The 60948-nt window shown below is 39.2% G+C and overlaps 4 protein-coding genes across 6 annotated transcripts in view; 1 reads left to right on the top strand and 3 right to left on the bottom strand.

The window, feature by feature from the left end:
- Positions 1-376: 376 nt before the first annotated feature.
- stat3 (signal transducer and activator of transcription 3 (acute-phase response factor)) lies at positions 377-12950 on the bottom strand. 2 transcript variants are annotated; one of them, XM_004552288.3, is made up of 24 exons: positions 12717-12950; positions 10099-10248; positions 9358-9601; positions 9173-9265; positions 8998-9079; positions 8794-8894; positions 7872-8023; positions 7529-7687; positions 7230-7322; positions 7010-7069; positions 6869-6898; positions 6679-6772; positions 6546-6593; positions 6285-6368; positions 5674-5772; positions 5396-5531; positions 5254-5306; positions 5064-5158; positions 4560-4699; positions 4243-4464; positions 4036-4078; positions 2588-2647; positions 1651-1748; positions 377-1406 (listed from the first exon to the last, which is right to left on the bottom strand). In XM_004552288.3, exons 2-24 carry the CDS (start codon positions 10224-10226, stop codon positions 1366-1368), a joined length of 2355 nt encoding a protein of 784 aa, XP_004552345.1. In that variant the 5' UTR covers positions 10227-10248; positions 12717-12950; the 3' UTR covers positions 377-1365. The 2 variants fall into 2 exon arrangements, with proteins under 2 accessions (XP_004552345.1, XP_004552346.1); XM_004552289.3 differs by lacking the exon at positions 2588-2647.
- A 457-nt stretch (positions 12951-13407) lies between these two features.
- Positions 13408-29623, bottom strand: cavin1a (caveolae associated protein 1a). The gene is made up of 2 exons (XM_004552287.2): positions 28763-29623; positions 13408-16116 (listed from the first exon to the last, which is right to left on the bottom strand). Exons 1-2 carry the CDS (start codon positions 29261-29263, stop codon positions 15352-15354), a joined length of 1266 nt encoding a protein of 421 aa, XP_004552344.2. The 5' UTR covers positions 29264-29623; the 3' UTR covers positions 13408-15351.
- A 2682-nt stretch (positions 29624-32305) lies between these two features.
- On the top strand, positions 32306-44995 carry atp6v0a1a (ATPase H+ transporting V0 subunit a1a). 2 transcript variants are annotated; one of them, XM_004552285.5, is made up of 22 exons: positions 32306-32455; positions 33524-33687; positions 34144-34222; positions 34401-34498; positions 34585-34713; positions 35552-35634; positions 35868-35994; positions 36079-36161; positions 36248-36341; positions 38896-39108; positions 39430-39580; positions 39848-39987; positions 40124-40290; positions 40395-40485; positions 40654-40772; positions 40870-41086; positions 41194-41301; positions 41393-41500; positions 42025-42069; positions 42571-42688; positions 42820-42991; positions 43996-44995. In XM_004552285.5, the coding sequence occupies exons 2-22, from the start codon at positions 33571-33573 to the stop codon at positions 44087-44089; spliced, it is 2553 nt and encodes an 850-aa protein (XP_004552342.2). In that variant the 5' UTR covers positions 32306-32455; positions 33524-33570; the 3' UTR covers positions 44090-44995. The 2 variants fall into 2 exon arrangements, with proteins under 2 accessions (XP_004552342.2, XP_004552343.2); XM_004552286.5 differs by lacking the exon at positions 42025-42069.
- Positions 44996-54474: 9479 nt separating this feature from the next.
- The window catches only part of stk17al (serine/threonine kinase 17a like), an 11468-nt gene continuing 4994 nt past the window's right edge, over positions 54475-60948 (bottom strand). Inside the window, exons 3-7 of the mRNA XM_004552284.4 lie at positions 58492-58636; positions 57582-57708; positions 57422-57470; positions 56946-57125; positions 54475-56264 (exon numbers count right to left, since the gene is read on the bottom strand). Of these exons, the coding sequence (XP_004552341.1) occupies positions 55979-56264; positions 56946-57125; positions 57422-57470; positions 57582-57708; positions 58492-58636 (787 nt within the window). The 3' untranslated portion in view covers positions 54475-55978. The remainder of the gene's footprint in view (positions 56265-56945; positions 57126-57421; positions 57471-57581; positions 57709-58491; positions 58637-60948) is intronic.

Raw genomic sequence — 60948 nt, 5'->3', positions numbered from 1 at the left:
GACTTCTCAAGTGTAAGTGTTATTTTAGTTCAGGCAGGTGTGTGATGTGTAAAAAGGAGTTGGTGAAGGTTAAGCATAAAAATATCAGCTACAGAGATACCTGCAGCACTTCTCCAGGATATTAAACACCTGTCTGAAGCATTGTTCACACGCAATATAAAACATAAATAAAAGTAAAAATAGGGTAATGACACCATCCATTGTTACTGGCTTCCTCAATTAGTCTTATGCAATTAAGATGGTGCTTTAATGAAATGAAGGAGCTTTCCATGAACTATAAAGCAACTGTGGACAACTTACACTCATTTATAGATCAGCGTAGGCTGTTTTACTGGCATTCCTCCTTCAAACACAAACAACACTACTGGCTGAGGAGTAATTCATTAAAATGGTTTATTTACATTTTGAGCACAACGCCGTTTTCTAGTTCTGTAACTCTTGCTGATAAAACTGCCAAACTGACAGCAGATTTACACTGTGGCAATAACAGGTGCAGTTTTGAGTTGTCTATTCCACTAAAAATACCACGCCAAATACTGAATGACCCCACCACGCATTGCACCCTGTGGTCTGACACCAAAATATCACAGTTACACAAAGCAAAATCATGTTGTGAAGGTCTACAGAGGGATTGCTGCTTGTGCTAGTCTTTCTGGCACCATTAATAGGAGCCTTCACTACAAGACAAAGAAACATGTGGCTTAAATTGTACAATATTAAAACGAAACATTTCAAACCGTGAGCTGACAAAAACTGCATTTCATAACTTCTCACAATGCTAAAGGAGAAAAAAAAAAACTTTACATGAAAATAATTTCACAATTGTCAGAAATTTCTTGTCTCTTTACACACCTCGATTGGCTGAAACAAATACAAGAAATATTCCAATTTGTGTAAAAAGCATAATGAAAGAGAAACCGTTTTATACAATCAAGATAGGGTGAAACAACGACACCATGCTGTGTTTGGCAGGGACACTGAAAAAGCCTAGCTTATACAACAATTACTCTCATTACATTTTGTCATTCAAATAAAAGAAGACATTATTCATAATTTTTCTAAAAGTAAACAACCTATAACTCGTGCTTAAATGTTTAATGTACTTGAAAAAAAAAAGAAAAAAGATCTATTAATTATAAGGAGAACCATTAAAAAAAAGAGTAAGTGCCAATTCTGTTTCAAAAGAAAACCTTCCAAGACCAACTGCCTTCCCTATTGTGTGAAAGTGAGAAATTTTTTTACATAGAAAAAGAAACAAACTGTACAGGCACACTATGTGTGGAGAGAAAAATGAATCAAGAAATTCTCTAACATAATATGAAACCCAACAAAGAAGGAAGTGGCTGAAGTACTCGATGACTCTTTTCACATAGGCGATGCTACATCCATTTCCAAAGTGAGTGAATCTGCAGATTAAATAAATAAACAAGAATAAAGCAATTAATATTTCAGCCGAATGAAGTACATTTATGCTTAACGATTAGGTCTTATAGTAAGAACATCTTTTGAACATAAAGACATTTTGGCAAGTCCTTTCAAAGGGTCTGACACATGGTTGTAAAGATAAATAAGTGTTTGGGGGAGGAGGTAAAGCCCTGGAAATGTACAAATACAAATGTGTGTGTTTGTAGTACATGTAAGTAGACTCACCCATATGCCCTGGAGTAGCTTCTGCTTCGTTGTGCATCAGGGAGTCAAGGGTCCGGGGTGACATGGGGAACAGGTCACTGGTGTTTCCAGAGTTTGTGCTGTGAAAAACAAACAGAGTAAAGAGCATAATATTAAGTACTATGCCTGGCGATGGCTACACAAATCAAATATGAAATACTATCTGTGGTAAGAAAAGTGATGAGGAAATGTGATGCAGCTATCAGAAGTTAAAAAAAGGAGCTGTGATTCTGCTTTGATAAACAAAAGATTGGTTATTGAGTAAATAAGTCACTCCTGTCTCATCTCACTCTGGCAGATGATTTAGCATTGCCTGTGCACACAATCACTGCAAAAGAGCAGGGCAAGGGATTTTGTTTTTAAATGTATATAAACAGCATAGGTCATTAAATGCATTTTTTTTTTGCTTTAAATCAGGCAGTACTGTGCTCAACTGAACAGAAGGCAAACTGAACGGATGTTAATGACAACTAAGGATCAAGTGGATCGAACAGGCCAGAGTCTTTTGTTAAGGCTTCACAAAAAACAAAGTCCCCTTTTTGTCTTTTTTCTCCCACCAAACTCACTTCAGCCGTGTCCATTTTATCATGGAACTGATTTTGAATGTTTTACCTTTTTATATTATTTGAATCACTTGTCACTCAAACTATTATGACATCTAATTCGGACCGTTTAAGCCCCACAAAATAATGTGGATGAGGAATGATAAAGAAATGCCTGCAGGAAACAAGAGTATGGGGTGAAATAAGTGAAAGACTAATGAAAGGCAGGGAGCTACTTTTGTATTAGAACTAGGAACAATGTCTGTATGTTGGACTCAAAAATAGGAATTATGTAGGTGAAATTACTACCCATCAAACACACAAAGTGACAAAATGCACACACAGCCCTACATGCCAACTCCCCCCGAGTGGCCTACCCTGGGAATCCGTTCCCAAGCAGTTCACTGTCCGGCAAGTCCATGAAGACGGAGGGACACCTACGGAGACAGGTCAGGATCTCACTGAGCAAACCTCACCATCAAACCTACTAATACAAGGCGGATGACCCGTTTCTACATTCCCCTCGTGTCAGTCAACCTCACTCTATAAAACTCACCTGCAGCTAACGTCCAACCCCTCTGCCTTTCTCATTTGTGCTCATCTCAGACATTCAGGAAAGATTTGATGATCGTCAATAAATATTAATCGTGAATACCAAAAATTCTAAAATGGGAATTCCGTTCATGTTGTTTCCCTGCTAACTGGTAGAATTACAAATTTAGAAGTTTAAAATGCTTCTTTGTGCTTCCTTTCGTTCATCCTTAAGACTTTAATGTATATTTTGAGGTCTAAATATGGTCTAATAAACAGCAACATCAGTTGTGATTAGGGATGGGTATTGTTTAGATTTTGCCCCACTGTTATCAGTACAGTGAACACCTCTTTGAAGCGAATGCTCTAAACCCTAACCATTTGAGATTAATATTAATAAACAAATCTACGATTACACAGTTAGCTGGGTTGTGGTTCCTTTTTACAACTTCTCCATTATTCTATACTGAGTTATAATGAACTCTATATGTGAGCTCTTTGCTGCTGATGTATTGGCATATCTGCTTTCTTGTACTTACGGTAATGAGCACTTTCCATATCATTTCTAGTGAAAACGAATGCTTACATTTCCCACCCCCATCACTAATACTCTATCTGTGGGTGTGTGTGCACAGTTCTGGGGCTTCCCCTGCCCTTCATTTATAGATTCCAAGGAAGAGAGCTCTCTTCTCGCTTGGGACTACAACACATGATAATCTCTCCAGAGAGAAGAACTGACAACATTACAGGTTGTTGATACTTTACGCTCAGCACTGGTGCCCATTTAATACCATATTTTGGTACCCATCCCTATATATGATAAGAGAAAAATCCATACTAAATATTTGGAAATGGCCAGTGAGTCAGATGATGGCGTACAGAAAGTGTGAGACATGGCTATTCGCATGTCGAAAATGAAAATAAATTACTTTCACATGTGCTCAGTGAATACACAGCCAGATGGCCCATGTACAAAGTCAGTCTAAGCCAGTTCCCTACAGAATCTAATACCTGGGTTCACAACCCTTTTCCTGAACATTATGATTCCTCCTTCCTCCTTCTCACACTGAGAGTTAAAACCTCTATGTTTTTTTTTTCCTGAACATTTGATTAACATTTGCCACATGAAACAGTCTGAATCTGTGTCTTAATCAGGAACACTCAGTCTTCACAAAAGAAAACATCAACAGGAAGTACAAAGAACTAATATAAGCGTTGGCCACTGTTTGGCATGCGACCATCCTGTAAATATTATCATTCTGAGATACGGAAGAAGGGAGTGGAAGATACTTACGGGGTAACGCAGATGAACTTTGTCTTCAAATAAGGCTGAATAGCTGTTAGGGAAAAAAATTGGAGAAAATAATGAGTACTATTAAAAACAAAACAAATAAAAAAAAACCTAAAAAACACTTGCAATGCTGTTATAAACATACTGAGCAATATGTTTGAGTTTCTTTTTAACTAAATAAAGACTATGAAGAACAAGGCAGTAACTTACTGCTCGTTGAGTCTCCTCCCATCTCGGCTTCAGGAGCTGCTTCTGGCCTGCAGTATTTCCCAAAGGCTTCCTCTTTGGGAATCTCAGGATATAGGTAGACAAGAGGTGAAACCAGGATATTGGTGGCATCCATAATCTTGTAGCCCATGATGATGTCAGCAAACGACATGCTGTTGAGCTGCTGCTTGGTGTAAGGCTCCACTGACTGGATCTGGGTCTTTCCTATATAAACACAAAAAAGTTCAACATCACAACAAAAAGAGCACATGAAAAAAAAAAAAGATCATCAAAATAGCATGAAGTTCTGAAATACTCACCACTGATGTCTTTCTCTACCCATGTAAAGGTGATGCCCCCCTCCTTGCTGCTCTCGCTGAAGCGCAGCAGAAAGGTACCGGGAGGTTTTGGACTCAGAATAGCTCTCTCTCTCTCCTTACTGATAAAACCCATGATATACCTGTAGACATATGAAGAAATGAAAATACTCTTAACCCTGTAACACCAAGTTTGTAATATTTAAAACATGAGTTTTTCAGATTTCTTTTTGTCAGAAAAACCTAAATAAATTGCACAAAAACACCAGCTATATTAAAAAAAAGATACCAATTAAAACATGTATGCACTAATTTATAATTAATATTTTTGTTTAAATGTGTCATAAGGTTAAATGATACACTCCAGTATCAAACATTTTGAATTTTCTGGCAATTATTTCATGGTTCAGGCTTTACGGCTAAAAGAAAGTCTCTTCCATGTCAAGAAATTTTCTAATATGAAAGGAAGGTAAAAGGCTTGACTGTAAACAAAGCATGACCTCTCACCCTTCATTCCACAGTGCAAGAATGTACTTTTTCACCAGGTCAATAATGTTGTCAAGCCACACCCAGAAGGAGAAGCCTTTGCCTGCCATGTTTTCCTGTGAAGTGGAAGAAAGAAAAAAAAAACTCATACAAAACAATAAAATATCACTAACAATAACGCTGAACAATTTAGTGCCATTTGTTGTAGTACCTTGCAGAACTTGGCCCAGGTGATTTGGCATCCAGAGTAGTTGACACATGGTCCTATATAGATAATTAAAGAATTAAATCAGATTCATAAAGAATCGTGAAAAACTAAAAAGACTTTGATATTTTAGGGCTTGTCATCAAACCTAGTAATTTCTCAGCCAATGTGGTGAGCTGTTCAATGGTCAGGCCTCTCTTGGTGGTGGAAGAGAACTGCCAGCTCAACACCTCAGCCACCTGGTCCCATGTCCCCACTGGAGGTTTGGTGAAGAAGTTCACGTTCTGTGCAAAGAACCACCAAGGCAAAATGTTATGAAAACATACACATTTCCTACTTTCTACTCAAACAGATCTTCAACTCCATTGAGTTAAGATCCACCTCATGCAGAGTTTAGTCCCTTTCCACCAGAGGGTGCTGTCTTACCTTTGGGTGGTTAGTGAGCATGTTGTACCACAGGATTGAAGCCCAGGCATTTGGCATCTGGCAGATGTTTGATATAACTACCACAGGCAGGGAATGGGTCTGCAAAAACATGGTGTGTGTAACAAAAAAAACAACATCCATCATCCAAATGTTATTTATACATGATATTGTTTGTCATATATTTTATTAGCTATTAAAAAAAAATAGACTTAAAAGTTAATTTAATTTTAAATTAGGATTAACGCATTACTAAAGGAGCTGCAAATTCAAATATTATGATTCTCTAACAAATCACCATTTGCATCAGCGTAAATCTTCAGTGCCAGTGACCCTGCCATTAACTGTGGGCAGGTCAAAAAAAGGGCAAACAGAAGAAATTTTGTGTTTTCAGAATCAGTCCCTGTAGAAGCAGTGTTGATGAAGGTGACTGGAGGCGGACGACTTCATAAATGACTAACTTGTCTGGTGACTAACTTTGTATTGGGTGTCATATAACGAAACTGCATTGTGCTTCGGGAGTGTTTCGAATTTTGCGGATTATTAGTGTTGCTTGGGTTAATAACGAAAGCAGAAATATGCTCCATTTCATGACACACAGTGGCAGTACTCACCTCCAGATCTATCTTCAGGCCCTGGTGATAGACCTCTGTTTCAAACGTGATAAGATGCAGTTCCTCAGTGACAATCAGAGAGGCCTAGAAAACAAAAAACAACCTACTTAAATCTCTTTATAAAACTATATGTATACGAGATAAAGAGGCCTGTTAATTACAGGTTAAAGCAGAATTTTTCACATGCTAAATACAGTTAAGATTCTGTAACGAGCGGTTTGTTCACTACATTACACAAGTCCAACAAGAAATAGGACTTACGTCGCTATTGGTCCGTCCACCATTACCACACCGTTGTTCTCGCAGGGTCTGCAACAAACAGGAAGTCAGTGCTCCGCAGAAGGCCTTTATCAGATTACTTCATAGCTTTCAACCGGTAAAACGTTTGACTCACCAAGTGTTTAAACTCTGCTGACAGGCTACCATTGTTGGACTCCTCCATGTTCATAACTTTTGTGTTAGTACCGAGGATGTTAAACTTTCGTGATCTAGTAAAATCATAGTAGAGCACAAAGTAAGAACCTTTTCTAAAATACTACACATTAAAAGCTCTGAGGTTTGAAAGTTTGTTTTTAAAGTCTTACCCTCGAATTGCAGCCACATCACCAGATTCCCTGAAAAATAGAGATGCAATGAGTAAAGCAGTACATTTGCTTTGTCTTTCTATCCAAGTGATCAAAACTTAACAGAAATGTTGGATGGTAAAAATATATAAATAAACTCACTTATCAATGCAAACTTTAATTTTCAGCTGGTAATTGAGCTCAGGAAACTTTACCAGTAACCTTTAAAATTTTGAGAAAAGAGACAAGACAGAACAAATTCATCCACTCATTAAAATGACTGTTCCACTTCCCGTTATACAGGACACAAAAAATGTTGCAATAAAATGTATAATCCCAAGTATAAAAATGTACAATCCGGTGTTGTAATCCTGATTCTCACCTGACTTTATTTGTGAACTGCACGCCTGTTTTGATAACCAGAGGTCTGTCCGGATGCATGGGCATGCAAGGCTGTCTTTCAACCACAAAAGCACTATGACACAAAAGCATCACATCAATACATGATGAGCAGTGTTAAAGGTATAAGTTCCCTAAGTAGTAATTTTAAATGTTTCTGAAATTTCACATTTACAATATAAAAACTGTGAGAGACTATGGGAAGCCTTAAACAAGTCAATAACTTAAATCCATGCAGATCAAGTTAAGACAAAAATCTAAGTAGATAAACATCAAATGTACCTCTTCATTAGGTTTCTGAACAAGTCCACAATTTTCTCCTCAAGTGCGGGCCGGTGCTGAATGATGGGGTCTCCTTTGTAGGACACCTTCTGTTGGAGCTCTTCCAGCTTCTTGATTTGCTGACGAATTTGGAGCTGGGACTCAGCCAAGGATGTAATCCTGATTAAAGTAATAATACAAATTGCAAATCAGACACTTGTCTATATGAAGGGAGTAAGAAGAGCAGAGACCAAAGTCCACAGTCACTTGGCCAGAATCATTAATTTATGATGTGAAACCTACTGTGAACATATCTAATAATAGACAGTCAATGATTAATCTCTGCACCAGTTTCCAAGTTTACCAAGTTTCAAGGCGATCGAGACAGATGTTTGGAGGGCCTCCAATACAAGCAATCTGCTGTCTCCTCTTCCAGTCAGCCAGTTCTTCATCTGTCAGGTTCTTCTGTACATAGTCCATGGCAGTCAACAAGCCTCCCATCTCCGTAACAATTTGCTATAACAAAGCAAACACAGCACACATTAAACATTGACATAAAGAGTTATAATCCATCTGTGGTCCAAACTTTGTACCACTGTTAAAGATTCAAACAATGGCTGTGTTAATATTCAGGTTTAAGACCAAGATTATTCTTTACCATCATTCAGCTAAACATTTAGATGTTTCCAACTATTTATTTATAAGTGACTTATGTATGTATGTATGTATATATATGTATATATTGTACTATTCTTAGTTAGCGTATTGTCTGTCTTGTCTTAATGTTGGTTTAAAATGGAGCACTGTAACAAAAAATAATTTCCCCCAGGGATCAATAAAGTATTCTGATTCTGATTCTGATTTATCAATCTTGCATTTATAATTTTTAGCCAAATTTCTATTTTCACCATTGATGAATGTAACTAGCAGTAGTTGCTTGTTCAGTACACTGCTGTCTGGCAAAATTTAATGGTCAACATATGTGCAGCATGCACAACTAAGGGACATTTGGTTTCACAGATGCAATGCCACATCTATTGCTTTTTGTGCTAGCCAGCAAACTTAAACTGGGTGTGCCAGCTTAAGTCCAGAGGTGTTGTTTCATTTCGATCTAATTACTTCCTAAAATGCCTCTTTATACATTTTTGCACGCCCTGAAATGTACAAATACAAAGGTTTCCCTTTATAAGGCATTATAATGTGTTTCGAATATCCTCGTTTTATAGATGTTACCTAAAGCACTTGACATAACACATGCTTAAAATCAATAAAGTTTAAAAACCCACCCTCCTGAGCTGATCCAGGGCGCTCAGCATCTGCTCGAGCTGGGCCATCTTCTGCCTCGTTGCAGCTGCCTGGCTATTTCCATTTAGATCCTGGGACAACTCTGGGAAGAAGGTGAACAGGTCACCGTTAAATTAACTTTTAGCTGTTAATACAGGCAACACAGCTAAGAAAATTACATCAAAAACATAATAAGGTAATTATACCTCCTTGGCTTTTTAGGGTCTTGTAATTGAAATCAAAGTCATCTTGCAAGTTTTCAAGCATTTTCATCTTCTGTTCCATATCCTGTGGAGAAATGGGTGATAATGTACATACATTTATGCCAAGAAAGACCAATTACGTAAATATGCAGTAAGTGACTCTTTAATGAGAACTAACCTGGACCCGCTTCCTGATGTCTTGAAGATTGTGCTCCAGTATCTGCTGCTTCTCTGTCACTACTGTTCCAGTGGGATGGGCTGCCTGGCCATCCTGCAAGAGAATAAAAGATATACTACGTAGAGCCATTGTACTAACTATATACACCATAAAGTCTGAAGCTAGGTCAATATTGCTGTATGAACCTGTGTAGCAGAGGTGGCAGTCTGCAGCAGCCTCTGTTCTTCCCACAAACAGCGGGCAACAATGCGAGCAATATCCATCGGTTTCTCCAAGTACTTGCTCTGCAGATGCTGTTTAATCCTGCGGAGGTTATGCTGGTAGAGCACGTTGTTCTCCTGCAGGAAACGGCTGTACTGCTGATCTATTTCTCCCAAGAGGTTGTGGAACACCAGTGTAGCATGTGACTCCTTATTGGCAGCGTAAGCCCTTGTAAACGACAGGTAAAGTGATCAGTATGTGCTCATTTCTAATTTTTCCTCATACATTAAGGTCAAACTCATCCCCATTTGCCACAAGAATGAGTACTCGGGTTAACAAGCATACTGACACATTATATCAGAGTGCCCCGATTCCTGTGGTGGTGTTATAAGGAAAGAAGAGGGTGATAATGAATAAATAAAAACATTTTTAAAGCCAAAAAACATTTTGGAAATCATAATGAGTGGCCATCTCCCAATCCAAAGGGAGAGAAAATTACATGAATTAAAATGTAATTTCACAACAGAGCCTAGAAATGTAATTTTTATTTATTTATTAACCTTTATTTAACCAGGAAGATCCCATTGAGATTAAAAACCTCTTTTTCAAGGGAGACCTGGCCAAGATAGGCAGCAGCAGATGTCTCACAGTTACAGAAATTACTCAAACACAGGCAGCAACAACACACATGCAACAATAAGTGAAAGAATACAATTATTTCTTACCAGTCCTGACTCTCAATCCAAGGCGCAAGAAACTGTCGTAACTCCATGGGGAAGCTGTCACTGTACAAGTGGTAGAGTTGCTCCAGGTACCTGGTCTCCAGCTGCTGTAACTGGTTCCACTGGGCCATCTTGACACTCACCTCCTTTGGCCTACATAAAAAATATGAGTGAGACAACATAAATTCTCCAAAAATTCTATGAAAATACAAACTGATAATACATACTGCCACAGTTCCTGATAGAATCAGGAAAAATTAACTGTAGGGAAATAGCTAAATATCAAGTTTTCTCTGAAAACGATGTCAGGCCCATACAAGCTTCCTATTCAGTACAGTCACTTCCTGTTCACCGAAACACTACGCCTCCACCAAGAAATTTAGGCCAACATGAACAGCTGTCAACTCCCCGAGCAGACAGGAGTTAATGATCTTTGGTGGTAATTTTGTCTCGAAGGTATGTCACTGCGCTTTCTGTACTTTGCAATTTGAGTAATAGTGTTTCATTTATTTTCAATCAATCACCTGATATCAGATAACTCTTATCTAGGTTATGTAACTATAACTTTTCCATCAGATCCACTTGAGCGGTTCTCCTAGCCTTCTCACATTTTCAGCTAAAGGTTACACCATTCCCTGAAGAATTTTCTACTGTACACTAACAATAACCAGACATTCAATAAATCAAAAAGGAAGCCATTTCCTTTGTTTAATCCTTACATAACATGTTGGATAGTGTTGCAGTAACATCATTCCACTGAATGTGTGTACTGTGTTCTCTAATACACCTAAAGTTCGACTTTAAATATAGGCAGAGACGTTTAACAAAGCTTTCATGCTTGGTAGCTGCTGACACAGAAATGTACTTGACAAAAAACAAAACTTCACTTTCTGTTTCCAAATGTAAAGATTTTCTCCTGCTGACAAAGCATAGCACCGAAATAATGCTGTTCATGTCTGAACAGGTTAAAACACGGACCTGAATTTCCATCTGTCAAGGTATTAGCATTATTCAAATCAACACTACATAGGTTCCATATTCATACACATGGAGGTGAGTGCCTTCTCAAAAGCGTCATTTTAAAACACCAACAGAAAGTGGATTTCCCAACATTCACTGAAATTAGTGTTCAAGGAAAGCCACTAGTTTCGGTAAAACCCCCCAAAAAACAAAATCACTAATATGCTCACTAACGCTCACTAATATTGTGTTGCTATTTTAAGCAGTGAAGGCACATAATTAACTGTCCCACAAATGTTGCATTTTTCATATGACCAATGTTCCTCTTCCCACATCATATGAAAAAGATGCATTCATCCATGGTGTAGATTTCTGGGCATGTAAAAACCCTGAGAGAATCAAACCAAAGAATAGGCAAGTCTTTATCAGCTCAATAAACAACAACAACAACAATAAAACAGTATTTCAAGTTAACCATGACCCTTAGGCACAGTTGTAAGTTTATTGTGTAACCTACTTATCCTGTTTCTCCTGAAATGGCTGGACTATTTTGACATTTACTAAGCCCTTCTGTGAGATCTCTGCAGAATTATACGTGTGCAGTTACAGAAATAGTTGTGTTTTATTTTTAATCAAGAGTAACTTTAGACAAGCAGCTTGTTTATGTCAGATGAAAGGAATCCATAAAGTCTAAACAACTCATCTGTTGGTTGCATAACTTAGACATTTTGCTTAGGTCTCACACATTTTGTGTTCCTTTTCTTTTCACACCTCTATCAATGTCTGAGCTTTAAAACTAAATCTAAAGCTCTCAAATTAAAATCCACAACTCAGAATTAGTTATCATAAATAAACCTGTCTACCCAGCTTGTCCACTGCCCTATGCTCGGAAGTAAGTGGCACAAACAGTGCCAAGCAAAGTGCCATTCATTAAAACTCATACCTATGATATTCCAGGAAGCACTTCCTTGAGACAACAACGAGAAACAGTAAGCATGTCAACCTTCACTGGCAGTGGATGAAAACAATAGTACAACTACATGTGTTATTAGGCAAAAATAAATAAAAAAAAAATACTGATTGATTATGATGTGCGTCCATATTCAAAACTCGTCAAAAGTTAATAATCTGCTAACTCACTGTCCCCAATTAAAGCCTAATTTATTGAATGCAAGCCTTGAATCATAAGGCTAGGTAGTGGGTGTGCTGTCCAACTGATGGCATGGTGATGGGCGTGACAGCTTAAAGAAAACAGAAAGAACTGAACTGAATTTTCCTCGGTCCAAAGGGGCATCCCGTTAAAGCCCACCTTCCCTTTTTAAAGCATATCAGATGTACTCCCATTATTAAACGAGGCGTTAGAGAGTAGACGAGAAAAACAGAGCACACAAACACAAAAACTCTTAAATATTACGTCTGTAATATACATTTTACAAGAAACGAGCAGAACTGTAACACACTTAAAAACGTTATTACCACTTTAATAAATTATATATCACTGTGAGCAGAGGGGGTTTCTCCAACGTGAATAACTAAGAACCTATAAAGTACTGCAAGTCTACCCCAGCAGCGTTATCGATATTAGAAGTAGACGTGCATTAACATTACGTTAAAAATATAAAATTTACACCAAAAGCAGAAGTCGATTTATATTTGCTTACCTGGCTCGATGCCACTTATTTAGAAAGTTTCTCCGCCAAAACAGTAACCCTTCTCATAAAACACACTGACGATAACGGTCAGTGGCAACTTTCGTAAAGATTTTACCCACAAAAACGAGGGAAAGAGCTCGAAAAAAACCCCGTAAGTCTTTATATTCTCTTCCCAACACGAGAAACGCTTCTTCGTCGCGAGTACGGATCTTTCAGTCAACCCATCCCCTACATTGCAGACTTTCCAGCCAGCCAAACTCCTTAAACTATTTTACTGACATTTCCAGCCGCCAATAGTGGTCTTCAACTCTGCTGTCACCAATCACAATGCAGCTTATAAGCAAAGGAGGCGGGACACTAGCTTGAGGTTGGTTGAGGAGGTCCGCTGTATCGCTGTCGCAACTGAGCTGTTCTTCTGTGAACACCCTCCCCCGGGTAAGCCATAGAGTAGACGTTTACGCTGGGTAGCACCGGAGGGAGCACAAACATTTTCACGGAACAGCCAGCCTAGAAGTCATCTGAATTACCGGCAGTGCCGACGTCATCGAGAGTTTAATAACACAAGAGCGCTTCATTATTTACCTTTAGTTATAATTCAACCCTCTGGTCACGGTAGGTGAAGGAACACAAATAAACTTATAAACTGACAAACAAGACAACATTATCAGCCAGGTTCGTAAGAATGATGCCAGGCACTAAATATTATTTAGTAAGGCGTTTATTTATATTGAATTTGTTAGGCATAAAAAGCCTTAAACACAACATAATCAGTCAAGCGTCATTATTTGAATATAAATCAGTAACACCAAGCGTAATATTATGTCACATAAGGTTGCAGTAATGTTGAAGCTCATTTTCTGAATAACCAGCAGCTTAAAACAAGACAAAATAAACAGGGTGACAAAAACACACATTTCTTCTAAAGGAACCAGCGAGTATTATGGATAAAGCACAGGTTGTCTTTGCCAATAAAATAAAATAAAATACAAAAAAATAAAAAGTAAAATAAACAAAAGGCTAATGCTATGAAAATAACATGCCCATGTGAATTCACAGGCCAACGGCTGATTTCTTTATTGTTTTTTGTGATTTCAGCTTCATGCTTGAGTACGTGACATGCACATACGTGTCACCATTTAGTAGTCTCTCCCTTCCTTACATAGACCCCCCCCCCCCCCCTTTGTCTTTCCCAATGTTCTCTGGTTTGTGCAGTGCTCTGACCAAGCACTCTCCTTAATTGTATTTCCCCGCCCATTGATTACTTTAATGGTGGTCGATGCTACACAGTAGGCCTCTGCGTGTGTGTCTGCACCACATCAAGGTCATTCAAGTCTCCAGGGAGGCAAAATGGAAGACATACATTCACCTTGTTGTTGTCTGGAGAGCGATATGCTCGGCCTTACAAAATCAGAAGACTGACTGTGCATTGCCATACCAGTTTACATTCATTACTGCTTGGTTGTTTTCTCCATCTTATGCCAACCAAATTGTATAATTTACCACCAGATTTTCGTAGTTTTTTGCTTTGGATGTTCCTGTAATAGTTCAGCTTCTCCATATTACATACAGCGGTCATTAAACTGTCATCTCGCGTCTCTCTAGACCATCTTTTTTTCTGTCTGTAATTACTTTGAGAAATTTTAATAGTGTGATGAGCTGTGACCATGGTGATACAGTCTTTTTCATCTCCCCTTTGCGCAGCAGTGCAATATGTGCAGCTTAGTGAGAACATGTTCAGATACACCAAACGCCGTATCCTCATTAAACACTGTTTTTACTATTGCAAAAGTGACATTCCGAATCTTATTAATATTTTCATTCAGTTATTCATTTTTCAATATTAATGAAAGCTGAAAATTCAGCTGAAAAATTTACCACCCCACATATACAACAGTATATTTTGCTTTTTAGTGTGGTGTTATGCATTTAAACATTGTAATAGTTGAATTTGTCACAGGTTCATGGTTCCTAGTATATATTAATAGAAACTGCACATCTATTTCCAGCCATTCACACTTAAGTGCTTAACAATGAGAAACACTGTATTGTAACATTTGGGAAAATGTTTGTAATCTTACGAAATATGGAGTACAGTTTAGTTAAACGCCTTAGTTTAAGTCCAGTGCAACAGATCTTTTCTTCACCTGTTAATTCTTCTGTAGAAGAATCCGTCTACAACTTTTACATTTATTTTTCTTTACACATTCACATCACTTCACCCGTCCATTACAACACAAACATTGCCAAGAACTTAATTTTTCCATATTTGTTAAGGCAAATGCCACACTAAATATTGTCTCTTAATCACAACAATTTTTTTGTTTTTCTTTTAGCCACACAACTAATCAAACCAACAACAAACAACAAATACTCTAATTTCTAAGTGTAGCATATCCAGTCAGCCTGTAACATAACTCCTGTTTTTGTCTTTCTTTCTATTATTTGAGTGCTAAATATGAACAAATATGAAAGTTATCCCTGTTGGGAACAATACAAAGAGAACAGAAAACAAATAAGATGTCATAGATTGTAATCATCTATAAAGTCCCTACTGTGTCTTTGTGATTATATTCATTTATCAGTATTCTGTTTCCTTCTTCATCTTAATATAATTTCTTTCACAGCCCCGTGGAGCTACGAGACTCTATTCACTTTGGGCTTTCTTTAGGTGGTCTGTATCCACCCTGACCAGGTCAGAGTCTTCAGTCACCTCCAACAGAGTATCTATTTCGGGGCTGTCTACACTGACAAGCTCCCCTTCCTCCACCTCCACGTGCACACCCATCCCGTTCTCCTCTCCCCCTGGCTGAACCTCGGCTTCGCTCACTTCTACCATCTCCGTGTTCTGCACCACCTCCTCCTCCCCTTCCCGGATCTTCTTAACATGGAAGGTAAAAGGGGGAACGTGGTACACGGAGGTCTTGGAACGAGCATACATCTTGTGGTCAGGGGTGAGTGACTTCTTCATCTTCTCTTTGGAACTCTTTATCTTTGCCCTGCGCTCCTGGTTGGGAGTCATGCGGGTCCCGAGCTTGCCCATCTTCTTCTCAAGACTGTGCTTAGTTTTCTCCAGGTTGTCACGGGTTCTCTGTCTTGTCTTCTCCAAGTTTTCACGGGTTCTCTGCTTGGTCTTCTCCAAGTTTTCCTTGGTTTTTAGTTTGGTCTTCTCAATTTTCTCTTTGGAGAAGGCTTTCTTTATGTTATCGACTTGCTCTTTTGTGGTGCGTTGGAGGCGCTTTGTACGAGTCTCTATGAGCTCCTCTTCAATCACCACCTCTTCATCTGAATTAAGATTGTCTGGGAGTCCCTCCTGTCCCTCTTCAGGGATTTGCTCAAGGCCCTCCGCTGTTTTACTTTCTACCGCCTCTGCTGTCTTGGATTTGGATGCCTTTGGTGGCTTCACTTGGTCCTAAGGGACAAAATAGAAAAGAAAGAAAGAGAGAAGAGCATTAAGCCACTGTAGCAGAGTGAGCGAGACTGAGTTAAACACGCTTTACAACAATTTTTACAAACATTTCAATGGACATGATGTTTCATTAATTGTATTATATGAATAATGTAAAAATAGCATATGTTTCAATATGTTTTCAAATGTACCACCTATACAAAATTAAGATAATGGGCAACGGAATTGCAAATATCACCCTGAAACTCTGCAGAGTCATGCCTCATCAAGTAGTCAGTGTAAACATGTCACTGTGTGCAGCTGGTGCGGAGTGCCATCTAGTGGTGTCACTTATATGCTGAAAATTGTGCAAACAAAATGGTTTTAAATTTTTAGTTATGAAAGATAAAAGAATGTAGCCTGGCATATTTATAGGTATTATATGGCATGTCTTTAAAACACTAGTAAAACCTGAAAGGAATCCTATATTATCTGCAACTTTAGTCATAATGAAACTGAAGCTCACAATTTGTTCATCTAACCACAGGTTTATTTCCTGCCACTTACATATCATTTCTGTATAAAAGTCTGAAGACCTAATCTTCAGTTAAATCTCTCAGTAGACAATTTCAGCTTGTGTTTGGTCGGCAAAAGTGTTGATAATAAAATGCAGAATAAAGACTGGTGGTTAAATTTCACTGGAAATACTTAGTGGTTAGAATAGTTTCGGTTTAGCACATAATGCAAAGTGCAGCAGTTTCAGAGATGACCAGAAATTGCTGCATACATAAGCCCAGAAGCAGGACCATAGTATTTGTTCTATGCAAAGCTACACGGGAAGGTATCACCCTGTAAAACCACTTGGATGTGCATCTATTTGAATACCCCCCTACAAGTTACAATAAAACTAAAACAAAACCTTAAATCAAAGCACTTAAATTTTTTCATTTTACATCTGTCAACAAAGTAGACCACATTTCCATGTTGTTTGGCAGGACAGTGTCATTCCAGATATCCACAAAGGGAGGAGCAGTACTATGATAGAAATGTGATTCCCCCAACTGTCAGTTACTGATAGAGGGATCAGTCGACCCACCCTGCTGAACCACACCTCAGTACACCATCACTATAGTCACTGACTTTGTAGATACACATGAAAAAAATCAGTAATTCATGAGACCAACCTAGATATTTAGGAATATTTAGGATGTTCACAGTCTGACATCTAGGTTCAAATACCAATGAGTGTTTACATCTGAAGTTAATTTAAGAGGCATAAAAGGCCTCATATCTATTTTGTCTAATATCAGTCCGCTAAAGAGCCACAATCAGACAAATAATTATCCTGCAGAACACGGACTCAGATGAAACAGACACAGCGCTGCTCGCATGTAGCAAAGGTTTGTTTATCATCTCCACTATGAGGGACGACACATCTTTATTTGAAAATTGTAAAAAGAAACATTTCAATAAGGTGGGAATAATTTGTCAGCCACTGTTATTATAAGCTGCTATAATTACAATGCATACACCTAAATGCGAATACTGCCTAGGCAGTAGTCACCCTTTCACACTTTAAATGACAATTTAGGTAACTTGATGGTGGAGTAAATAGCATTTCAGTCATTTCACAGCAAGAATACTCATTGTTCTTTCTTGCTTTTTGCATGTTCTCCCTGTACCTGTGTGGGTTTCCTAAGTTAACTTGTGATTCTAAACTGACTGCTGATGTGATGTAGATAAAGTGCTTCAAGTACATAGGACAAATGCTGCATAAATGTGACATCTAAAGCAGCGGTTCCCAACCTTTTTTGCACCATGGACCGGTTTATGCCCGACAATATTTTCACGGACCGGCCTTTAAGGTGCCTTTAAGGCGCCTTTAAGACGGATAAATACAACAAAATAAAACTAGTACCGGTACTGAAAAAAAGAAGATTTATTCATAACACACGTGAAAAGACCCAGGAAAACCGAGTTAACGATAAAAACGATAACAAAATAACGCTGAAAACCGATAAAAACCCTGAAAACCATACATTTCACACCTGAACCTCAACTCTCGCGGCCCGGTACCAAACGACTCAAGTACATTGAGGGGTCAGTAAGACTTTAAAAGCTGAATTACACTGCATCAGCATTAGCTACCAGCATAAACCGCCATTCTGAAACAACACATTACAAACACAGGGGCTTTTTTTTCTTGTGTGGCCCTAAATTGTGTTTTGGTTCCTTTACTTGTCACATGGTCATCAAAATTTTAAGAATCCCTGCTCTAAGTTGGCTTAAGGTTTGAAAGTTATAGTTTTTTGATAATTAATAGTTTCCTACTGTAATATAACAACTGTAATATCACTAGTATAACACTAAATATTACGTGACCTGTATTATCAGCTCTTATTCCTAACTTGTAAAAGACAAACAGCTGTCAGATCACATCAGTAGCACATATCTCTGCACCATTCAAATACTGCCACGCGATCCTATCATAAAATGGACATTGCAACCATATTCAGCACTGTATATAGTATAAACCTGCTCGACCCACTCTGTGTGGGTTTATTTTAGGCTGGCCTTTCCCGCTCTCTGGATTCCATGTACTGTTCTCTGGCTGCTGACTACTGCACCACTAAGAAGCTCCCTCCCTTCCCCTCCCACACAGCAACGGATAAACACAACGCTCTATCACCATAGCAACCACCCCCTCATGCTGTCTCTGGTGGGTAGTGAGGTGAAGTTTAGCTGGACAAACAACTGACATGTCTACAACAATATATTGGCACATGTTCGGCAGTTGCTGAGCATATTCCTCTTAAACTAAAATATATACTGCAAATGTTTTGCAGGTTAGCTCAGTGAGCACAGTAGGGCTGAGTAATGAGATGATAATTAAATATATTTTTGAACGCATAAACACATAATACTGCAACAGATTCCCATTTGCTGTTGTAAAATGTGACCTCATATATAAGACAACTTCTATATACACACTTCAAGATAGCCACACACAGAATTAAATGTGTTCATTTAATTAAATTCATTTAATTTATTTAGGTGACCATAGAAAGTATACACCAGCTCCTCCTCCCCTTCTCAGATTTTCCTGCAGAACTTTTATGTGCAAATATATACATTATATTATTAGTGTCTTGTGCTTTTGACATACCACAAAGAAAAGGCATGAAAATGGCGTAACTGAGAGCAAGTATGAGCAATGTAAGCCGACAGAAACAGAGACACTGTTTTTCACAGTTTTTCCCATGAAGCTATACTGAGCGCTTGAAAAGAAAGTGTGGAGCCAATGGAAAACAGCAGTGCCTGGCAGGAAACAGGTGAAATCATACATAACATTGTTATACTGCACCTCACTAGAGCTATGTAATGCAAATCAAATCATTGGCCGAAATACTTTTGTGAGAAAAATGACAAACGTTTTACTTAAAACTGATGAAGAAAAAAAGCATTGCTCCTTCAGCATTTTCTATTCTCTTTTATTCATTTTTGTCTCGTTCTGTCCTAAATATTTACCGTAAAAGCTGCTTTTTTTAAAACTAGAAAGTGTATCTCGACCAGTTCCATTTTGGCCAACACTGCAATCCATGATTGTCTGTTTTAAGATAGTTCCTAAACATAAATATATGACAAACAAAGAAAAAAACCCTTTATATGGATGCCTCTTTTTTGCGATATAGCCTATAAGTCTAGTTGCAACATGTTAGAGTGTAGAGATCAACATTTCAGTATTTAAGGCTATTCCTCAAACCTAGTCTACGACTTAAACACATACTATATACAAATCTATTTGTCACAAGCTTACGTGAGCTCTAAGAATAACTCTGTTAGAAATTATAATGATGAATCTGAGTACTGCATCGCACTTCACATTTATAAAATTTTCAATTAGCCTTTCTAGGCTCATGGGAAAGTTTCACTGTTTACATTCTGAAAACCTGATACAGCCCACTCTATGGAAACTGTGATAAACCCTGTCTGGGTTTAAGAGCGAGATTACAAGTTGAGAGATTAACACTGATTTACATAAAAAGCGAATCACTCAACACGAAACACTCCACTGCAGCAAAGTTTTTGTACAGGACTTTGAGTGATTTCCTTAACAGTTGCAGCATTGCCGTTTGTCTCTTCCTGTGTGCACGCCCCTTAAGAGCTTGAGGACAAATATAGTAATTCCATTTGCGTCCCTGTGTTACCTTCCTTACTCCTTCCACTTTAATCGCTGTGGAAAAGTGAGCACTGTATTTCTGTGTGCGTTTGCTAACAAGCTCCAGGGGAAAAGTGACGGAGTAAGTGCGCTCTACTCAACGAATGGCGTGAATCCTAGAAAAAGAAAAAGGTGGAAAACAGCTAAATCAATTATGGAAAAACAGTTGAACCAGAAAAGTGAAGCAGGAAAAGATTAAAACACTGAGAATCATTACACCTGTGGGAGATCAAACCCTCTGGCTTTGAGGAAATTGGTTTTTAATGAAAAATTCAACAACAATGTTTCTAATCAAGGTTAAAAACCTGCCTGAAATATAATTTAATTAAAACTCTTTACAGCAGCACCTTTTAATTGTCAGAGGCTTAATGTTACTAGTCTGACTCATACAGTCTGTTACCAAGGACAACAGAGGAAACAGTGTCCTCAATTAGCACTATACTGAGACAACAGACGTTCTGACTAAAGCTGCTGGCATGTCGCTGTCTCTCTATCTGCTAAAAGACCCTTACTAACCCACTGTGTTGAACATTCTTGCATACTTATTGTGTCGCTGACAAGATTTTAGCATCATTTTGTCAAGCCAAGATGATTAAAAGTCAGAAGTGTTGCACATGCACAACACAGTGACTGTGTTCTCTGCTCAGCACGTGTCTAGAAGGTGGTTGCGCAGCTTTCAGTTTGTGGTATGTGTAATCATAATGTAAAGGTGTTTGTGGCTTTGTTCTGCTTTGATTAACTGCAAACATTTGGTTTTTTTTAATTCCCTACTTGCACCTATGATAAATGTCAGATTTAAAAAACCAACGCAGTTCATTAATTACTGATGTTGCCTTTGGTACGTAGCAAGCCGGACTATTGTTAGATAATCAACCCGTGCCAATAAAACAGACAACCCTGGTCCACCTACTCAAGTGAAAAACAGACACACACCAATCCTTTTGAGGCAGTGTGATGAAAGGCCTCTCCAGTGAGTCACAGGAGCAGCTGTCTGATCCTTAGCAGTCCTTGCAGCTGTGCACTTAGCTTTCACAATGAGTGATCTCATTGACCCGTATGCCCCCCCCGAGAACTGAAAAAGGCTAAATGAAAGATTGACAAGAAGCAGAGTAGAAGGTTTGTGTGTTAGAGCGTTGCAATGGCCTGAATCACGATGCTTTGATCCCCAACGAGTGTGTGGAGGTTAAAATAAGGACATTAATGTACTCTGGTCATTAATATTGAGGCCTCCCACGCTTTCCCAAATAAGGCTCAAGCAATGCACAGATGACTAGATTAGCTGCGTTCTACTTCAGGCAGTTTGGGGTTTGCGACTAAGAATACAATGTTTCATGAAGCTCCCCTATTCGTTTTACACAAATTGCCCTGACGGCATCTTGTTAAAGTGTCCTGTGGGTTATGGGGCAAAAACAGCCACTTCAGCTGTCTGTAGTCACATTCATTGCAAAAAAGAGGACTTCTTTATACCACGCAGTCAATACGGCAATGCCATGTTATATTTTATACCACAGGAAGGGAGTTTCTTGTTTTTTTTCTCTTGCAGTAATTTGTTATTTTATAAATGGGGAAGCCCTTTTCCCCAGCCCAGCCTTCCCACATCCATTACTGTGAAACCACTGGAATCCCAGCTGGGTTAGTTTCATGCAAAGATGGAAAATTTACTTTTCCATTTACGTCCCTGTCCGAGCTAAAAGCCAGAGTGCTGGAAACGTATTATATAACATGGTATTATATCCAAATGTATTATATCCAAGGTAAGAATAGGATGTAGTTTTAGAAATGATCAAATCTCACATTTTAAAATGTTCAGTGTGTGTATGCATGCATTTGCATAATCTACTATGAACATGTCTTCTTTAAGGGACAGTGTTATTATTGTAACCTTATTCTTTTCTGCAAAAAAAAAAAAGCCAATTACTGCTTTATAATATTATGTAATGTTATAATCAAGTAAGTGCATTTTACTCATGTTAACGCAACACTCAACCAAATCAGTAACTGACTCTAGTATTAATTCACAGCAAATTAATGATGATGATGACATATTAAAAATGGGATTGCCGTCAATTCAGTAACTCATCAATGTTATTGTACACTTAGTCTTAATTATGTACTTATATGTGAGCTTACAAGCACATTTCACCTTCAAAGTTCGCCTCTTACACTGTTAACATAATTTAAGTACTGTTTCCATTATTTATAGATTAATCATCCAAAACATCCATGTGCATGCAAAATCTAATGCCAAGGGTACACAAAACCCACGGTGTCCTGGCACACGCTGAGTGACAGCCTATAATTCACATGCCAGTGACAAGAAGAGCAAGCCGTCACAGCAGCAGCGAAACATACCACTGGGAAACCTGACTGTAGCACTTTAGACTGTCGGCTTGCACAGTCCAGATCTTACTTTCACATGCACTCATGTTAAATTACAAGAATAACATTTGGTCATATTAATAGTAAACATATCTATATGTCTTTAAGAGACACCTATATATGCAGGGAGTCGTGAAGTGTCCACTTACAGTAAAGATGTGTGAATGATATTCAACAGGAAAGCTTTCGATTGAACAAATCTTATATACAATTGACAGCATATACACAATTACAAGAAATACAAAGAGAAACATCCACATTTGCCATTTGTAATTCAATTTATCAATCAAATGGTACTCCACATTGTTAAACTCACACCCACTCAATGAAATAGGACACTATGGCATTTCGTTGCATTGCTACTGGTGTATTTATAGCAACAGGCAACATAACAGTTTCCTTAAATATACCAAGTCATATCATTTGGCCAACTTTATTTTTTTTTGGCTGTGCTCTTGTAGATGAAGGGTGTGCCTAGTGCCTACAAATCTTGGAATAAACAGCCCAGAGAGTATCAGAAGCTTCCACCAAGTTGTGATGTGGTATGAGGACACATGTCTGTTAGCTGGCCAAGAAGCTGGATGACAACTACAAATGACAAAATTGAGGGGTGGCCCGATTAGTGCCCCAGCTGGTAAATCATGTCTGCTGCTGTGGGATGGGGATGTTTGGTGAGATGGGAAGGCAGCTGTGGCTTGAATTCAGGACACATGAAATATGGTTATTTTAAAATACGCACCACAGAATGATCTCTTGCAGAGCAAGGCAAACAGCTCACACGAAAACATTAGATATAAAGATAATGCTGATACATACGCACACTGATGTCGCAGGTAATGGTGAGGGTTTTTTGGTTTTCATGCGTAACACAACACTAGCCCCATTTCCTTTAAACAACATCTCTATGCACTATGTCAAAATCTCCCTAGTGCACTACATCCTGTCAATCACATATTCTCTGTAAGTGCTGTGTAAGACTGAGCTGACACAGTGGCTAACTTAAGCAATCACAGGCAAAATTATCAGCCATATTTAATATATTAATTCAAAAATATATATACACATGTACACTGTTTTCACGTGTTGAAGTAGCAAGGGGTCCTCTTTCTGCTGTATAAACTGTATACTTTAGCGTGAGAAGCACAGGAAGGGATAGAGTAACACTCTCAGCAAATCCAACCTCAGCTTCTGGTGAAACCACACCGTGCTGTACACTTGATCTGAAAAAGTAGATCAGAGAGGAAATGTCCTGTATGCTTGTTTGTCAAACATTTATCCAATTATCCTACCCAACCTCTGGTCCTTAGCCAGTCTTAACTGTTCTAAATAACTGTCTTTTTCAACACAATCTTGTATATTTATGTTGTTTCCTGCAAAATAAACCAAAGCAAAGAAAACAGAAAGACAACCCGAACAATAGCAGAGGACGGCAGCTGATACACAGATGACAAAGCAGTATTTTTGCCGCAAAAGGATAATGGCTTAGGACGCTCAAAAATAAAAAGGAGTTCCAAACAGAATGAAAAAGGGCTACTGTTACTCATTGGGTTGAGCTCAGTTGTTCCCTGTTGTCAACGAAATATGTGAGAGAAGGAAAGAGAGAGTGATTAGAGGAGTACATCCAAATTTGGCAAAGAAAAGCTTAAAGCAAGAGCATTTTGACTCCATGAAGTCACAAAAGGGAAACTACCAACATGAGCATTTTGAATACCGTATCCACACAGAGTTCATCTTTGTAGCTAAGTTGTAACACTTAAACGTAGAGTCGGCAGGATCTTTCAGGGTAGAGGAGTACAGAAAGACCAACCGAAGAGAGGCTGAGAGGAGTGAATGACGTTTAAATGTGGATTAGAAGTCTGAGTGGGAGTAAAAAGGGCTAATGCAGAGTTGATGGGGAGTGATAAGGGAGAGAAACTGAGGAGGGAGGAGAACAAGTGAGTATGCTGGCAGGAGGGGCAGAGAGATGCCAGCAGGATGAATCACAACACTAACTTTGTGCTGCCGGTTGAGTGCTTTTTGGTAGAGTTTGTTGCTATTGCCTGCAAGAGTCTGCTAAGTACTTCACAACAACCCTGTATTTAATGAGCCTGAGACCCACTTTCTACCTAGAAACAAAGATTTATTGAGCTGAAAGAGCAAAAGAGCTTTGGTTGAATCGCTATGTTTGGAATAAATTGAACTGGGTTATTAAACAGTCTGGGCACGGTGAAAAGCTATAAGAGAAAAGTAGGCTTATGCTGGTGGTGAGGCTTGTTGGCTGCGATTTGAGCTCTGGAAGGTCTGTGGGGCTAGTGTGGAATAAGCAGCCTGTAACCGAGAAGCTTACATCTCCCTGATAGAGTTGACCACATGGATATCACTGTCCTTGAGCTGCAGCCAAACACACCCTAATTCCAGACACACAGCAGTACTGTCTCACACTCTGACTGACATACCCATATCATATTGCATAAACTAGATTAATCCACATAATTACATAGATAATGAGCATTACAAAACACAGAGAGATCTGATTGGTTGAATTACAGCAATTTAAAATTCATGGTTACTTTTCACATTTAAAGTAAAACTTTGCAAAATGTTGGATACCTACTAGTACATGTCATGTTTTCCTGGGTCAATCTTTGGGAGTGACCATGCACATATGCATGATCGGTCCATTCCATTAACATTAAACTGTATGTACTTGATAGATGCCAGAGCGCTCATTAATAATGATTGGTTTGCTGTGCATGTAGATATGCTAATTATTCTTTTCCCTCAAATGACACTAAATCCACTGAAGTTGACACAGCAGGACCCCGTCTTTGATACTTGTCCTCTAGTATTGCCTAGGCAGACCATATGGGATATAGTGTAGGGCTAAGTCAGTGGTAGGACCTTTTAAGGGTTTTGAAAAGCAACTGTTTAAGCCAGGAGTGGGCAATTTCCCAAGGGCCCCAAACTTAGTAGAACTAAGTTCAGTTTAAGTTCTTATGTGGTCCCTTGGTAAAATAAACTACACACCCTTGACTAAGCTAACTAAAGGCCTATAAAACTGACATAGCTGTGCCTGCTCTGTTTGGTTATGACCAATCTTTTATAATTGTCATAGAGCTGGGAAAAAAGCAGGAAGCTAAGAAAGCTCTTTGTTAGTAATCATGCTTGGGAAAGGCTAATTTCTTTTTGTGTTTCAAAAAGTAAAACTCCATCATTACTGGAATCCACCAAAAAATCCACCAAAAAATTGAGAATATTTACAGCTCTAACATTACAGCTACCATAAAGCTTTAATTAAGAAGCTGCAGTCTAGATTTATCAAATTATCTCTTGGCTCTGGGTTTATTTCCTCTGACAGCTACTGCAATCAGCAAACAAAAAACAGGAAGTGTGCCTTGGTTGGAAGCACTAAAATAGTCAAATGCCTGCTGCATGAGATTAATGGGGATGAGGAAATAAACCTGGGCTCACAGTTGCTCCTCTTGATATGACATGCGATCCACAAATGGCAGCAATACCGAACGCAACAGTCAGAAAGGGTGTTAAAGACAGAGGCTCATTGAAAACACTGGTCATCTGAAGCCTACAGATTAACCAGGCGTGTCTTGTGCTGAGAGAAAAGGAAGACCCTCACAGACATGGATCTAAAACAACCTCAGAATTGTGCATAAGTTGTCCATGGGATATAGTTTAAATTGTAAACTAAAAAAAAGAAAGTGCTGTTTTTTAATTAGAGCAATTCTGGAGTTAATGAGGACTTTTTGTGATTTATTTGCTCAGGTGTGTTGTTACAAGAAACTTCATCAACAGAAATATATTTAGGCCTAAATACTTTATTATTATATTTATTATTAAATATTTGTGATATGCAATATTGTACCTTTATAACTTTGGGCTCGGTATCATGCACAAGGATACTTGGGCATGCAGACTTGAGCAGCCAGAGATCAAACCACCAACCTTTTAATTAGTAGATGACCAGCTCTACTCCTTAACGACAGCCAACCCAAGCAGGAAGCACTGAGCTCTTTAATCAAGTAAAGAGCTGAATGCTTCCCCACCCCTCTGGTTTCACCGTCACGCCCTTCTGTTACCAGGGTATCCTGAAAGCTATCGCCTTTGCAGGTTTAATTTTAAAGCATCCCTGTCAAAGCCTTTTGGGCCAAGAACTCCTAGACTATGTGGCTATTCGCATAACAAACAGCAAAAACAGACACAAGAAAAATAACCTGTAGTTAATGCAAGTAAGTAAAGTACAAAATCCTACATTGAAAAAGTTTCATTTATCTCATTCACGTTCTGCCTTCACTGACAGTGTTGAAATCCAACATTAGCGAGGATATTGGCACAGACGCACACACACCAACACTTACACACACTCACCCGCTGGTACACTACCTGACACTAATTCCACAGATACCTAACTTAACCTCTACATAGTTTACAGTAATCCTTACCTTATCCTTAACCTAGTTCTAATCTTAAACTTTTCCCACTCTAACACATTAACACACATGGAGATGGTGGAAAGTGGTGAAACTTGACTGTGAGCCAGCTTTAAATTTGCACTGCTGCCAATATCTGTCAGTCAATTAAACTGGACACAGTGCAACCATTCACTGGCAATAAATAGACTGCGTGAGCCCAAAACAGCTACTGCAACATGGGATCACCAGCTCCTACAACTGCTTTGAAAATATCACAACGATCAAGTGCAGCCAGCGATAAGTGCGTCACAGGTGAGAAAATAGCAAGAGGTGATTCATGCTCTGTCTGCAATCATAAGTAAACAAAAATAAATTACTTAAATCTGATTTGAAAAGTTTAGTAGCTTCTTAAAAGAAAACTGCACATTTACAAACATATTTAAATAAAGAACCTGCAACATAGACAACCAAATTTACACACTGGCTTGCAGTACAACATGTAGTGTCAAAAACAGCAGGAGGCACCTGCTTTGCAGTGTAATTTAAAGGTCTAGGATCTATGATTGGATTTCTGCAAGATGCCAGTAGTGTAACCTGCTCCCACAGTGGACATCCCGGGAGGCTGATGTGAAAACGTTGTGCCTGCCAATATAGAGCCTGAAGTAAGCTCTACTCACGCGAGGCTTGCAGCCCTCAGATTCACTATTACTAATGTTTTTTAAGCAGATGCTCTGGTGTTGTGTGCATAAAGTGACTGCTGCTGAATCAATTTTCTTATGCTGTCATGAGATTTATTCCAGCACAAGAGCACAAGAAAATGCCTTGCTAAAAAAGAGTTGGTCAGTGTCACATGTCATATTTTCTGACACTTGCCACGTGAAATAAAACTGAGCCTGGCCCAGTGCTCACACTCAACCACTTATGTGGTCAAGTGTGAACTTGTACAGCGTGAATGCATGAATGTTAAGTGTGCTGCTCTTCTGGGAAATCTTCACAATAAAAACGACATCTTCATCTTACATGGGAGCAGCCTGCCAACTATGTGTCTGCTGGGCACTTAGGGGTGGGGCGTTGGTTCTGTCTCAAGTAGCCCTTCATGCCATATTTCATGGGCATTATATTTTTATTTACACCCACTCATCTTTATATGGTTTCACTGGATAATCACATGGAGTGGGAGAGGTCACTACCTGTCTTTATTTTCCATGGCAGCTACTGGCTTTCCCTTCACTTGTGGAAGGACAAATGCACCTCTGACTACTCAACGGCTTCTAAGTAGTGGAAAGCAAAGCTGATGAATAGTTGGTAAACATCACAGCCTGATTTAGGGTTTAGGAAAAAGTGATTCAGACATTTATGTCATGGAAACCACAGAGCGAGCCATCCTGCATCCCCCCAAAAAACTGTTAGTCCGCTTTTCATTTTCCCAACAAGGGTCAACTCATGCTGCAGTGTGAGTCTCTCTCCCTCTGGTGAGATGAGGTCTAAAGGTAGTTCTGAGAGCCTTTCAAGTGAATTTCACACTTCTTCCCAACCTTTGTTTGTGATGTGGGAAATGCAACACATCTCTAACAAGTACATATTTATATTTATAACAGCCAGATCTAATAGATTAATCATTTAATTTTCATTACTTTATGACCTACACACATAGATGCCATTTCACCTGATAGATGAGGACTTTGAAGTTGCGTCTCTTGAGCAGCTCAGACTCGTTGCTCTCCAGCTTCTTGATCTGGCCCGCCTGCTTCTCGAGGTTGCTGCGTACTGTCTTGACGTTGACGCTGACCTTGCGTACCTTCTCCAGCATTTTGTTGACAGTGTTGGCGGTGTCGATGTGATTCTTGGACAACTTAGACAGCTCCCCTTGGATGGTTGACACTGACTTCTCCATGCCTTCTTGCCGGGCCTCCAGCCCATTCTGGGTCTGCTGGATCTGGTCTACCACCCCGATAATCTTGTCGAGCAGAGACAGAATCATGACCCCATTCATCTGCGCTTCACTCTTCCCCCCCGAGCCAGTTGCCAGCACCGGATCGGTCGCCTCAGCTGGATCATCGTCATCTACTGCCGGCTCTGTGGCGGCACCCACCAGAGCGACCTCTTCATCATCGTAAGACACTTCTGCAAGGGCTCCATGCTCCTTCTTGACACCTGTATCAGCCATTGCTCTCAATTCCAAATACAAACTGCTTGCACGCTCACTACAGATAAAAATACCCTGGTGAAAAGTAATCTAGAGGAGCCACGCTGAACTCAACTTAGTCCCTTATTCTCTTTCCTACCGCTTAGACAACTTTCTTTACCACTTGTTTCCCTCTTTGTAGTTTGCTTTACAGTTAAAATTCTCTTCACCCTCAGTCTTTCGCATTCAACTTTCTCTGTCTCTCTCTGCCTCTGCTCCGGGATGCCAGCCAGCCAAGGGGAGTAGGGCCTCTCACAGCTCAAGCATGTGTACCCTGAGTCAAATGCCTCTGCTCCCTGTGAAAGCACCCAGTCACAGATTTCCCTTCTCACACCCAGCCTCCACCCATAGCTCCCCCTGCTGCTGCGGCTCCACCCTATTCTGTCCCCAAGTACAAGGCAGAACTTCCAGACTCCACCTCTTGCAGTGACATAACAGTGCTCTCAGGGAAAAAGGAAAGGTGAGTGCCACTAGGTGTGATATCACAAAAAAAGAAACATTTGGTCAACACGGGGAAATGTGACACAGTTGAAAGAGTTTTAAATCACAGCTACACTGAACAGAGTAAGTAAGTAAAGCTTATATAGAATTTTTTCAAGAACAGAAGTGCTTCAAAAACAAAAATGCAATTTAGGAAAAACTTAAGATACAACTATTTAAATGGTATAAACAGATAAAACTAAATGTAAACAAGCCTGCACACTCTCATTATTAACTTAGACTACTTCACTCCCAGTAAGTTCCATAGATTGCAAGCCACAGTCCCATAAGCGGTCTCTTTTTGTCCTTAGGGCAGACTTAGATATCCCCAACAAGCACTGATCAGCTGTTCTAAGAGATCGATGGCTCTTGTAGTTCACTAATAGAAAGCGGTATAAATTGAAACCTAAACTTTATAGGGAGCCAATGTAAGGAGGACAGAGAAGCCTCGAAATTAGAGGACTTTTTTTTTTGACAGTTTTGGCGACTTAAACTTGGTCCTAAACGTTATATTTAATCAAAAAACACAAATACTATTAACTTAACTATTAAGATAATCATTTACTAACGTGGTTCACTTTCACTTCCCTCCAGTGGTCTCCGGGAGGAACAACAGTTGTACGCTACTGTTGTCATTTCACGTGCAATAGCGCAGTAGTACTTCCGGTTGGTTTGTTCAAAGTAAGAGCTGAGATTTAGAGTCTCTTTGACCACCAGAGGTCAGGATGAAGTTCATGCAAATGAACCTTTCCCCTTTCATTTTCTGCTTGTGTTATATATTGCTGAATATATTTTGTACACATATAAATGTATATATTGCAAAAGGTACTTAAACTCTTCCACCTTCACTACCTTTACCCATTGTAGGTTCATCATTAGACCTGCCTTCCTCTCATTCACACACATGTATTCTATATTACTATTCTATAATGACTTAAATTCTTCTTGTCTCCAGAGTATGGCTCCGATTGATCTCTACTATCACTAAAGATCACAATGTCTAAAATCTATACAATTTGAATCCATCTGCCACTCCTACCACACAGCTCACCACATCAATATAGACTTCCCCATGCAACACCGCAGTTCCTCTCTTGGTACCCCATCAGATACTTTCTCTCTGTTCACAAAGGCGGGTGCAACTTCTTCTGAACCTCTTTAAAATCATCAATTACAACAATTTTGGTCTTGTTTAGGCAGCGAAATTAAATTACATTCTTAGAACTTCATTTACTGTAACTTTTTTTTATGATAAATGGAAAATATATCTTTAAAAAACAATAATATGTATTGATAAAAAATGAAAAAATGTCTCTGCTAAGAAGCTCTTTTAGAACAGATGTAGTTGTGATGGAGGCCTTACTAAACAACAATGTATTAAAACAGACAACAGCAGATTGATACTTCTGCAAGGCATGAATGCCAAAATTACTTCTTTACAGGGGTTCTGATGTCTGTTCATCCATCCATCTCTTACTCGGTTAACTTGGTTAAGGACATTGACTGAAAAACAATTAGGTCTTTGCCACAAGAAAAAACAAAACAAAACAAACAAACAAACAAAACCATTCCAAACAAACTCAATGGGGTTTATTTGAAGAACTTATAGATTTTATCCTGGAAAACAACAACAACAAACAAACAAAGAAAAAACTGTGAGTACCTAGTGTGGGTTTACAGCTTCTTCACACAGTACAAAAACATGCATGTTATGTTAATAGGTGATTCTAAATTGCCCATGAATGAGAGGTAGATAAAGTGCTTATAGCATATAGAATATAGTGCTGCAAGAATGGATAGTTACAGTGTGACTTAAAAACAATGTGAGCAGTCAGTAAGAAGAGAAAAATGATGTGTACATAATGTGTATAAATGTGAGTACATTATGTGGCTATCTACAAGCACAAATGCCCGGAATATAAAAAAATAATGCAACAATAAAACAGAATCCATTTATCCATTTAATTCATTTAGAATTTAGATTAAAAGAGAGCTCAAAAGAAGGGTTGGGACAGGGGTGGGGGTGGGGGCCACTGGCTTTTCAGAGTGTGGAAAACAGAGCTGACACATGCAAGAATTCTTGTCATTGCTTTGAATGTATATACTAGTTTGGAATGAGTGTTGATTGATCCTGAAATAGATAATTATACAAAAATGGGGACAGTGTTTAACAGTTTTAATGGTTATTCATGGTTATATATACATATACATATTCTAAATAGGTCTACAGTTCAAAATTCTGTAGAAATATTATGGAGAAATCCACCATCGTGTGATGAATAAAATCTGAGTGGGTTTAAGGATTATGTCATAATTTCTATGTCATTTGATGTCTCTGTTACACGTTTGTAAAGTAAGTCTGTCTTTTGGTTTTCTTGATGTGCAGGCTATCATTTTTTTGTATTATAATTGTGTACTCTCAATTCATATATTTTGGAATTTGTCAAAAAAAGTCAATACTTCCGGCGAGGGCATTCAAAATAAAAGTTTCAAAAAGATTTTAGAACGAAGTCCTGGTGTTTGTATAGTGATCACGTGGTTATGGTTCGTCGGCGTCGTCGATCGTCATAGGTTTCCGGGACACTTCCGCTTCGAAAGTCGAGGAGTAACCCTGTCAAACGGCCGAGCAGTCCACAACAAACAGCAAAGAGGCAACTGTAAGATAAAAAGGAAGAGACGATCTCCACGTAAACAGTAAGGACAACTATTTGTAAGGTTATAAGCAATTTTGTTAATATTACGCTAACACTAATGTATTAATTTGTGGGCTAAGTAAGTGAAGCTAATTGCTGAACAACAGGTGTGCCAAATTAGCGTTAGCTCGGCTGCTCATTCGGCTAATTGTTATCCAAGTTAAGACAGCCCGATTTCAGTAGATAATAGTAAAATAGCATGTCGTTGCACTAATGTTAAAGTTCGCCTCTAACCAGTAACGCTGGCTACTCTAAGCACTGCTGTCAGCTCGTGTTTGCATTGCTCCACCATCGCTAATTGGCTCTTCTGTTATGGTAGTGTTGCTGGATCAATACCTTGTAAAAATGACAAAGGTTTTGTTTATTCTAAGCAGCTACTTGTAGGCTTTCTGACTTGTTTGGCTGTAATGGGTGAAGCCTCTGTAGTCAGGTGATTGTACCACCTGTCTGACGTGTTTGAGCGCTTCTGCTGTTAATTATTGAGCTAAATGCAAGGCGTTTAAAAGGTGTAGTTGCTTATGCTTCCAAACCTGCTTTAGTTACATGTACACTCAGTGGTGATGGAGGTCTTGTAGTCGGTGAAGCTTACTACAGCTACAGGTCACATGCTCCCCTTTAATCCAAACATAAGCCTTGTGTGGTAGTTTTTTACAGCAGGGGGTTATTATACTGCTTAGCTGCAAAGCATAAAATCTATACCTTTTAGTTTTAGCTAAACGCTCTTTAAGAGGTGCTTTCTCATGGCCTTGGCTCTTAACCTGTGTTTTATATTTACAGCAGAAATGAGGTCCTCTTATTGTGTTGCAGTAGCCCAGATCAAACTCTTTGACCATAAGTGCATTCTTGCACTGATCATGAGATCAGCATGAGGCCTGGCTTTTTTATTTCTTCTTTCTTAAAAAAAAAAAAAAAAAAAACTTGGTACACTGGTGTTAAACTAACACCTCACTGTTAAAGGCTTCCTCATTAGTGACAGAGAAAAGTGCAGAATGTAGAACTGTTAAGGTCCACTACATTTTTTTTTTTTTTTTTTTGCTTTAGCGTTCTCTAATCTTTTATATTTGTTGAGGTGATTTGTGGATTCACGGGTGCTGAGTGCTCACATCTTGAAGCAACATGGGAGAGCTCTTCAGAAGTGAAGAGATGACGCTGGCTCAGCTCTTCCTCCAGTCGGAAGCTGCCTACTGTTGTGTCAGTGAACTGGGAGAGATTGGGATGGTCCAGTTTCGTGACGTAAGTCTGTTTTTTTTTTTAATCAAACTTCTAAAGCATTACTTTTTATTATCTTCTACTATCTGAAAGTCGCATTAATTATTACCGTCATGCATGTGGTGACGTAAACAACATCATTAGTGGCACTATTGAGAGAGTGGATGCCTTCTGCATCATGTGCTCACAGCTGACCCTCATACGTGCATGAGAAAAGCCATTCCTGACAAGTCCTGAGGGAAGCTTTGTTCTTGAGCATAAGATGGACAGTAACACAGAAGCTCTGTGCATCAGCATGTCTTGTATCATCAAATTGTTTCCATTAGTTTAAGAAACTATACCCATTACAGAGTTTAGACTTAACAGAATATATTAAGTCTAAATAGTGTTTACAAAAACCTGCATTATGGCAGCTATTGGTTATATTCTTTTAATTGAATTGTTTATATTCGTTGAACCTTGTGTGTTTTTCCTTTGCAGCTGAATCCTGATGTGAATGTGTTCCAGAGAAAGTTTGTCAATGAAGTACGACGATGTGAGGAGATGGATCGTAAACTCAGTGAGCGCTCTTAAATGTTCATTTTTCTATACCAAACTGCATTAGTTAAGTTTCCACCCCTTAAAGTATTAAAATACAGTTATATGAAGATGGTAGTTCATTATCCAAGCTTTACCATTCACTTGTATGCCTTTTTTTAAACACCTTCTGAAAACCTTCTTTTACATTTCTCTCATAGGGTTTGTGGAAAAAGAAATTAAGAAGGCTAACATCCCAATACTCGATACAGGAGAGAACCCAGAAGTTCCTTTTCCAAGGGACATGATTGACTTGGAGGTGATTTTTGTTTCTTAAAGATAAGTGTAAGTGCTGTCATCTGCTACTTCAGTCAGCTCATAATCCCTCTCATTGTTTCTCCATAGGCCACATTTGAGAAACTGGAGAATGAACTGAAGGAAATAAACACCAACCAAGAAGCGCTAAAGAAGAACTTCCTGGAACTGACCGAGCTCAAGCACATTCTGCGTCGCACACAACAATTTTTTGATGAGGTCAGCTTAACTGCACACAGGCCTATAAAACAGCAGCACTCCAGCCTGTCGGTATAACACTGCCATAGCCAGAAAGGGAATTGTGACTTTTACATTTACAATCTCCAACTGTAAATCAAAAAGAAGCAAATATTTAACTAGTAACATCGGAAGAAGCAAATTGTTAAATGGCTTTTGTTTTGTATCCAAGAACAGGCTATAGTGAAAACAATACTTAACTTTTAGAAATGTATTTATTGTGGCAATTGGGAAGTCATTGATGGCTTACAGTCTGCTGATAGGCTGCCTGGTATGGTCTTTGTTTCATACAGACGGAAGCACTTATTGCTGTTATTGACGCTTTGGTAAAGCAGTGTTTGCACTCATGTCTTTTTATGGCTGTTCACATGCTGACCCATTTACACAGGTTATTCACAGTAGTTCCTGTACATTAAACGCCCTGCTGTTTAGTACTTGACACTGATTTCATTCCAGGCACTTTGTTCATTTGCCAGACTTAATCCTTGCTTTTTCACCTTTGGCCAGCACCTATTTCACTTCACTGCCTTTGAAAGCAAACCTGGCTGTTGACTTACCACGTTAGGTCATCTTTTACAAGTTATTATGAGGTTTGATGAAGGTGAATCATTAAGCCAGATAAAAAGATGTTCAGCCATTAACTGGAGTGAGAAACTTTTTTTTTTTTTTTATTAAGCTCCCATCTGAATGTCAACGTTGCTGTAAATAAAAGCAGTTTGAGACATTTCATGGCAGTTTTCGTGTGTCTGTGTGTGTGTGTACACTGTAGAGAAATGATTATGTTGCTATTGTTACTAATGATTTGTTGTCTGTCCTGTAGATGGAGGATCCCAGTTTACTTGAAGAGTCATCCATTCTCCTGGACCCAAATGAGCCCGTTAGAGTGGCTCCTCTCAGGCTAGGGTGAGTCTGTTTTGAAGTACTGCACAATTTAAATACCTCCCACAGATGAGCTCTGATTGCCCCTCTTAGTCAGGCATCCAAGGTCACCTAAAGCAGAAATCCATGCAAAATCTATCTGCAGTTCAGAATTCCTTCAGTCCACACCCAAAAGTGATTGTTTTAGCTTTCTTGTCTTTGAAGTTAATCAGAGGGTGTTTATATTCCTTTATTTATCTTTCTAACATATTCTATAGATTTGTTGCTGGAGTCATTGGCAGGGAGCGGATTCCCAACTTTGAGAGGATGCTATGGAGAGTTTGCAGAGGTAATGTGTTCCTGAGACAGGCAGATATTGAAGATCCTTTGGAAGACCCAACTACGGTAAGTGCTGCTCACAAATGAAACAATTGTGAAAGTAGTTGAGATGTTTGTGTTTTCTAACTTAACTTGGTGATGTTTCCACAGGGTGATCAAGTCCACAAATCTGTCTTCATCATATTTTTCCAAGGAGACCAGCTGAAGAATCGAGTGAAGAAAATCTGTGAGGGGTAGGTGAATTTGCATTTCTACTGTTAATGAAGTGTCGTTGACCAATAGATTTTTTTTTTTTGCTTACTTATTAATGTGTTTCTAGATTCAGAGCGACACTGTACCCATGTCCAGAAACCTCACAGGAGAGGAAAGAGATGCTTGCTGGGGTGAATGCTCGCATTGATGACCTGCAAATGGTAAATACACATACTCAGAACTGTCTTACTAACACTGAAAAGCAAGCTTCATTTGGTTGTTTCTTTTTTTTTTTTTTTTTTTTTTTTTTTCTCATTTTTGCTCTGTCAGCAAGACATTTTTTCTTTGTCATGAAGACGTTACCACATTTCCTCCTCTTGCTCATGAGGATGTGAGTTATTTTCTGTGCAGAGACATGTCCTTTAACAGGAAACCACGTTTTTGTTTTTCTTGTGCGAGTAGTGCAGTGTGTTTCCTAACTCCTCATAGCAGTTGTCTACTCCCAAAGTGGCTCAAGGGAATCCCTCCTTCCTTTTGCTTTGCACATGACACTCCTCTTGGTTTTTGACCATGTAATGTTACAGCAGGTAAAAGAAGTGTTGAACACAAATCAGTTTTCATTTTCTAAGTAAATGTATATCTAAAGGGGTTATTGACATGAAATTCTCACCAGATGTCAGTAACAACCTATCCATTTTATACATAAAAAGAAATGAAACCATAGATGTCCATAAAGTGTAATAATGAGAAATGAAACAGTAGAAAAGGTTTTGAGTACATGAAGGAAGAAAGGTATAAAAAAAAAAAAAAGCATGGAAACTTATCTTAGAGTTGGAAAACAATCCTGCCACTTAGTTCAAATTAATGTTAGCTAGTTCAATCCCAGCTGATGACCTAAAAGACGTTGTCTCATTACCAAGATGCCAACATGTCATGATGGGTAAATCCAGTGAGCTCTCTCAAAACCTTTGCAGCCTTATTGTTGCAAAACATACTGACGCCATTGATTACAGAAGAATTTCTAAACTAGTGAAGGTTGCAGTGAGCACTGTTGGGGCCATAAAGTAAAAAGCATAATTAGAAGAGTTGTCCAAGAGCCAAGGACCACTTGTGGAGAGCTATACAAAGACCTGGAATCAGCAGGTACAATTGTTTCAAAGAAAACGATAAATAATGCACTTGACTATCGTGGCCTGTATGCATGCTCACCACAGAAGACTACATTGCTAAAGAAAATAAGCCTGTGAAATACTGACAGAATGCAGTCTGGCCAGATGAGACCAAAGCTGAACTCTTTGGATGCCATAATACACACCATGTTTGGAGGTCAAAAGGCACCGCTTACCATCCCAAAAACACCATACTAACAGCGAAATTTATATTATTAAAGGAAGGATTAATGGGAAAATGTACAGAGACTTTTTTGATAAAATCCTACCTGAGCAATTCATGTGACCAGTTTCTCGATATGAAATATTCAACAAATCTCAGTTCAAGCATGTTCAATACTTTTATTTTTCCCTGTGTTATTTTTTTAATTATTACACTATTTTATGTTTATTTTTAATACTTATTTTACCCACTGTACATGCAGTGCTATGGGGATTTTACATCATGTTACACAGACTCGGGTATCACTGAGGTCCCACATGCTACTTCACTCTGTCAACCTGATGTGTCAGCACAGTTCAAGTGTCATGTACTTGGATATTGATGAAACAATGACAGTTTAAACCACAGGAAGTTAAAAAAAAAAAAAAAAACTTGCACAAGACAGTTGCTTGATACTCAACATGCCCTGTGCATGACAAATCAATGGATACTTCTTTGCTCCTCTGCATGCTGGGGGAATGTGAATCTCTGTGTTTGTGGATTATGCTTGTTGCTACTTGGGCATGAGATCCACGTAACAGAACGGCATGTCAGTGTTGTCTCAATAGCAGGCAAGAATTTGGGTGTGGGAGACAACAGAGATAGATATGAGCCTTCTCTTTGCTAGTCATGGGCTGGGCTTTTAATCTCAGTCATAGAGCAACATACCTGTGAATATTCTGTCTCCCTTATGGGAATCCCTTAATGGATTAGACACCCTGTTGCTCTTTAGCATGACCTTTTTTGCTCACCATTTATGCCAGTAAAAGGAACGTCTGATTCATTTCTACTATTTTTGTTTTCTTTCGATTCTGTTTAATATTACACAGCCCTAATGTTAGATTTTTACCTTCAAGGTCATCAAAAAAAATTATAGTAATATTGTGATAGATATAGAAACTTGAAAAAAATTATTAAAATGAATCAGTAGTTTCATTAACCGTGTCCTTGGTTTTAGTAAAATGATTGCATTCGAACTTGAAACTAAATGAAAATAAATGTGTATTGAGGTGCAGAGATGTGTGTAACCTTTACTGTACAAAACCATACGCACATTTACACTGTCTAGTTGCAAGGTATTATATTTCACACACCTGTTATTGTATTTTTATGAATGGTAAATGTCAGTGAAGAACATGACAGTTTCTAACAATTATATTCAGAAGTTTTAATAATGGGTCTGATTTGGAGAAAGGCACCACCATTACACTGATGCAGTTTCTGCTGAAACATGATGGCAGGAATGGCTGTTGGCTTTCTGTGTGACTTGTTTTTAGAGAGTCTCATTGGCATTCATAGATTTATTTATTTATGTGGCCAAAAGAATTCTTCATGATCTCACTGATCATGTCAAAAAAAATGTATTGCTACTGTGGCCATCACTGCTCTTGTTTGTCATTAAAGGTGCTTAACCAGACTGAGGACCACAGGCAGAGGGTCCTGCAGGCTGCAGCCAAGACAATAAGAGTTTGGTTTATCAAGGTGAGGAAGATGAAGGCCATCTACCACACCCTCAACCTGTGCAACATCGATGTCACTCAGAAGTGTCTGATTGCTGAGGTGTGGTGTCCCATCTCAGACCTGGACTCCATTCAGTTTGCCCTGCGTAGGGGGACGGTGAGTAACAGAGGAGCAGTTTATATTTGGTGTAAACTAGCCAGTCAGGTTTTTACAAGGAAGATGATTTCATGTTTGAAAAAAATCAGTTTCTACTAAATGTTTTGGGGTTTTTTTTGTTTGTTTTATGGTTGAGTCCTTTTTGCTATATTGTCTAGTTCTACATGTGGTGTAACAATAACAAGAACTCGTTATGGCTCTCAGCACATGATCCGATTCTTGGAATAGCTAGTTTTGCATTGTTCCAGGCTTGATGATCTAAAGTTAGGACTTTTGTTGCATGACATTCATATTTTTTTTTATTTTTTTTTTTGGTTTTAGGAGAAGAGCGGCTCTACTGTGCCTTCAATCCTCAATAGAATGCAGACCAAACAGACCCCTCCAACCTACAACAAGACAAACAAGTTCACCTCAGGCTTCCAAAACATTGTGGACGCTTATGGAATTGGCAGCTACCGTGAGATTAACCCAGGTAAGCAAACTATGAATTCTGTGTGTTAATGCCCAGCTGGTTTGTGTGGACCTTTTTGTATAATGTGGCAGTAGGTTTCTATAATCTGTTTACTCAGCTGCCTTAAGTATTGAGTTACAGACAATTAAAAGGCTTTTACTTCAGCTCCCTCATCAACCATTATCACCATGTTGGAACATTGTGCATGTTTCATTCATTTATTTCTTTCTTTATTGACATACTACACCACCCTCCACCCTTGTATGATGCCTGCCTCCTTGTCTCCAGCACCATACACCATCATTACGTTCCCCTTCCTATTTGCGGTTATGTTTGGTGATCTGGGCCATGGGACACTCATGACCTGTGCTGCTCTATACCTTGTGTTAAGAGAAAGCAGACTGATGGCACAGAAGAATGATAATGAGGTATGGATCCCATCATTACCATCTCATTAGTCCTAAACCATCCCTTGTCGATGACACACAAGCACCGATTCCACAGGACATCGTGCATTTTATTTTCACAGTTTCCTTATGAAAGTTCAATATCTTTTTGTGACAGATATTCAACATGATGTTTGGGGGGCGCTACATAATTCTGCTGATGGGAGTCTTCTCAATGTACACTGGCATTATTTACAATGACTGCTTCTCAAAGTCCCTAAATGTGTTTGGGTCTGGATGGAGTGTCAGACCAATGTTCAATTCCAGAGCTGGAGGCAACTGGACGTAAGTGTCACTGGTAATAATTGACAAGAGCTTTAACACAGGGACTTCTTTTTTTGTTCAGTATGTAAGCTCAAAAATCTGATCTCTGTCCTCATTCTGTTCAGGGATGGTACACTTAATAGCAGTACAGTTTTGCAGTTGGACCCAGCAGTTGATGGAGTCTTCAATGGGCCGTACCCCATTGGCATTGATCCAGTAAATCATTTTGTTTTTAATCTTTTGGAGCTCCATATTTATACATCTATGTCAGCTATTTTGTCTGTCAGTTACAAAAAAAATCCACAAAAGTCAGCAGTCATTGGCAGACATAAACTAACCTGAATACTCGCATAGTTTATAATTCGTAATTGCATTATGTCTCAGATATGGAGCATTTCTGTCAACAAGCTGTCATTCCTCAACTCCTTCAAGATGAAGATGTCTGTTATCCTGGGGGTAATTCACATGCTGTTTGGAGTCACGCTAAGTCTCTTCAACCACCTGTGAGATTTCCATACCTATGTATAATTATGCATTGATTCTTATGTTTTTCTTTTTGAATTTGTGGACTTCTAATATTCTTTTTGTGGTTTTCCTCAGGTATTTCAACAAGCCCCTGAATATTTACTTGGGTTTCATTCCAGAGATTATCTTCATGGCCAGCCTGTTTGGCTACCTAGTCATTCTGATCTTTTATAAGTGGGTCTCCTATGGTGCACACAATTCCAGGGATGCTCCCAGTCTCCTTATTGCCTTTATTAACATGTTCCTGTTCAATTACAATGACCCCAATAATAAACTATTCTACAGAGGACAGGTGAGATCAGCATACTTGCAACTTTCTTTTTGTCATGAATGAAGAGATCCATCTAACTGTCCTTATTTTTTTTTCTCTTGTACTTACTTTCCACCTTTTTTTTGTAGATGGCCATACAATCCCTTTTGGTGGTAATTGCCTTGGCATGTGTCCCCTGTATGTTAATAGTAAAAACTCTGGTTATGCGAAGACAGTATTTGTGGCGGAAGCATCTGGTAAGATAAAACAGTCCGCGCTCACAGTCACTCAATATACTTTTATAATAGATTTAAATAGATTACCTCATTACGTTTCACTGTGTTACAGGGTACACAGAACTTTGGAGGAATCAGGGTGGGCAATGGGCCCACTGAGGATGAGGCTGAAATCATCCAGCATGACCAGCTCGCACAGCAATCTGAGGATGAACCTGAGGTAAAAGATGTGTTCCCACAATAACACTGAAGTCAAACATCAAAAGTTAATGTCTTTTTGTATTACAATAATTGCATACAGAGCATAAGTAACAACAGGACAGCAGCTTGCTGGAGTAACTCGGGAGAAGCACAAGTTAAAGGATCTTTTCACATCTTTGAATAATTTAGTCTTTCAACCTTAGTTGGAGACAGAAACTTGATGCCTTGTTTTTCCATTTCCACCCTTACTGTCAACATCAATAATGAATACAGACATTATGGATCCATTTTCTTGTAATTCCTGCACAGATTTAACACAACCATGAACAGATGGCGAGTAGTGAGTTATTTTACCTGGACTTCATAATTTTACTTATGTAATCTGATTACTCGTTTTATTTTAAGATGATCTGAAAGCACAGTGTGCTCATTCGCTAATGTTGGTTTCACTCGATTCTCCTTTTAAATAATTAACTGGTTTCTCTTGTTACTTTCCTGTTTATTGACGTTTGCCTGTCCGTGTGTGTGATGTCAATAACCAAGCGTTGCCTTTTGTCACCTGCTTTCAAGGCCTGTGAGGAGGAAGAGGTAGGACAGGAGCTCATGCTGCACATCCACCTGCACCCTATCCCCTCATGTTAATATACATGTCTTCAAAGTCTTTCCTTTACTGCCCCTGCTTTGTTGTCAACCATTGCCTGCTGCTACTAGTTGCGTCTGAATGTTTGTCATTGTATGGTCCGGTCAGGGACTTCTAAATGTATTCTATTGAAAATGGGCAGGGATTCGTCATGTGGCGGGTGCCAGTAGGCCAGTGCTTCCCTATGGTCTTGGTGATGTGCATGAGGCATCAGGAGGGCAGCTGACTCTTTGGGTTCACAGGTTCTTATGATGATGATACCTCTTTTTATTTTCGGGGTTGATGATCTACAACAAAAAATGGCTTTTCTGTCAATTCCCTCAATCATTGGTGACACATTAAAGCTGACTTCTCCTCTGTGGACCTCAGGACCTGTTGTAGAGATGTTGTTTTCTACTTTTTTTTTATTTTTATGCTGAGTAAATGAAACCACTAACTTTTACCCACAGTTTAACTTTGCGGATGTAGCAGTGCATCAGGCCATTCACACCATAGAGTATTGCCTGGGTTGTATCTCCAACACTGCTTCCTATCTGAGGCTTTGGGCCCTCAGTCTGGCTCATGCACGTAAGTCACTTCACCTGCAGTATTCAGTTATTTAGTAAGAGAAATGGCTCACTGTATTAACACCTAAATGCTTTGACTCTCAAAGGAATCAGAATAGTAAAGTTGGTGTGTATGTGCTTTCTTATTCACAGAGCTGTCAGAGGTGCTGTGGTCCATGGTGATGCGCATAGGCCTTTATTCTCGCAGCCTTGGAGGCTTCATCCTTCTGGCCATAGTATTTTACATCTTCGCTGTTCTCACAGTTGTTATTCTTCTCATTATGGAAGGGCTGTCAGCGTTTCTGCACGCATTGCGACTGCATTGGTAAGTTTAGTTTTAATGTTGTTTTTTAGGATTTGTATATGTATTTGCTTGGGTTTGATATTAAACATACACTAATACCTTTGTGAAAACTTGTTAGTGTTGAAGGATAGGACTCCTTAAGGCAAATTACTGTCATTGCTACAAAAGCAAAGCTCTAGCTCCACCTGCAGGCTACAATTAATGTCTCAGTGACCATCCCAAGTGCTCAAGTTAACAAACTGGTTTTCCAATCATCTCTCCTGGCCTCTGTCCTGGAATAAGTCTGCTCTTGTCAATGTGGTGCTGTTCATTTATGCTCTATGTGTGGCATGCATAACAGTCTGTGGCTCGGCACCGATGAGCCTCTGTTGCCTCCTCATAAATGTCTTTGTCTGGCTTTGCTGAATGTCACGCTGGTTTTATAGTTCACCGGCACATTCACAGAGCACGTCTGTGTTGCAGCCGGCCTTCACGAAATTGTCCTTTCCACAGGAATGCTGGCTGAGCGTGCTTTCACAAATTGTCTTCATGGACAGTCTGTTTACATTTTAAGCGAGGGAAACTAAACGACCCCTCCCCCAATCAAAATATTTTTATTTCCAGTGATATCTGGAAACCATGTAATTACTGAACATCAAACTGACAAAACTGATACGCACAATGTGCAATATGTAATACTACATATTTCTTCTTGCCACACCAGACGGGCTTTGGAATGAATGCTATCCATGGCAGCTCAGCTAAAAGGTCATCCAGCCATCACTTAGCATTGGCCTTTTTTAAAAATAGACCCTGATCATTTTCCTGAAGGGAAGAGGCTTAGGTGTCTGTCCCAGGATGTAGACATGAGCTTATGCAGGTGTGTGCAGACTGTGGAATGAAGAGCAGGGGGCATCAGCCGCTACTGCTCTGCTCAGCATTAACCAAGCTGCCAACTATCGTCACTGTATGCACGACAAGGTTATTGTATGAAAGTATATATGTCTTTTTTTCAGACTGATTTTTATTGATTTCTTTAATCGTAGGGTGGAGTTCCAAAACAAGTTTTACTCAGGCAACGGCTTTAAGTTCCTACCTTTCAACTTTGAAAGCATCCTGGACGGCAGAGCTGAAGACTGAACAAATCCTCTTCCTTTGTTCATGCCTCTAATCTGTTGAATTTGTGTGGTGGTGAATAGTGATATTTTTTTGTGTGATGCAGTTTCCACCTACTTGTTACCATAGCTACATAACTACTACATACTATTTACTTAGTCACTCGTCATCGTGTCTTGTGTTTTAAACTTCCCACTAGAATTGGTATCTGGAATATGTATTCAAACATAATTATTTATTCATTCCTTAATAGCCTTGATTCTAATCTGTTGTCTTCTTTTAGTCGGGCCTTTTTATTTTATGTTTTATTTAGTTAAATGTTATTTATGCATTTGGGTTTTTTTCTCCCTTTATTGCACTGCAACTTATGTACCATATACACCATGTTTAAAGTTCATATCTGCTGCTGATGGATTTAGGGGATGACAGACTTGTTTTCTGATTTTCTTGTATGTCTTCGTATTGTTATATTCTAATTTTCTTTGCTTTTCAGAATCATTTCTCAGTCAAAACCTTGTGCACTGCACAGCTCATCTATTTGGTTTAATAAGAAAGAAAATGCATACTAACCTCACACAGAGCTCTATAGCTCTGAAGGGAATGTTAACCAGTTCTTTGCAAATGAAAAGACTTTTTCATCCATTTGAGCCATTGATATGTTTTGTCTCTGTTCTCTCTGACGATCTACGTGACAACAGGGGAATCTATAGGTGTCCTAGTAGGTGGATTTTCTGTAGAAATGTTGCACTGAAATCATTGCACATTATCAGTCTCACTTTAGATTTTGGGTCCTGTATTATGTTTTCATTTATGCTCAGTTGTTTTTGATTTGACACAGTTAGAAAGCAGTAAGAACCACATACAGCAGACATGATCTTGTCAGAAAGGATTAAGCATCACACGAACAATAAAGTGGGAAAGGCTTTAAAATGTGGTGTTTGGCTTGATTTTTGCTTATCTTACTTTCTGCTGCAGCAGTAGAGCAAAAACAAAAAGGTAGCACTTTATTAAGTTTGTTAGTAAGTGCTTAGGTCATCATTTATATATCATTACTCATCCTTAATATGCTATTTATGTATGTTTATCCATCTGTTACTGTTACACGATATACAGCTATAGCTATCACTGCTGCTACATCACTGCTAGTATAATCATATCAGTCATAATACATCTTAATGAATGGCATAACAAGAGGGAATAATGCTATATAAATGACGAATTAACCATTTGCTAATACCGTAATAATGCCCTAATAGAGTGAAATTATTATAAAGTGCTACATACAAAAGTTACCTTTTTTAAATGTGTATTTAGAAATACATTTTGACTTTTTTTTTTTCTCAATCATGCCAAACTTAATGTATGGACTTTAAAGTTTTTAGAAACACTTTACATAAAATCTCAAACTATATGTATAATGATTTGTTTTACTTTAAACCTCCTCTAGGTGGCACTATTGGGTAGTATATGCAGCTGAGATGGTTCATAAAAAAGGAGAATTGATTTGATCACTCTAGAGCTAATAAAGACCCCTAAAGTTGCTTTTGACTAAATATTTGGACAGCTGGTTTTATTATAGTACTTTCTGACCAATGATGCTACCTGTCATAAGGAAATGTATCTGCTAGTGCACTGATGAACTGAAAACATATGTTTTAACTGGCCCCTTCTTAAACACAACCATGATGATTTAAAGGATGTTATTCTATAATGAGTCCAAAAAGAAGTATCCACTTGTGTCCTGACCCATTTTGAAAGATTTTGTTTAACTTTATCTGAAGCAAATATCTGTGATATGTAGAAGTCATCCTTTTTAAAATCGTACTCAAAGTAAAAAAGTATTGACATCAAAATAACGAGTACTTTATGTAAAATAGCCTGTTAATCATATAGTTACTGAGTGCACTTGTGAATTTTTTGAGGTAAAGGTGGTATAATTTTGTTGATCTTTGGTAGAATATCTTGGAAATCCAAGTCTTAATGTATAATAATGACTTTTGATTATGCTTTCTGTTAATTGTGGCAACTGGCTGCAGTGTGGTGGAAGTATGAAGTTCTATTTAAACCACATTTTTTTTTTATTTTAGTGGTTGATAAATGTACTTAGTTACTTTTGACCAATTTAGTTTGACTTGCCAAGACAAAGTCTAAGACATCCTTTTGGCAACGTGAGCAGCCTGACTACAAACATCGTCCACCACTCTGGGTTGAGGAACATAATGTTCTCTATTCACATGCTTTCGTTGTATAAAGGGGGAGCGGGGGGCTTCAACAGCCCAGGGTAATAATAGAACTCTTTATTTGTCTTTGTCTCTTTTTTTCTTCTTCTTAGAAAAACTCATTTAATTTGATATTTCCCAGTGTGTCCTGTATAACCAGGGGTGAAAGTGAACTTGCATAAGAGCCCCAGATATCTTGCTGTGTTTACACATCCAGTGAATTTAACTCTGCTGTTTCAAAGCTAGAATCGCAGTGAGGCTGAGCTTATGACTTTGCTCCTTTATCTAAAGCAAACGTGAACAAATAAGTGTACTTTAGTTTGGCAGGAAACAAGTATTCAGGAATTTTGTGTTTCTTCTCGAGCTGTAGTAGAGTTTTCTTGAGGATACCGGAGATGCTTTTTCAGCTGTTCTAGGACTTGGTGTCCTCTGGATGCAGGCAGAGAAAAACAGGTTGATGATATTGTCAGGAAAAGACAGCTACAACAACAGCAACTAAAGATCTTACAGCACAAAATCAGTTTTCTGTACTGCAAAGGCCTAGCTACACTTTAGTATTTTTTTTAATTACTGGGCAGATTCTCTGCAGACTGAACAAGTCCAAACTACATAATATTGCACATTTGCTGTATGACTGTTCTCGCAGGAATGGCTCTCAGCACCTTCGGCGTCTTTATGGGGTGACTCACTGTACCTTTTTGGTACACTGCAGCTGCAATAATATTGATACTGTCATTTGGTCTTCTGTTTTCCAACCACACAAGTTCATGCATTGTGTTAGAATTCCAGATAATTAATAAAAGTCAAACCTCTCATATAGTTTACTATTGTATTCTTAAGAACACAAAGATCCAAGTTCATTCAGACAAAGGAACACAATTTTATTACTCTTAGGCTGCTGTTACACATTTCCATCACTTACAACGATTAAATTAGCGAGTTATTTATTGCTACCCTAATACTGCTTACTAAATCCTATCCCTAGTCATGGCTTTTGTACTAAAATATGATTTAGAGGAACTTAAGTAAACACTGAGAAAATTATCCACTTAGCTAAATATCATTATCATGAAGATGTTGTCTTTAACACCATAAAGACTTAGATGGCTGTGATAAAAAGTACTGTGTATTTTATTTGAGGATATCAGCACAAAACATGCTATTAGCACTCAGCAGCTTCTCCACTTTTAGAACTGTTCATAAACCATAGGACAGGGATAGAAAAATGGTCAATATTATTACTATAGTCAGAGGTTCTCATCAAACCACCAGGGGGCTTAACTGTCGTGCAGACAGTCAGTGTAATGACTTAAAGAAATTAATTTTATGCAATTTTTCCTTAATTTAGATGCAGCAGAGGCGGCAAATTAGAAAGTAGAACAGACTGGGGCTGACAGTCTGACACATGGCACCGGTACAGGAGCCAGACCAGGGACTCAGTTAGTAAAAATACCAACCAAGAATAAGTTCTGTGCTCTAAGCATTCAGTCATTGAATGTCCTTCACCAGTCATAAATGATGGACTAAGAAGACTGACACTCCTGCACAGATAACATGGCAAATGTAAAGACTTTCAAACTTAGTTTCTTTGCACCTGATCCTTCTGAAGGGCTGAAACAATCTGTTCTACCATGTAAGTGTAGGTTTTGTTCTGTCTTGACAGGACTACAAATAGGTCCATGAGGTCAGTAGGAGGCCTAGGTGAGTCTGGGAACCTGTTTTTGCTTTTGTGCACTACTGGGACTTTATTACCAGCTCTCCAGATCACATTGTTCTCTAAGCAGTTTTCCATGGCCTGTCTGGCCTCCACCTATTGTTTCCAGGCACTTTTTTATACACTGATTTGGCCGGAAGCTTTATACAATAAAAAAACGAAACGCATAAATGACAATGTTGAGCACAAGGGCAACTTACAAATACGCTCCATACCTTTGTGCAAAAGAGTTGCGTAACACAAAAAGCCAGAAGAGATGGAAAACGAGAGGGGGATAGAACGTGTCGGTTGCATAAAAAGATATGACAGCTGACTTTTTGACTAATTGATTGCTGTGGAAACCCTGAAAATATTCCTGGAGGCGGTAAGTTCAACTAAAATGTCACCAAGTTCCAGAAGAGGACACATTTTCTTCTCTTTTACCCTCAAACTCTTTTGCAACACCCACAGAACTCATAAAAGTTACCAGTCATAAAGAAAGCCGAACCAAAACAAACAAAATTAGCCTTAAAATGCCAGTGGCTGCTCCCAAAGTCTTTAATATGAATGAAAAAATGTCTCCAGTTTGAAAAGCTTGATCATAGCCAGAATCTCTAACCTATTGTCTGTGTGATAGTATATGTTTATGGTGATTTTTTTTGGTACTGAAAAAAAAGACAACTTTTTTTTTACTTTTTTGATAATATTTGAGAAATGTCTTAGCTTTATGCATGATGGCTGGAAGTATCACTAAAGTCTTGCTTGAAAGAGAGCCATGTTTGACATGAAATATAACCAAACAATTTGTATGTATTGTATTTGTGTGCTGAATGTACAGTACCTTGCTGATCAAGGACCATAGTAAATGCAGAGAGTGCTGTTGGTTGAAAATCAAAAGCTCAAAAAGATCCAGACCACCAGAATCTGTTCCCGGACAGTTTGAAATCTGGACTTCCTCCCAACTCGTAGTGAGTCAGAGGACAGAGTTCATTGTGGGTACTCTCGTGAGTGCGTGTGTGTGTGTATAACTACAGTCTAAGTACATGTGAGTGGGCATTCATGCGCACCGGGCCCTGCAAATCCAAACAACAGAATTGGCAATGTTTTTGTTTCTTTCCAAGCGCTTACCCACACTGAAACTGAGCCTGAAGGATCAACTTAGCAGTGTTTCTTCTCCAGCTTTACAGTTGAAAAGTTCTCTTTGAGTTGAACGTGCCTATTGTGTGGCTTTTTGAGTATGATGTGTGCCAGTAGTGCCCCCATTTCGTAGAAGGACAGTCACCGCAGACGGGAGGAAAACAGGCAGCAGCATCAGGTCGTGCTACTCTTTGTTGAGAATACTTTTGTTGTTCTTCAGCTGTTTCCAGGGACAGAATAAATAGCTCCGCTTAACCAAAGGCATTTGCCTCCCTTGCTGCTATGAATGCATCACCATGAGAAACATATTACCAGCGGTTACGAGTGTTTTGCCTCTTTTGGAAATTTTTCTCTGTTTCTTTTTTCGTTTGGAAGCACCTCCGGGACACGTGAAAGAAATGTTCTCTATGTTTGTCCTGGTCAACATCTAGAATTGGAACATTTAGGCTTTCATTTTTCATGGCTGCCTTTATGTCTGGGAAGTGCTGCATGATTCTGGGGTTAAGACTAACTTTGTTCGGTGACTGTCAGCTACTTTCATTCATCAACTTCAACTGACTGTATGAGTCAGGGAGTCAAGAGCTATGGGTCAACATAGAAATTAGAAATAGAAAACAGTTGTAGTCAAAGGTTTACATTCACTCATCATGGGCATGAATGTCATGCTAATTTAATGTCTCTTAGTAGATTGGACATTGACCAGACACTTTTGTTTATTTGACCACTCATCTTGGCAGAATCAGTAGAGTTCATTGGTTTGTTTTCCTGGCAAAGTCCCGGCTTTAAAGAATAGTTCACAAATTTTCAGTACGGTTGAGATGGGGGCTTGGGGAAGGACATCCCAGAAGCTCAAAAACAGTATTCGTGTGTTTTCATGTTGGAACAGTTAACTGTGTCCAAGTTTCAACCATCTGCCTGTTGATTAAGGAGAAGTTGAAGATTTTACTATTCATTGCACTAACCATTTGTGCAAAACAGCCCCAGGGGATGATGCTACCACCACCACGCTTGACAGCTGTTACAGTGTTCTTAGGTTTGAAAGGTTCACCTTTACTCCTCCAAACACATCCCTTGCCAAAACACTGAATCCTTTTCTTGTCTGACCATGATGTTTGAATTTGCTATTGTTCAAAAATGAATCTATAATTCTTTCTTGGATTTTTCCACCGTTTTGAGTATCGGTCAGTCCAACGAAAATCAAACAAATCCTTTTTTATGCTGGCAAAGAGAAACTACCAGTTGCAGTGATCATGATCACTAACAAGTTAACAAGCCTTGTCCTTGTCAGGGTAAAAGACATTGTAGTATTATATTTAAATAAATGTATGTATAATAATTGAGCCTGTATATATACTTTGATTATGCTCAAACACATACACACCGCCACACTAGCCTACCTATGTTTTGTGTTTTTTTGACAGTGTTGAACTTTCTATAATAGCAGAGTAATCGGGAACATAAGCATAAAGGAATTTCCCCCTTATGTAAGGTGGTAGGATAACGTGTTCTGAGAAAATGGTTCACTGAAAGAGATCTAGAGATAGTGAGACGGAGTGAGACAGTGAGAGAGAAAGCATGGCATTTCCAGGGGACATAAAGAGACAACCAGAGAAGGACTTCAGGGGGATTGAGAGAGTTTAATGCCTCATGAGGTGCAGGGGACGCTCCTCTTCTTGTGATGGAAACGTACACCTAAGGGGCTGGCCAAGAAAATTAGCTTTCAATGGAAATCTGTTGGTAAAACCAAGAAGAGCGAATGCTTTGCGAAAACGCAGCTCTAGGCAACAAAGTCCTGCACTGTACTGTGGTTGTAGTCTTTGCAGTATGACATCTAAATATATATAAATACTGGTCGCTGTAATCTCTGTAATTAGTCAGGACAAATGGACTTGTGTACCAAACAGGCTTTGTAATAAAAGACAGACAATGTCAGTTCAAAACTTGTTGGTTCTGTTGCACATTTACAGCATATTTAAGGAAATTGCATGATGGATAATGTGCACACTCAGAATACCCATATTAGTGGTGCAAGCAAGACTCAGAGAGTCAGAAAAAAATGCCGCAACATTAAAACCACACACTTCTGTGTGACCTGCATGGACAGATATGGACAGTGGGGCTCTGTGGTGTTTTCAACTCTAACGTTGTACGTGGATTCTTTAAGAGGAGTATGGAGACTGGATCAACACCTTGTGTTCCTGGTTGCGTTCGTAAAGCCATCCTCAGTATTTGTGGTTTGGTGTTTTGCAGTATGTATCCTGCTATAGGAGTGCTTGGCCTGTAATAATGTTTACTGCATATGCCAAAGTAACATCCACATGACTTCCAAGAGACAAACTTTCCCAACAAAATATTGAGCATTTCAACAAGATCAGAAATGTCGTTCACAACCGCACATCTTTCACTGGTTGTTGTGGCTCGTTGTTGTGTAGCTCAGTCCTGCAAAAATCCCCCATTTGTAGTTCTCTGCAGTGCTGTTGTTTTACTTTTCTGCTATTCTGTGTCTATTTTTAGTACCTGGCTCTGTGCGCAAGTATGGAAATTAACAGCACTCCTTTAAAAGTTAGCAAATTGTCTCTTGTTTTAGATAAGCTATTTTAGGATATTCCTCAGCATGCTGCCATCATCCATCCAGATAACTTAAAATATTTGACTATGTCAGAGAAAAATGTTTTACATAAACAAATAGTGATTCTAAATTGGCTGCAGGTGTGGATGTGGGCGTCTATGTTAGCCCTGTAATGGACTGGTGATCAGTCCAGGGGGTACCCGCCTCTCACCCTATGACAGCTGGGACGGGCTCCAGCGCCTCCAGCTCCCTGCTCCACCTCCCAAATGCCAGTTTTGTAATGTGTTCCTAAGCTGTCAGTTGCAGATGGATGGGAATGCCACAGTCAAAATACCATGCTGTCAACAATTCTTTCTCATATAACTGATTATTGGGACCGTTACAGTAGAATGCAACATTTTCAGCTTTCCATTTACGTTTTGCAAATCCCAGTCTTGGATTTTTGCAGACCTCAAGGGAAAAATATGACAGTGGGTGGCACTGACAGACATGTCTTAAGGATATGCAGCTGGTTACCATTAAATCAAACCCCTGCTTAATGGCAACAAAATCATGTGTAGTCAAAGTTTGTATAATGCAAGCAAAAACAGTATTTGTTATTTTAATGTTATCTTTTTTGGCTGGTTGACTTAAGATAGATAAATGAATTTTGCTTAGACTCGGTGTTTCAAAGCAACATTTGCTGCCTGATATCATTTAAAACCATTAAGCAAGACCGTGACAGTCCACAGAGACTGCTGAAAGCAGGTTATCTGGATTCCATAGTAAGCTTTGGTCAGCTTTTCATATTTGTTTGGATTTGTAGGAACTAAGTTCTTGTTTGCCACACGGTAAGATTTTGGAGTGCACTCAAAGTTAGAAGACAGTACAAACTGTCTCCACATCTGCCTTAAATCATCTCCTAATGGTCACCGCAAATATCAAAGTCACATGAACTGAACCTGATTTTTTTCTGGGAAACAGCCACTTAATCAGTGACTTCTAGTAAGTGCGTGTGTTTATGTGTGTGCGCTGTGGTATGGAAACAAATTCATAAGGAAGATGAAAGGGAAGAGATGCATAAAAGACAGTTTTGGAAGGACAATGTTGAAAGCAGGCCAGTTAGAGACATTTCTGGCATTCCTCAGCTCCATGTAGAAGAAGGATTTTCTTTAAGGGAAACAGCAGATGCAGCCAAGAGCCACCAGACCAGGACCATGGAGATGAACTGGCTCAATGCCAACAACAAGAGGAAGAAGACATTAAAGCAAGAATTCGGGATATTGGCAGGCACGGATATTGTTTGAACTGACACAAGTAAACAATCACAGGGGTGAGAAAAAAAAGGGAAAGAAGCTATATTACACTGGAACGGATTGCTCTCTGTTCCTCTTTACATAATCCTGGCATTTCCTGTTCACAGCGGCTGCAGGATATTTAAGGAAGACTAGCCTGAGGGGGCTTCTTTTTTTGTAAATTTATGATGCTGCATGCAGAAAGACATATTGAGAAGAAAAACAGATGCTTTCAGAGGAAATCTGCTCTTAGCTAATGTAATTGTGTTGGTATGCTTTTCTAAGGACACACAGGTGAACTACTGACAGCAGCTCAACAGAAAGCATGAAACGGGCTGTTGTTCAGCAGCAGCATGCAAAATACGAAATGGGATGATAACAAAGTATGATAGCCTCACAAAGACTGAGTGCTGTTCCCAAACTGGGAATCAAGAAGAAAATATACCTTATTTTTTAATCACAAATGTTAAAGGCTGGTCACTGCTGTTCTACGTAGGATTGTTTTGTATGCATTGTTAGATACAAGTGATTGTAACTAAGCAACAACAGTGCAAACAAGCAGAGAGATCCATAGGACGTGCTAATAGTGTCTATATCAGGGGTGTCCAACTCCAGGCCTCAAGGGCGGGTATCCTGCAGGTTTTAGATCTCACCCTGGGTCAACACACCTGAATCAAATGATTAGTTCATTACCAGGCCTGTGGAGAACTTCAAGACATGAGGTCATTTAGCCATTTAAATCAGCTGTGCTGGATCAAGGACACATCTAAAACCTGCAGGACACCAGCCCTCGAGGCCTGGAGTTGGACACCCCTGGTGTAGATAGTCATGAAATATTTGATATTTAAACTTTTTCACAAATATATCATATCTATGTTTAGATATGTAGCTCTGTATCATAATAAATCCAAGTGATTCATGTCAAGACAAAAAAAAAATAACTAGCAATTTAAATTCTATTGACTGACAAAAACAGCTTTAGTGGACCTTCCTTTTGCTTAAGTTCTTTAATTTCAGTTTGGAAAGCATTGATTTCCCTCACCACCCAACACAGTTTTATTTGAAAGCTGGAATGAAGAAAAGAAACGGCCATTAAACTACAATCAGGCACCGTGCCAGTACCTGTATGTAACATGCTGACGTCATACTGTGACGTTCTTATTTTAGTTCAGTGTGTTAGCATCCTAACATTTGTAGAATAGCGGAAAAAGAAAAAACAAGCAACAGATCAAAGCATCGCTCATTTTACTAAGATACTGGAAAAATGTAAAAACTTTGACATCATGATGATGGTTCTAAGAGGAAAAGATAGATTTATAAAGATCGATTGTCTGGAATTCATGAATGTTTATTTTTAGTCAGCCTTCTCGGAAGAGCTCATGCCCACTAACTGGATCTCATTGAATTACATCATAAACATGTTATTACATTTTTTAGTTTTTCCAGAAAGCATATTCTCTTATTGCTGCTATAATAAAGAAAAGGGAGGAGGAAAAACTCACCACAACCAGACTCAATATTTTGATACAAAATTCAAATGTATTTCTCATGATTGTTAAATTTCATAATGCAAGCCATCAACATTTATTTATTTTAACATAACGTCCACAAGGACAAGTGCAAACCTTCCTGAAATTCGAGAGGCGAAACACAGTAATACATAAAAGTTAACAAAGTTACCAAATACAATATAATGACATTAACATCTATACAATGATAAAACAAAACGACAACAAAAAAAAAAAAAATATTACAAACTCAATATACATTTTCAGTACTTTCTTTTGAGAAAATGTCAATTCTCTGCTCCCGAGCATCTAAAGGCAAACATCACATATTCAAAGACATCTTGGGCTTCAGTTTTCCGTGACATTATATTTTATTCTGGTCCATATTTAAAAAAAAAAAAAAAAAAAAAATCCAGCCCCTGCGATTCCCTCTTTCCAAGGCTGATATCATGCTCGACAAATTTTGTGACATCTAATGGCAACCTTGCAGCAAAACAAAAACAAAAACCAAAATGTGCAACTTGTGCAAAGGTCAACAAAACCGACAAAAAAAAAAAAAAAAAAAAAAAAAAGTAAAAATTTCAACTGTAACATTAACAGAAGTGAGGTTAAAAGAGTGGCACTTAATGAAAAAGAAAAAAAAAAAAACAGGTCACGTGACAAAAACAGAGGGTGTTGCAGACTGGTTAATATGTACAGTACATCGTGTGACACCTAACTGTGCTTGATGAGCCTTTGGTTTTACACAAAAGTCCAATAACAAAATAAAAGTGCTCATGATTGTCCTCAATAATAACAATGCTACCATATCCATCTTAACCTCAGGCATCGATGTGGCTTTGACCGTTTGAGGGGCTAAAATGGTACAAGACACATTAATAAACAATACAGTTAACGTCTGGCTTTCGCATAGGGCGCTGCTCATTGCTTTCCATTCTTTTTTCTTAAGTAGATCCACCTGTCAGAATGCTTTACTTTCTTCAACTCGTCACAGAAGGTCTGTCTGGGTCACTGAAACGTAACTTGTTTAGATGAGAGCACACACTGAGTGAAGTCATCCAAAGAAGTGGGAGGCCATCTCTCCTCTGAAACCCCGTCCGAAGGCTAATTGGGGATAAAGCAGTATGTGTGCAGGGGTGAACTAGCCAGTGTTCAGCTGAGCCAAGTTCAGATTTATCACATAAGGCAGCAGTGCAGTCCTCAACAAAGTCCTTGTTTTCTCCCACTCCTTTGTCCTGCATCTTCAAGCCCTCTCATATTCCTCCTGTACAATCATTCTAACTAGCACTGAGTAGCGTGTATTATTTAACATATACACAGTGACACACACAGGCGCAGGCAGAGGTATCAAGCTCACAGACGTCGCAGCAGTAGGAGCAGGCGGGCAAACTGCAGCCACTCAAACACGGTCCTGGTTCCGATCAAAACCAAGCACCTCAAGGCTTAAAGGTTTTCAGGTTCTGCTCCATGGAGTTTCAATTTACTGAGTCCCTTTCCAACTGTGAAACATCAGTCAGCAAATGAGCTCCTGCTGGATTTCGGGTCTTGTGCAGAAAGGGGGCTCACTGAAAGAGAAGGCGCCACGGCCCGCCTTCAGCTCACCTTGGCCTGGGCACCTGAGAAATGATCCAATCACATCTAGCTCAGGGGACGGAGCTGGACTCTCTGGTTCCGATTCGGACTGACTCGTCTCCGGCTCATCCAAAGAGGACGGCGACCTGTTGTGGAGGTGTGGGTGGGAGTGAGGACAGGAGTTCAGCCAGGGGTGATTGAGACATTCCTCTGCTGTGGCCCTCTTCCTGTATACACAAACACAATAACACTGTGCATAAGTGGAAAAATCCCAGAGACATTACATAACAGATTGATTGCCTAGATCTTCAGATTCACTCAAGACATTTTCTTACAAGTTGGCTTTTCAACATTGGGCACGAAAAGCCACAAAGACGACGCCATTTGCTGTCAAGATTTTTTCCCCTCCGTCTCTAACCGATTACTCAGACGGTGAAATATCTGCCTTTTTCCAGTGCTGCCACTGTACTCCTGCAATTAAATGATACTGACTGGAGATTGTGTGTCTGCATCTGCTGATGCTTTTCTAAACACATTAAGGTATCTTTTTTAAAGATCTTTGAGAGGTTCCGCTGAATTTAACGAAATGGTAATGCAGGGAAAAGGTAAGACGTGCATCAGTGTTTGATCTAACGTCAATCCAAAAATGCTGAACTAAAAGTTTGCTAAATGAGTAAAATTCACAACCAGCATTTGCAAGAAAGGAAACGACTTCTCGCCCAAGTGACGCAAATCTTGTTACCACAAACGCTCATTTAGACGTGTGCCGACGTGTGCTTTCGTGCCGGTGTGAACCTGACTCACATCCTTGGTGTGTTAATCTGCTCAAAGTGATGCTGATGGAAACTCTCCACATTAAGCCATAACATCTATTCATCTTCACCTTTACTGTTTAAAAAGAGCCTCACCTTGGGTTTTTAACCAACAAAGATTTGATGAAGTCAACAGCCAGCGAGGAGATGCCCTCGAATGTATCCGGTGAATAGTCTATGTTGACTTGAGAGATGTTGAGGAATGTCTCCTGTTTGTCAGCACCCAGAAAAGGAGACTCGCCCGTGAGCATGACATAAGTCAGAACCCCAATACTCCTGGTAAAGAGGAAGGAGAAAGGAGAAGGTGTTTATGGGGCAAGTCATTGTCGTTTATGGTTACACAGTGTATTGCAAAGCCCCACACATCTGGCTGGCTTCCACTATTCTATGATGAGCCAATTAAATGCAAGTATGTAGCAAGGTTTGTCTTGTGGTCAAAGGTCTAGACACAAAATTGTCTTTTGCACGTTAGGGAGGTGATGTCATTGTCTTGAATATTTATCTAGATTAAATTAGCTGTGTGTGGCGTCCTCTAACATGAGTGGAAATACTATCTAAAGTAGCACACTTACCACATATCTGTAGAAGTGCTAATGGGTTCATAGTTCAGGATCTCTGGGGCTGCAACAGAAACACATGACCAAAGTTAGTCACCTTAAAATGTGCTCACATTTTAAAAAAGAAAAAGAGACATGTAGTTTTGGGTAATTTGTAGCTGAAAGCAGGACTTACCCACATACTCTGGGGTACCCAGGATCTCCCTGACTTCTGTGATGTTGTCCATTCGTCTAGACAAGCCAAAGTCCACAATACGAATGTCCCCTAGAGGTGTGGCACTGGTCAGCAAGACGTTCTGAGGCTGGAGAGGGCACACATGCGGATTAGGCAAAGGTTACATAAGGAGATAAAGACTGATTATTTGAGCAGCCTGAGGTAATTAATTACGCATCTACGAGTCAAAGCATTTGGGAAAACTGATCCTGACAGGATTAGGGGTCTAGGTCATCAGTCAACTTGCTAACTGGGCCTTTGAGCCCAGATCATCCAATAAGCCTATCAGACAATTCTGAAGAGAGGTAAAGGCATTTCTGCCAAACACTTAAATGGCTCTATGGTTAGTCTATGTAAATACTGTAGTGTACATACAACCTAAATCCAGGCCAGGCTGGCCTAATGCCAGATTTAGCTGGAACAATGGGATACATACAAGAAAGAGAAATCCAAATATCAGACTTGAGCCAGCAAAGCCTGAGGAACCACAGGAATGCTTCGATAATGAATGATTTCTCTTTTGAAAACAGTTTGACACAAGATCTCAAACATTTGAAAGCCCTTCTAAAACAATTTAGTGCATCTCAACGGATAATTTTATCTAGAACACATTGTGTAATGTGTAACCAGAAGCCCGACGCATCAAGAAAGAAAAGAAAATCTCAGTGACGGCTGCTTTGTTACCTCAAGACACATCAAAGAAAACATGATAGTTAGGTCAGATGCTTTTATAAAGTGATTCCTCACGGGAACAAAGTCGTGGCACGCTGAATGAGCTGTGGTTGCATAAGAGAAATAATATCTTCCCCATTCTGACTCTTGAGAGAACGCACCGTCCTATATTTGTCATTAACATTTCTTGTGCATTTACCTTCAGATCCAGATGCACCACATTATTCCGATGCAGAAAGGCCACCCCGTTCAGGATCTGCCTGGCCAGTCGTATCACATCTTTCTCTGTAAAGGCTTCGTCGTTGTCCGCAACACACTGGTTGAAGATTTCGCCACCGGCGGCACTGGAAGAAAAACACAGGAAGGAAAACTGAATAAAAAGAAACTAAGGATAAGATGAGAAGAACATAACTTTGAGTGGATAACCACCCAGTGAAGTTTAGCTTGGCTCACTTTCATTTGCACTTGTAATAATAAATTGCTCCTCGAAAGTTACAAACACACCCTTCCACTCAGTTTCAGTCACATAAGTTGGCAATGCAAATTATCAACCTATCGCACAAAAAGGGAAAAAATATAAAGCCATTACTGCTTTCTTTACAATTATATAACCATTTCCCCCTCATTTGTGTTAGAGAAACAAAGTTCATCCACATCTACACACTGCAAGCGAGTCCAACATAAATCAGTACAGTGTTAGGTACCCCGCCTGTGTGAGTACTTTCCTCTTGTCAGGAATATTGCAGAGATAAGAATGGTCATATCAGCAGCTTCAGATAAGCTCCTTCACAACCTCATATACTGAAATAAATTCACTAAAACAGGGGAAGGAAATAGACAAAAAATAAAAACACCCGCCACCTAACCACTTTGTAAAAATATTTTAACAGAAAGAAAGAAGCAGCGAAGTGTGAAGTTTGTACCCGCTCTGTATGAGCCCCAGCATGCATCGTTTTCTACTCCTTTACTCGAAACAAACTGCTTGCTCATTTTTGAGTAATAGTAAGATTCCTGCATAGCCCTGCTGTGCTTGTATAACAACGTTAAGTAATGTGGAGACATGGTGGATTTATGTTAGGTGCTCCGTCAGTTCTAGCAATGCACGAAGCTGACAGTCGACTCCCTCCAAAAAACACTGCAACCATATGTGGGGGATTTACAAAGCAGACATGCTTTTTATCTTCAGAGGAAATTTTTTTTTGTTCCAGCCCTTGGCACAAATGTTACATAAGCTGCACCTTCCAGTCCCCGTTAGGTCCTGGGCATGACTGTTATACAAGCAGCACCTTAAAATCCCCGTTAGCCTTCTCAACCTGCCAACTTCAATAACCTGAGCAGTAAAAATAGAAAGCATTTTGTTTTTGGTTTGGGCACTCTACCTCTCTCAGACCTAATTCTTTTTTTAAACTCTTAGCAATAAATACTTGCTTGCTGTAAACACAGTCAATCCCAGCTGATGACCCCCAGAGTACTTAAGAGCAGTGGCTCAATAGGTTTACGCTGATCTGCACATGTAAACCAAATGAATGCAAGCTGGCTATTGATGCCTTCATGTGGGTGAAGGAACTGAAGGAATAAGTTAGTCTGATGGATACTTTAATGATCCTTGCTTTCAAATCCTAATAAAGACCATTTGCATATATTGTGGCCAAGAATGACAGGCTAATTCCCTGAAGTCTGAATATTGTTGCTGTGCTTTGGAAGTTGATGCATTCCCTACTTTAGAATGCAGGCAGACATCCTCCCTACAACAGTCCAAAAGAACAAACCTATCACAACCACACTGTTTGAGCTAAATAATTGGTTTAAGACAAGAGTTAAGAACAGCTGACTCCCACCCAAACTCTGAATGCATAGATAAGAAAGCAAAAGGGGCAAAACAAGTCAATCCTCTGTTTGATTAGTAATCATTCTTTTTGGCTCATTACTACATTATAGCCCTCTGTCACCTAGAGCATGTTTCAGTTAAAGTCCAGTACAGCCTGGGTTATGTTGCATAGCATTTAGGAAGAACTTTGCCCCCCCCATGGATAACCTATCTCACTGATTACCTCAAGTTACTCTCCACAAAAAGAACTTAGAGGCGATTTGGTTTTCATGAAAGTGATCATGTCTAAAACTAGTCATTACCCTGGGGGTTTCTTTGGTACTGACGCATGCTGGAGCTGTATTTTTGAAGATGATTAGACTTTGACTTCATTTCTCTAACATTGACAAGGAAGTGGTTGTGGCTACAAAAAGTGTGTGTGCACACGACATTTTACCGGCATGGCTGTGTGCTACTTTTGGGAGCTGCGCTTTGCTTGCTGCTTACATTTAAACCCACAGGAAATGGAAAATGGTTTGCAATTCTTGAAACTCATGCCGAGGTCAGACGGTTTGTGAATGCAGTTTTTCATTCGCTTGCTGTTAGTTCTTCTGTAGCTTTTAGGACATGCAGCAGAAAATAACTGACATTTAAAAAAAAAAAGAAGCTTTGTCAGAGCTAAGATGTCGTGCATGCATACTCTGCTTCAAATCCCAGCGCACCAACAACTCCCAGCGTAACTTCTTTGGCGGCTGAAGAGGAAATGTGGGCCACTGTAGACTGACCTCCTGCTATGTTTTCTCTGCAGGCATGCAGGGGTGAACTATGGTGCTACTTCCCCTTTCGCAC

Source organism: Maylandia zebra, linkage group LG4 (genome assembly GCF_041146795.1).
Source record: "Maylandia zebra isolate NMK-2024a linkage group LG4, Mzebra_GT3a, whole genome shotgun sequence".
Taxonomy (NCBI): Eukaryota; Metazoa; Chordata; class Actinopteri; order Cichliformes; family Cichlidae; genus Maylandia; species Maylandia zebra.
This window is presented reverse-complemented; position numbering and strand designations above follow the sequence as displayed.

What these genes read in the sequence shown, in the direction of transcription:
- cavin1a (XM_004552287.2), bottom strand. Translation starts at nt 29,263, where the DNA reads ATGGCTGATACAGGTGTCAAGAAGGAGCATGGAGCCCTTGCAGAAGTG. An exon ending in TCAAAGTCCTCATCTATCAG is followed by an intron (nt 16,117 to 28,762) that starts GTGAAATGGCAT and finishes TTTGTCCCTTAG; the next exon opens with GACCAAGTGAAGCCACCAAA.
- stat3 (XM_004552288.3), bottom strand. Translation starts at nt 10,226, where the DNA reads ATGGCCCAGTGGAACCAGTTACAGCAGCTGGAGACCAGGTACCTGGAG. An exon ending in GGGAGGAGACTCAACGAGCA is followed by an intron (nt 4,079 to 4,242) that starts GTAAGTTACTGC and finishes TTTCCCTAACAG; the next exon opens with CTATTCAGCCTTATTTGAAG. An exon ending in AGCTACTCCAGGGCATATGG is followed by an intron (nt 1,407 to 1,650) that starts GTGAGTCTACTT and finishes TTTAATCTGCAG; the next exon opens with ATTCACTCACTTTGGAAATG.
- atp6v0a1a (XM_004552285.5), top strand. Translation starts at nt 33,571, where the DNA reads ATGGGAGAGCTCTTCAGAAGTGAAGAGATGACGCTGGCTCAGCTCTTC. An exon ending in TTGCCCTGCGTAGGGGGACG is followed by an intron (nt 39,109 to 39,429) that starts GTGAGTAACAGA and finishes TTTTGGTTTTAG; the next exon opens with GAGAAGAGCGGCTCTACTGT. An exon ending in AGAGCTGGAGGCAACTGGAC is followed by an intron (nt 40,291 to 40,394) that starts GTAAGTGTCACT and finishes CATTCTGTTCAG; the next exon opens with GGATGGTACACTTAATAGCA.